Source organism: Hesperophylax consimilis, chromosome 21, assembly GCF_061612785.1.
Source record: "Hesperophylax consimilis isolate HC1 chromosome 21, BYU_Hcon_1.0, whole genome shotgun sequence".
In the NCBI taxonomy this organism is placed as follows: Eukaryota; Metazoa; Arthropoda; class Insecta; order Trichoptera; family Limnephilidae; genus Hesperophylax; species Hesperophylax consimilis.
Window position 1 is genome coordinate 14,205,297 of NC_142856.1, and position 72,089 is coordinate 14,277,385.

The following is a 72,089-nucleotide window of genomic DNA, read 5'->3' on the forward strand; positions in this document are numbered from 1 at the left end:
TTATCTTTTTAACCGAGACACGTAATAAGTATTGTTCAATATAATTTTGAAAAAGTCGAAAATGCTCGACGTCTATTCAACCCGCACTCGAGGCACCCCGCGCACTCGAGAGATTCGAGTTTTCCCGTCATTGCAGGAGGTTCTGAGGGCCCAGGGCCTGAGGACCAAGGCCTGAGGACTCGCGGGTGCCAAGGGCCTTCGATTCCTTTCAGATAGGCACGCTCACACCCCACTCGAGTGACAAACATCCCTTGGAAATTGCGAACAGGAACAAAACTCGAGTGGAGATATTACCAATGGTGGACTGAAGGGGAAAATTTACATTTTTTGCTTGTGGAGCTCTGTGTTTAAAGTAGTTAAATATTTAATATTATACCATTGAGATCAATAATCTTTAGAATTATTTTGTACTAACAGCTACATCAGTGACATACAGTTTTCCACCATTATTAACCGTAGAAAACTAACGTTTGTCATAATGACGAGAATCAAAAGCAAATCTACCTGTCTCCTTTGAATATTTCTATCTAGAGTACCATGCAATGCATTACATGTCAACGTAGTGATCACTAGACTCGTACGCATGGCAATTGTGTTTAGCGGGTCAATTTCTTTTGTTTTGCAATAACTACTGCTGTCGAATGTTTTTGATGGTTTTGTTCAAATTGTCATCGTTAATTTATATATATTTTTATTTTGATGTTAGGGAAAAGGGCAAGTTTTCATAGTTCTGTGATTAGTGTTGAAGGCGATGCACTACGTAGTATTGTTTTTGGTTTAAGAAATTTGATGGCCTAGAAAATTTTCAGATATTTTAATTAAATACTGCGAGTACAATACATCTTGGTCTTTTAAATAATCGAGTATTTTTTAGATAAGTCTTTTTATAAGCCCAGAAAAAAATAATGTATAAGGCCTATGAAAATTGCTTTAAAGTTCAAAATCTCCTACTTACGAACCTATTTTCGGTTATGATTTTATTGTATAATGTGGCAAATTAAGGCATCTATAAAATGATCGAAAAAAATGTAATATTTATGCCTGAACATCCACAAAATAAAATAAAAGGCACTTTTTGGCCATGTTTTTTTCTTGCATAAATCAAAACAGGCGGATGGTGTTAAGCGGGAATTTGAACCTTATCGCCATTTACGTAAGGGCTGTTATTGATAGCGGCTCAATTTAAAATATTACACGACGCGTCGCGACGTAGTGCGTCGCCTGAACAGTTAAATTTATCGAAATAATAATGTGTCATTTTCGATACATGTGTATCTAGTACTCAAAACTTGTATAAATATTATTTTTTCATCATGTTGCTTAAATTATAACCTCATCGCTCTATATTCAACTGCATAAAATAAAAATAAATTAAAAATAGAACCTAAAAAACGTTCGTCAATAAGTAGAATGGTTAGATTATTGGGTACAATAATAACGTTAGCTTTCTAGGGTTATAAGTAAATTTACACAAATCAAAATTAATGTGACGCATAAGTGGATGAAATTAGAGGTCAATCAAGTCCTTGGAAGAAAATGGAAAATCAAATTAATAAAAACATCAGTTAGGTTCAAGGTTCAATACTGATTAGGTTCTAAATTGTAGTACGAGTAATTCATATTTTATATTGTAAAAATTAATGGATCTGGGAAAAAGATATATTTTAATTTTATGTAACTGGTTATTTCCACGATTCGACGCCCAAATAGTAAAAAACACACTCATTTCTCATAATGACGCATCGTTTTGTATTTCCAAACATACTGGCAACACAGGAAGCTGGCACAGATCAAATTGCGGATGTTCTTGTCTCAAACAAAGGAGTGTTCTTAATCAAAGAATATGCGATTCTCAGAGAATTTCAGATTTACGAGAAAGAAATGTTCTATTAATGAGAATGAGTATACACAGCAAATATTATTATGTTTACATCTGAGAAAAAAATAACAGTATGACGCATATTTCCAGGACATGAAAATAATGACAACCATCGTGGAAAAACATTCCGATGCAGATCCAACATTTCAGGGCTCAAATTCTGGCACTAAAAATAAAAAATTGTGTGAATAGAACATAAAACTAATTTGAAACTTGCTTACAATATCACCCGATGAGACACAACCATTCAGAATTGAAACGTTGTTAACTCATCAGATCTGAATAGCAAGATATTTTCCAACCTTTACGTACCGTGACCCATTTATCTCCTCCACTTTTTTCAGCCTCACAACAAACCTTACCCTTAAAATGGTGATGCCGTAGTTCCACTGCCTCTGGGATGTTGAGAATTTTCGCAGATTGTTATAAATATATTTTAATGACCTGACGGTTGTGTTTATGTGATTTTTATTGTTATCCTAAGAATAAATCTTAGTAGTTTCGTATCTGAAAATTTCCCTTTCAAAAAGTAAACAAAATGATTCACTGAGCATTAAAATAATAAAAAGGGCCATATTTTTGGATTTATTATTCCGTTTATTTAATGTACAACTCTTTTTTAATTAGCTTCTACGGGCTGAACATATATGTTTCTGTCTTGATGTGATTTTTAATGAGGGTTCGTTATTTATAATCACTAAAACCATACATTTTTTTACAAAATGAAATTGGAGACAAATTTCCTTTTACCGGACTGTTAATTTTGCCACTGAGGATGTTCAAAATAATGAGGGATGTTTTCGCAAAAAGAAGCTTTATGGCTGTTAACGAGCTTCTAAATACACATTTAGTATTAGTTTATTAACAGAGCGTAGCGAGTCCTGTTTAACTCGACCCTATTGCATTTCGCTTGTTTATAAATTTGTATGTGTATTCCATGTTCGGTTCACGAAGGTGACTGTTTTAATGGTTCAGTAAAGATAAGTTTTTCAAATGAGAAGTCGTCGTATTTATTTTGACTTTCTTATTCGCATTTTTCAATATCTATCATTTTTGCCCTAGTGCTTAATTGTTCAAACGACCAACTAGCAAAATTTTCAATATCTATTTAAAAAATAAAAATAAAGTATCAAAAACGATATTTAGTCACTTTACTAAGAAAAACTCAAGCTAATTTTACCTTTGATTTTACGAAAATAGTTTTATTTTAATCACCTATCATAATGTTTCATTGAAACAAAGAAAGAAAATCTCTTCACCTATAAAATTTGCTAATTGATCATTTAGACAAATAAGCACTAAGGCGACGAATTCTACCTTTATCAAAACTTTCATAATATCTAACATGATATAAACCTCTCAGTATCTACCAGCCTGAAGAAAGTTTAAAAACAAGTCATTGATTTAGATTACTTAGTTCGTTACTTAGACTAATTGCGTAATTTCAAATAACTGCTTACAAATTTTGTATTTTAGAATAATTTGGTTTTGATTTCTTTAAATATTACTATTACACAAATTTCGCCTCCAGCGAGGATGAACGTTAGATATAGTTTAATCCCCCATCCTGTGGTTACGCAAACAGAGGTTGCAATACACAAAAGTCATAGAAATAGCGCGATGTAAGATGGCAACATCTAGAAACGCTTTTTCGAAGCGATACGATCCTGACTCGACTCGGAAAATGGGGTGAAAATGATACTCACGATGAAAAATGTCCCCACAGGAGATTGATTGCAAGAGATTTTTTTTATAAGGGATGATGGTAAGAAAGAAACTGGTTCTAACATATTTGCAAGATTTTTCTTCTTTACCTACTATATAGTGAAAAGGCGTGGCACTACACACATGAATACGAAGCCAGCAACATTATATTGATTTTAAATACTAAACTGATACATGGATAAATCATATTCGTACCTACACAATATTACAAATAGGTAAATACTTTTGCGGGGCTGAATATTAAAATGTACACTGTTGGCATACTGCTGAAAAGCGATAAGTCAAAATTTTGTATGATTAAACTGTATGAACACTGAATGCAAATACTAGACGGATGGCTTCATTATTTTTTACGAGGCGTTTAGCTGATGATTCTTTGAAACTGTTTTTATTTTTCTTTAAATATGAATGAACGGTAAGAACAACACATTTAATTAATTAAAAAACAGAGTCTAAAATCTTGCATATTTCAAATGGCAGAATTTACTGTAAAAAATAAGCAAACAGTTTTTAAAGATTTAATCATTTTAAATGCTGGCTTGAATATTGATAGACTCGAAAAGTTCTCATCATTTACAACTTTAAAATCACTTGCGTGATTATCACAAGAGACATGTCAGGAAGTCCATTACAATACCTTTAAATATAAATCAATATATAGTGCGCCATATCATTTAAAGATATTTATATAGTTAAAGTATTCATCAAAAGTTAAAACGACCCACAAAAGTATAAACTTTTCTAGCTGATTTTCTGCTTTGTCCACGTATCCCTCTCGGATCGCAATCCCAATCCACCCTCGGAGAACCCGTTTTGCAAAACTTCCTATAAGATCGCTCGCCAAAGACTGAAGTGATAGATAATGTCCGACTCTCACCAATTCTGTCTGCTGTTTGATCGATATTCAGTGTATGTCGATATTATTGTGACAAATACCCGGGCTCAACGTTCTAATTCATTGCAGTCTCAGGGTGAAATATTAGTTATCCCTAGGTGAAATCTTTCACTTTCAATGAACTCAAATAAGCTTTAAATTTAAACGTTATTTTCAACATTGGAACTGATTAATAAATGAACCTGACAATAAATATGACTTTTTTATTTTTTTACTAATATTTTTTACCAATTTTAAGTGTTCATGTCTTTCGTTAAATGCGTTTGAAAGGGGGACCGGATAAATCATCACAATGATAATTTATCACATCTTTAAAAAGTTATATAAAGCCATGGAAAGTGATGAAACAAAAACTTTATTAACTGGGTTAAGTAGGTTGGGTTAGGTTAGGTTTAATTTTTTTTTCATTGTTTCTAATGACTTTATATCACTTTTTAAAAGTGTGTTGAATTGTCACTGTGTTGAGTTATCATGGAACCTTTTGAAAGATTTCGTGATTTTTAATGTTACTAACGGCGTTCATTCGAAATGTTAATTTAATTATTAAATACAATATATTAGCGATTCCTAAACGTGTACTGTACCCCGACAAGGCAAGGATCCTGGGTTCGAGTCCTAGATGTGACCGTACCTTTTTCTGATTTTACTGTTTCAAATTTTCGTTTGAGAATCGCTAATATTATCTTAAATAATTAAATATTACAGTTTGAGGTTTTAATCTTAAAGTTACTCGAGACTATAAAAGCAATATTAAGTTCCCATAATCAAATATTTTTCCCTAGAAGAATATTTATTTAGACTACACAGAAATAATTTGACTGTTTAATTTTTTTTTTTTACTTCAAAAATAACCTCCCCGAAGTGAGTTCACTTTTCCCCCGGACATCCTGTATACAAATTTCAACTACTACGTGTGTTAGTCGAAAAGCAAGCAAAAAAAACCGTGAACGATTATTTACATTATAAAAAACTTTGATTTAGAAATTCCCTTTCAAATATTTTCCAATCGAAACTATACAATTATAATATCCCGTGATTTTTACGGCGTCTTGTAGAGTGAAAGATACTCTCAGTAAATATTGTGCATTGCTCTATGACCAACGTGGGCTGTGTATACATACAAATAGTGAAGTTGTATATATAGCTGTGTAGTGTTTCGAGTTTAGCTATATTTGAAAATGATTTATTTTCCTCTTTCTCTGATTGTTTTGGATAATGGAATAAATAAGCTTTGCAACTTCATAGAAATAAGTCGCGCTTTAAAATGTGTCTATTATATTTAAATAGCTCTTCGTAGTTCGTTGTTTTACTTGAAGTTCGCACAACTTTTCAGCATTTAACAATTTCAACCAACAACTCTCAATATAACTTTGTGAAAGACCACCACTCAGAATCGAGACGTTGCTTAATGGCTTCAGCTGTGTTTGGCGACCGTATCTGAATAACCGGTGTTTTAAGCTTTACAACACATATTCCAATTGTGACTGACATAGACCAACTGGCTCCGGACAGTTGAGTTCTTGTGCGTGTCACATTGTTGATGCAACTATATGCACCTCGCTTTGAAGTATCGTGGCGTTACTGCCAAAATTCGGTTCAAAAAAACTTACAAAAATATGTTTTGGAGTTAACTTAATTTTAAAGTTCCATCTTCATAAATCATTAATAAATTGTTTTTTTCTATAAAACATTGTTTTGGGAAAAAAATTAAAATGTTAATTATAAACACAATAAAAAAAAATTTGTGTGTTTTTTTTTTTTCTTTTCTATTAATTATAAAAAATTTAGATACAACGTTTTATAAAAAAAGCTGTAGCTAAAAACTTACATACCGAGATAAAAAGCAAACCAAACTTATTGCAAACATAGATTATAACGCATTAACATTAACCGACCGGTCGGTGGCCGAGTTGACATCGCGTTTGGGTCCCACCCAGGCGTAGTGTGTTCAATTCCTCGTCTGGCTAAGTCCTCCGTCACAACACAAGGAACATTTTCAGCTTACTGCGGTGGTAGTAGGAGATTTTCAAATATTGTCAGGTAATTCGTAACCCGGGAATGTTTGTCTTTCTTTTAAAAATAAAAAAAATAATGTAGTTACCAACTTTTGGCAGTAACCCGACGATATGTTCCTGCATTCGTCCACCCAATTACCTGTCCCTGTCTGACAGTGTTGAGTACACACCTACGTGACATTTTAATAATTTATTGTACATGACTAGTATGTTAAGAAAACCTGTGCAGTGAACATGTACCCTCAGTCTTATGTAGTGAGCACCCGCAGTGTGCCTCTAGGTTATAATATTGATTTGTATTATTTCGTATACCATAGACCAAGGGAAAGTCAGAATCTATAAATATATTCTATCAAAAGTGTTAAATCACAGCTACCCCAATAGTACTATCAAATATATGTCAGTTACTCAAATATTTTTTTTATATTCTACGATAAAACCACAAATTTGCATACAATATTTGCAATTCCACACAAATTAACAAGAAATCTTACAGCAGAGTTCTCATTGGTAGGATCATAATAATAAAGAAAGATACATCTTTTAAAACCTTGGAATAGGTTCTTTGGGATTCAACAATCCAATATTCCAATTTTATCCATTCCATCATAATTTTTATTATAATACCTATAACGTGTGACATAATACAAGACATGATACATAAAATAAATGATAACTTATACCCTATGCAAACTTTCAAACTCGATTATCTCAAAACTATAATTCATGACTTTATGCATTTTCGTCGTGAGACCTCGGAATGCCAGTTCTCGAATAATAAATGTCAGCAATTTTCCTGAAATTACGGCAAACGATTTCAGAGCTCACGTTCGGGGTTGTTAAATCCACATTCCGATACATAACTTCATACATCAAACATCGCATCAGCGTTGATACGATTATGATATCATAACTGATGAAAAAACCAAAGAGGATGTCAGACATGTATCTTTATCCAATCAGAAAAATTTTTGAGCAGAATTTTTTAGGTTTTTCATATTCCTCAAAAATCGACATGCTAATAATAATATTTGGATGACTTGTATAGCGCCGTTTTTGTGCAATATCACCTCAAGGGCGCTATAAAAATTTATAGTACATTTCTACAATGATCAATGTTATTACTAACTGCTTATGGAGATAATATACAGAACAATACTTACCAGGTAGTTCTCTTGAGATTAACACTTAATTAACATTAAATAATTGTTTATTAGCGAAATTTAGATACAGGATTTAGGACATAATTGGATATAACTGAACTTTCTCTCAGGAATGGTATATTTAATTTAAGGGTATGACAGCTTAAAAAGGTAGATTTTTAGTTTAGACCTGAATTCTGGTGGACTTGTTATGGATGTTCCGGAGGGAGTTTATTCCAAGACTTCGGCCCAGATACTCCGAAAGCGCGATAACCAAACTTAGTATTTGGCTTGCGCTTAAATTCCATCAGTGTGTCTACAGCTGCTGATGGTGCTGATCTAAGAGTTGACTACCTCAGACCAGTGTTTTCCGGGACGCATAATTCAGAGATGTAGGGTTGGGCCATTTCATTGATGGATTTAAACACTATCCAGCACAATTTGTACTGGATTCTTTCGGGGCACTTGAGCCAGTGAATGTTACGAAGGTGTTCTGAAATGTGCAAATATTTTTAAACCCCGGTTATGAGCCGTGTTGCTGTATTAAACACTGATTGAAGTTTGTCAATTTGATATTTTGGAAGGCTTGCATAAATGCCGTTGCAGTAATCGAGACGTGAGACTACGTAAGAGTTGATAAGTAGTTTTGTTGCTTCTGTAGGAAGATTTCTTCGGACAGATTTGAGTTGTCTTAGGTGAAAAAAAACAGTGTTTACTGTCCCATTTATTTGACTTTTAAACGGAAAGTCTGAATCTAAATTGACAACGAGAAGTTTGAGTGTTGTTTTTGGGATGATATCGCTGCCGGAAATAGAAATAGGTAAATCGTCTATGAAATGTTGACGTCTGTTTGTGGCCGCCCAGAGAAACTCAGTTTAAGGCTGGCCGCATACATACGTTTTCCGTATTCGATTTCCGAATTCGTTTTCCGTATTCGGAATTCCGTGAGACTAGCGCAAACGTTCGTTTTTCTTCATTCGGAATGTATAAACGTCAGTACCAGTGCTGCCAACAAGGGCAATCGCCATTTAGGCTACTCAGAGCGAGAATCGGCGCCGAAAAAATCTAAAACTGGTCGCCAATTAAGCTACTTCAAAAACATCAATTAAACATGTCCCGAAGTTCTCTAGCCAACCCCCCCCCCCCCATGAAATTTATTTTTCTGGGGACAAATTTTATATTTTCTTGAAATTCTCTAGCCACCCCCCCCCCCATGAATTTTTTTTTATTTTCTGGGCCAAATTTTATTTTTTTGAAATTCTCTAGCCAAATTTTTAAAAATTTTAATTTTCACTTAAAACATCAATTTTAAACATGTCCCACCTAACAGCAAATTCGGCTACTCTACGCTACCTTATGTATGAGAAACGGCGATATTAGGTCAAGATCCGTTGGCAACACTGAATTACTGAACGGAAATTTCCGAACGTTTGCGTTGGCACAAGCAAAATGTATACAAGAGCTGCGTTCCACATGACGTCATTAGGTTTTTTCCATTCAGTTTCTCCGAACGCGCCGGCTCGCATTCGGAACGTGCGTAAGGAATTTGTTCCGTTCGGAACTAAAACGAACGTGTGCGGCAGTTAATGTATTTTCTACTGATTCCGTGTATTCGGATGTCCGAATACGGAAAACGAATTCGGAAATCGAATACGGAAAACGTATGTATGCGGCCAGCCTTAGATGGATTCAGCTTCAGCTTATTTGAAGACATCCAACTAGTTATTGCTTCTAGACATTCAGTTAGATGGATCATGAGTAGGGGTACGTAAATTTCGCAAATAAAAAATCGTGATTTCGCATTTAAAAAAACTCAAAATAGAAAATTTCGCATTTATTTCGCAAAAAAAAAATACAGTGTTAAAAACTCAATTAAAGGCTAGCATTGTTGTAATTTCTACATTTTCATCTTTCATTGTTTGCCTGCGATCAGTAACGACAATGTTGTAGATACTAAAGTACCTCTCGGCATCAACACTATTGACAGGGCAATTGAGACATTGAATAGCTGCTTTTGCAAATCCAGGGTAGCAAGATTTTGATGTAACTAAAACTTGCATTACATCCACAGGAGCTTCTTGGCCGACCAATCGAAGTAATTGTCTGTGAAAATGAGAGTACCCGTCAATTAGTTCTTTTTGTGGTACACTTTTAAAAAACGGAATTTTTGCGAAGCTTTCCACTATGGAATTTGAATTGACAGAAGAAGAGGACACATTTGCTGATTCCGATGGACAAAATAATCTGCCAATGTGGTTGTAGCACTCATTTGTTGGATTCGGCCCCCCCATGGTGTACCAACAATTTATCCAAGCTCTTTTGAGCTGCTGTCTTTAACATCATGCTGTGATCGATAGAATTTTCGGTTGATAAAATAGCCGTCTCTGTCTGTTTTGAACAGAGTTGTAATAATTGTTAGCGCGTCTGATCAACATTTGAAAGCACGTAACGTATAAAAAGGTGCGAAAGTATTTAATTTTCAAATTTCGCTTTTATCGCAAATAAAATGCAGATTTCGCTTTTATCGCATCTATTTCGTAAAAACGAAATTTACGTACCCCTAATCATGAGACTATTGATTTCGTTTGGAGCGCAGAAAAAATAAAGTTGCTGATCGTCAGCGTAGCATATATTGAGATTAAACAACCCTTAAGCATACATTTTTTAGCTACACCAAGTGCTTCAAACCCCCTGTCACACTTGACATCATCATAAAAGAGCAATCAGCGCAATTTTGTTTTCAATAGGCATACAATTATTATAAAGATGATTTCACCCACAGAAAGATGCCGAAATCAAAAGCCCGAAACGTTTGCTAAAGAAAGAGGTAGTGTAACACGGCATAGTACCCTAAAAATGTATCACTATAATACCGACTTTTGGCTTTGAAATCTCAAATCATATCGAAATGCAAACAATTTAATTTTTTTAATTATTTTTCCATTTACTACAACGACCCCAGTTAAAAGTCACTTCTCGACCTGTCAGCTTTTGTTCAACTTTTTTCAAAGTGACGAGGTTGTTCCTCCATCCTTTATTTTTCGTCAGTAACTACCGACAAGTTTCGTGGTGTTGCTGTAAAGAAACGTATTTATACTCGAGCTACCTGTCTAGGAGTGTTTAATTTCCATTGATTTTTACACCAGACGGAAATTTAAAAAAAAATGCTTAATCTGAAATATTTAATCACAGTGATAAAATAAAACCATCACATTTGTGTATTCTTCAGGGATATCACTCACATAAAATTTGAATCCCACAATAATGTTTTGATGTTCTAGATGACATATTCCCAGAAACAACTTTGGCGAAATCACCCATTCCCGAATACCCCTAACTGTCCTAACAGCTTGGGCGAACCGCAGCTTTTACTATGGAATTAAATTTTAAATCAAAAATGTAATGTTATTAATTTTGTGTGAGCACTACATTTTATTAGGTGATCTCTCTTGGCGTATAAGCCACATATAAAACTTTAACGTAGAAACGTAAATAAAATGCTACATATTGTAAAAAGGTTACTTTTTTTATAAAATTTGTTTTATATTAATAAGGGTTCAAAAAACATTCGGAAAATTAAAAAAAAACCATTTAAATTACCCAATTCTCCCCATCTTGTAGATAATCTAGTAATGTTCTTTCACAAGACGTGTATTATTGAAACGTCACGTAGTGTTTTTTGTAATTGGTTTATTGGAAAGATTTAAATAACCAGGTTTTTTCCTACTTTCAGTTCTCTCAAAATCTCCATCAGAACAATATTTATTCGTCTAAAACAATTGTAGGGATTCAGGGAACCTGCGGAACGTGCTGTCTGCTGACCAAAAATTTAAATTTCAAAACGCGAGAACGGTGTTCTTTCATGGTATTTCGGATGCACTTTTAAGACATTATTACAAAACCCAGATAAATGTAACATAGTTGAGAGGTATTTACGTAAGCACCTGCGTTACTAGAATCAGTTAAGACATAAATAAATATGCGATCCAACATCCTGTTTTAATTTCTTATTATTTAACTACTAAGAAATTAAATGTGTAATAAGAAATTATCTGTGTAATACTAATTAAACTGGGGACTCGCTTAGAGTTATTTATTTATAATGGGTTTTTACAGATGTTCTCACTTGAGAACTATCCAGTTATAAAAACTCAGTTAACTTGCAGACAAAAATTTAGAAATTAAATGCATACAGGTAAAAATGCAATTAAATACAGGTTACGTACGATTAATAAACCAAACCAATAATAATATAAAATTATACATAAGCTCAGTAAAATGACAAATAATACTAGGAGAGTTACAACGATACGTAATATAATTTTCTAAACAAATTATTTAGCAGCGGCAGAACATTTTTTTTTGAATCTTATAGATTATCAACGAAAATATCTACTTCAGCACACTCAATCTTATTATACAGTCGACACATTTGGGTCAGAGGGCTAAAATAGGCGATATTATTTTTGAATACATTCAGGTGAAAAATGCTATGGTGTCTTAACAATGGGAATTGGGGACATTTATTTCAATATTGCTATTATTACATAATGGCTGTGTGCCAGTTGCGTGGTGGGCCAGATTTGAGGAGAAGCTCTGACCTCTCCAACTGATCTCTTTCGACCCATTATCTTGCACCGCAGCGAAGGGTGGATTCATACGTCTGACTAGACACACTGATAGATTCCTTCCTATCCCTTATACCTTTTTCGGTCCCAGAGCTACCTCTCCTTACCTTCCTTAAAAAGACATTCCTCGCAGCATCCCCAAAGATGACATAGGCTATTAGGGGAAATATTTTCCTCAGGGTGTCTACTGTGTCTACTGTCTACTGTCTAATGTGAAAAAACTACTTGTTCAAAAAAAGATTGAACAAGTTAGTGTTGAAATAATAAATAAATATTATGATTAAATTTTTATTTTTTATTTTGGCTATATAAACATTTCACTTTCTAATTAACTTTATAAATACATAAGCTATATAATATTAGTACACATAACAATAATAATTTTACACAATAAAACAATAATACATAACAACCCATCCTAACAATCACTCTACATTAAATAATACATAACATCCTATCTTAACAATCACTCTAGATCTAATAATACTTAACATCCTCTCTTAACAATCACTCTAGATTCAATAACACATAACATCCCATCTTAATAATTACTCTACATTTAATAATACTTATGATCCTATCTAAACAATCACTTTACATTAAATAATACATAACACCCATCTTAAAAATCACTCTACATTAAATAATACATAACATAATATACCATCTTAAAAATCGCTCTACATTAAATAATACATAACACAATAAACCATCTTAACAATCACTCTACATTAAATTATACATAACATAATATACCATCTTAACAATCACTCTACATTAAATAATACATAACACCCATCTTAAAAATCACTCTACATTAAATAATACATAACATAATATACCATCTTAATAATCACTCTACATTAAATAATACATAACATAATATACCGTCTTAAAAATCACTCTGCATTAAATAATACATAACATAATATACCACCTTAACAATCACTCTACATTAAATAATACATAACATAATATACCATCTTAAAAATCACTCTCCATTAAATAATACATAACATAATATACCATCTTAAAAATCACTCTACATTAAATAATACATAACATAATATACCATCTTAACAATCACTCTACATTAAATAATACATAACATAATATACCATCTTAAAAATCAGTCTACATTAAAAAACCTTATTATTCTGATTGAACAGTTTTTTCTTAAATTTATTTATACGATTCTCCGTTTAAAGGCTGTTGGGAAAGAGAATGTAAATACCTTCTCGTACCACTTCTTTCAATCTTTACTGTATTAGTGTACATTTTTTATTACAAAGATTAGAATATAGTGTTCGTTAACTTAAAACGTTTTTATAAATGGTTGAGCATAATTTTAAACAAAAAACTCATTCATAACATACTTTTTATGTGAATACCGCACAAGAGTCCCAACTGCTCCCAACCATATGAAACCATTGAGAACTATGACATCCCCAATCGGGGTATGTTGTGAGGCTGAAAAGGTGGGAAGGGAAATTAGATAGAGAAGGAAGTTGAGGGAATACCTGGCTATTCAGGTCTGGTCAACAAACGCGGCTAAAGTCATTTCACGCAAAGTTTAAATTCTGAATGGTGCTTTTACACCAAAGTGATACTGAGAGTCTATTCCATTCTGGAAAGTGCCGCAAGTATACAATATATAATTTTAAATGAATTAATTGTGAAATAACATACATTCATCCAAAAAAATTACTTGCGCATGCCAGGATTTGAACCCGCGATCTTCGAATTGCTAGTCGAGATCTTATCCGTCGACCACGGAGGCTGGAGCATTTATCTACTACGTACAATACATTCCGTGTTAAATAATAAAAAAATGTATCTAATCTTTTCTACATTGTCACACAAATCACTTAGATATTCTAAAAAATAAAATTTCAATCAATACCGCTCATCCGGTGATAAATCAATCGTTAAAAGTCCTGAATTTGAAAATATCAGTGGAGCGTACATAAATATGTTTATTTTTCGTTTTTTTCCGGACCGAGGCGACGCGCCTGCCAAATAAATTCGTTTGGAAGAATTTCCACCAGACTGCATTCTGTCACATCAATTTTTCCGGTGTTTTGCAATCGACGCCGTTCCTGGACTTTGCAGGGGCGCTCGAAAAATAGTTTGCGGTGCATAGTGTTGCATTTTTGCAAATAACGCAAATTTACTAATGAATATATTTACGATAAATAATAATGGGAATAACCCGCTAAAACCTACCAATGCAAAAATACGCATAGTAAAATTCTCAATCAAATTTACTTTTTATTATAAAAATTATTTAAATAACCATTTCCCTAAATGGCAAGGCAAAAATGTTTCACCGCTTGATCTGTGACCAACTTATGACATAATATAAGTAAGGATAGATTGTTTCACAGAATGTTAAAAATTTATCAAAATTAAAGTTAATTTTCAAGTTCCGTAAAGGTTCTACTTAAGCTGTGTTATATTTTTAGTTGTGAGAAATAACTGGTCAATAATGATGTAATAATAAAACTTGAAAATTATGTTTGAAATTTTATGAATTGTTTAAATTCCGTGAAACAACCCGTCCTAAGAGTTTATATAAGACATTCAGATTATATTTCGGAAAATTACAATAAAAATCTACCTTGAGTGTCTTCGACTCATACATATTCGCGTCATATATTCTCCTTCTACTTCTTTCTTTCTTTATTTGCTCTAAATGCTCAAACTGTTTTAGCGTCCCTTTCTCAATGTTACTCATTACGCTTATACATGGTTTTACCAGACACACTGACTGACGGCCTCTGTGGTTGAAGGGTGATGCTCTCAACTAGCAAACGGAATTCAAATCTGGCGTGCGCAAGTAAATTTTATTACAATTAATTATAATTGCAGTACATTACAGAGTGGAAGATACTATTGGTATCGCCCTGGTGCAATACCACCATTCATAATTAAAACGTTGTTTGAAATGGCTTTAGCCGTATTTGGTGACCAGATCTGAATATTCAGGTACCTCTCCACCTTACTCTTCCCCGTCTCTCCCTCTTTCTCACTACCTTCAGCGTCACAACATACCCTAATTGGGGATGTCATAGTTTCAATGGCTCCAACCGGTTTGAGCAGTTGAGACTCTTGTGCTCATTTCTAGAGCATTCATTCTAATTTTATTCTTCCTCTGCCAGTTTTTTGCCTCACTTCCAACATGGCACGATTAAGGGAACCACAATCTGGACTGACGAGACGACAAATGAATGTTAATGAAGCAAGGAATGTTCCAAGATAGAGTTATTTGTTGGCCCGTTTTCTCTGCTTAACCCTGTGGAGAAAACGAAGTAATTTTTAGTTAATTTAGCTTGCGACCGGTCAGTGGCAGAGTTGGCATCGCATCTGGATCCCACATCAGACGTCGTAAGTCTTCCATCACGACATAAGCAACATTTTCCGATTACTGTCATGGCAGTAGAATATAGTCAAATGTTCTATGGTTATTCGTAACCCGGAAATATTTATTTTTCTTTAAAAATATATACAAAATACTTGTTTTTCGTTGATTTTAAAATGCCCTTTACCAACAGATTATCAAAATCATTATGAATTACCGGTCAAACGAAACGTTTGGATTTAGCATTCCGCTTTTTCTTTTTCCTTTGCCTGTTTTTTTCCCTTTATTATGACCATCGCTGAAAGGTGTAATATAAGTAGACATAATAGCAGTCTCTTGTTCGCGTAATAATTACCTATTTTCTGCTCGTATCTTGTCCATTGTTCGGGATTCCTGTTTCTGTCTTCTAATGTTTGCTGATTACCATTCAAGGAAAAGCCTTTCTAACCATGCTGTAAAGAAGGTACCTATGAATTAATTGCAGAAAAACTTAGCAGGTACATAAGTCAAACTTAGTAGGTATATAAGTAATTAACTAACAGTAGGTAAATAAGTAATAAATTTTGTTATTTTTAATATTCATAGTTTTTTTTTTTTTAATTAGGTACCCTAATTGGGAACTTATATGGTTGTTTAATATGAAAGCTTAATACAAAGCACTATGCAAAATTATTTAGTTCAATAATTGAACGATCATTTTATTTTAACCCCTTAGTGTAATTTGTTTGGTTTCAGGAGCCAACAGCTATTATCCGTTGAGGCAATTTGTTCGCTTTTGGTAACGGGTAAATCGTTGTATCTCCATCACTGGCATGGTGAGAAACATGATTTAAATGATGTTAGAAAGAAAAAAAACCACAATTTAATTTCAAATCTAGAAGTTAACTATAAAATAATTTAAATCTACACCTCTATGAAACCCAAGGTTTTGGCCGCAATTTGAGAAAAAAAATTTCCTTCCGCGAATTTTTAAAAACATTTAATCGGAAATGACATAAAAGTGAGGTAACTGTAATATTTATACTATATTTATTTAATAAAAAGTGTATTTTTTATCATGACGTTTGTTTTAGATAAAAATACGTAAAGTGAGCCATTTGTAAAACTTTTTTGTGTTTGCATTAAAAACGCATTTCCCGCAGCGATGGGTTGTTATTATCATTCTGAATCCCAGTCATTTGGTTATCAATGTTATTTTTAGCCAGATTCTTTTAGATTGAGCCTAACTGCACACCCAAGCAATCTGCATTCACCAACCCTTGGAGGCTGTAGTATGGCTGAGGCTGTATATCAAGATTTACCCGTCTGACGGCAAAACTCGTTTTATCTAAGATGTCACGTCAGCCGTATTTCAATACTGCTTTACTTCAAGGCATGACGAGGGAGAGAGCTGTATCGGAAATGTTACATCGTGTTTTTACATTGGCAGTTCCAATATTAAAGATTTTATCAATGTAATACTTTTTGTTTTGCAACGTACAAAGTTTGTGCAAAATTTAACGATGTAAAAGTTGAAAAACTTAGAAGTTCATAAAGAGAAACTCTCGCAAAAGCTGTCGTCATAAGGATGTTAATGATGCTGAAAAAAGAGTTTGATGTTATGAAAGATAGTGTTTTGGCGAAAAAAAATCATCAATCAGAATCGAAACCTGATTTTAAAAGCTTTCCTAAATTTTGTTACAGAAAATTTTCGTTTAATATGGAATCACAATTGAATACTCATGTTCGCCGTTTTGAATAATGATTATAAGGATGTTGTTACATATTTAATTATCAATAATATTATGTTTGTTTATTTTAACAATACTCTGTCTACCATATAAAAACATCAAAATAAATAAATAATTACATTACATGATATCAATAAAATAAAATTTAAAAAACACTATTTAGCACTTGCACTGCGACTAACCGTCACCGGGCTTAAGGGAAATTCTTCATTTTTGGTGTAGGGGCCCGTTCTGCCACTAAGCAATGGTCTGCTATCGCTAAATAGAAACAGGTGTTGTCAGAACAACAAATCTTTTCTATGTGAATACCGCACAAGAGTTCCAACTCCTCCCAACCGTTTGTAGCCAGTGAGACTATGGCATCCCTAATTGGGGTATTTTGTGGGGTTGAATGTAGTCGAAGGTAAAGGAAACGGGATAAGGGGAACGTGCCTGAGTAACCGGCTATTCAGATCTGGTCACCAAACACGGCTAAAGCCATTTCAAGCAAGGGTTTAATTCGTGAACGTTTTTCTTACACAAGGGCGATACTGAGAATATCTTTCACTCTGGAACATGGCCAAAGGGTACTTTATATTATTTTAAATATATAAGTTGTGTAGTAACTCAAATAAATTAAATAAAATTTACTTACTCAAGCCGGAATTGAACCTGTGACCTTCGGCTTGCTAATCAAGAACCTTACCCCTCAACCACGGAGACTTGCTTCGATTTATTTTAATTTATTATTTGTACTATTCCTATCTTCCAGTTTATCATCCTGCATTGGAGAGTATTGTTGTAGTGATGTTATGCCTATTAAGATCTTCTTATCACATAGCACTCTTTTTAGGGTAAATTGCTTAGTACAAAAAAAAAGATCTTCTTTATGATAAAAAGAAATAAACGTGTAAAAGCCCAACTGGGCGTGAAATTCAAAATAAATTAATATATAATTCTTAAAAGACAATCATATTAAGTATCTTCATTTAAATTTCCGTTTGTTCTTATCATTTTCTGCAGCTGAGCTTCTTTAAGGCAATGCACTACGTAGCAATGTAAAATCATGTGTTTTTGGTTTGAAAATTTGGTTGCCCAGAAATGTTTCAGATGCTTTAAATAAATACCGCGAGTAGAATACATCCTGACCTTTGAAATAATTGAGTATTTTTTACACAAGTCTTTTTAGAAGCTCAGAAAAAAAAATTTATAAGGCCTATGAAAACTAATTTAAAGGTCGAAATTTCCTACTTACGCACCCATTGTCGGTTATGGTTTTATTGTGTAATGTGGAAAATTAAGTTATTTATTAAATGAATGGAAAACATTAAAATATTTATGCCTAACATCCACAAAATAAAATAAAACGCACTCTTTGGCAATGATTTTTTCTCGCCTAAATCAAAACAGCTGGACGGTGTTTAAGCGGGAATTTAAGCCTTATCGCCATCTACGTAAGGAGTGTTATTGATGGCGGCTCGATTCAAAATATTACACGACGTAGTGCATCACCTTAACCAAGTGTAGTAATAAGCTACTTTCAATTATGAATACTACCCAGAACAACTAGGTTTAACGACTTATTCCGCATTAGCCGGTCACAAATGCTGGTGTCAGGGATCCAATCAGAAGAATGTGTAAATTGTTTAATCATAATCAAAACTTGAAGAATTTCGACGTATTTTCTGTAATGAAGAAAATTATTTGTGCATTTAGGGCTTTTACTAGTTTTTTTCCAACTACATGTATTCGTTGCATAATTCAAATTATCAATTTAACCTTTTTCACTAAAACAAACAATAAAATATCAAAAATAAGATAATAAGGAGAAAAACTGGTAGAAATTGTTAATTTATTAAAAATCTTTTCAAATTATTAATAGTTCTGGCTAAAAACGGCATGGCTAACCTGAACAATGAATTAACAGGTTTCCTGATAAAATTTCAGTAATTTACGAATATATTTTCAAGATGTCGGGAACATGTGTTCATAAAATCAGAATATTTGGCCAGAATAATGATAAAGCACGAGCACCAGCTTAAATAAGGAAAGAATTTAATTAAGGCATTATGTAAAGAAAAAATATACCACCAAGGCACGTGCATTCTGACATCTTGATAATATAATCGTAATATACTAAAAATTATCAGAAAATCTTATAATTCATTCGTTAGGTCTTTAATCCTGTTTTTAACCAGATTACAAATAATTGGAAAATTTTCTTTATAAACTATCAATATTCATTTATCTTTGGAATGGACAAAACTAATCAACTTGAGACTCGTACAACAAATACAAATAAAAAGTTATAAATAAGTTATAAAACATTTTTTTATTAAATCCTCCATTGCTGAAAACGGATGAAAATCTCAGGATATGAAAATATTCAATTTTCTGTCCTTTTTACGAAATTGCTGAGTGCCAAGCTGAGAAGCGCCGGAGGCAGACAAATGCATCGAAAGCAATTCTCCAAATTGCATTTTTTTGCATTTTTATGATGATGAGATTCAGTAGTCGGTGCATTTGGCTGCGGCGTAAATGAAATGTAAGTATTTTACCAGTTTACTAAGTAAAATTAATATCAAAGGACTGACATAATTGTGTACAAACAATCTTCCAGTGACGTGATTTAATTAGAATTCTTACACACTGAAAAATACTACATATTTATCTGAACATGAATTTATCTGTATGAAGCATTTCTAAATGTGGGATCTAACGTCATGAATTTTACGTAGTGTTTTCCATCTACAATTTCAAGTTCAATGAGACTATTTTGAGCTCGCAATGTCATTTCCATCACACTCGAAAGAGAACCAAATGTCACTTACAGATTCGATCAGCTAATTACTTGAATTAACTATCGACATTAGACGGCTGGCAGCCGCCATGATTTGGAGAACGTTAAAAAAATTAGAGAGAGTTATACAGGGTATTAAGGGATGCACTTGAATTAGTACCTTGACTAGTGATTCTTGAAATAATTTGGAATAAAAAATTAAAACATGAACATATGGGGTAGGAGTGAAGGGTTCTTTGGTTACTTGGTTGAGTAAACAGTGGTGACATGTGGAGAGAAAAAAATTGTTTGGTTTCGAAAAAAAGTCACCGGAGACAAAAATTTCATTAACATTACCACTCCAAATAATGTCAGGAATCACTGGTTAAATTAAGTGACGTGCGTGTATAACCAAAGGTGAACACTAGAAGACGTTAAAAAAACGTATTTTCAAACATATGCTATGAATCTTGGAAATGCCAACAAACGCATAGGCCACTACAAATAATAGATGTAGTGCAAACCAGTGCGTTTTCTCCATTTTTTTCACTTCCCTTTATTTTAGTGCGAAAAATATGAAAATCTTATCATTTATCAATTTCAATTTTTCGTGTTAAAATCAATCCTGTCAAAACTTCCGAATAACGCAGATATCTTCAACATTTAAAACAGTGCGCACGTCAAATAATCGCTCCACAAAAATCGCTCAAATTCATAGTTAAAATCTCACCAAAATCAAACAACCGACGGTTGGTGTTTACCTGAAAAACCAGTGAAGTGATTCATCCAATTTAGTTTAGTCTAAACGGCCTAGTCATTACAATTTTAAGTGATTAAAGTGACAATTTGAAGTGACAGTGACCGCCTTGCTAACTCAATCAAAACCTTTTATTACAACAAATACAAACGGACCTGTGCCCTCACAATTAATATTATAATTATTTATCGATACGTCACAGGCGGTCAGTAGCCTGGTGGTATAAACGTTTCGCCAATTCTCTCCGTGGAATACGGGAAGTCAGTTCAAACCCCACAGTTTCCAAAAAAAAAAAAAAAAAAACTTTGCTGCTTTTTTTTTTTCAACCGCATTTTTTTGTTCTTTTAAATTTAATTTTAATATAATAAATAATATAATATATAATATAAATAATTTAATTTTAATATGGTATAAACGTTTCGCCAATTCTCTCCGTGGAATACGGGAAGTCAGTTCAAACCCCACAGTTTCCAAAAAAAAAAAAAAAACTTTGCTGCTTTTTTTTCAACCGCATTTTTTTGTTCTTTTAAATTTAATTTTAATCTGCATTGTAACGTGTGATATTTTTGAAACCCCTTAAACAAAAAAATATAGAACATCTAATTAAACAATAAACTTATTTTAAAAAATACACAATGAGCAGCACCAGAGGCAAGACAACCATTCTGGATAGCGAAGATAAAATCATACAGTTCCTAGAAAAAAAAAATGGACGTAATGAAAAAAGACATAATGTCTCAAATAGCTATTCAAAACATTGAAAACCAAAAAAACATCGATAGCTTAAAAAAAGATATGTCGGAAATTATAGAAAAAAAATTCTCTGCTGAATTAAAAGATGTAAAAAACCTCAAGAACCAGCTGTGCGAACTCACCAAGACCATTGACTTTCTTTCACTAAAAATCGATGACTATGAAGTAGAGAGAAATAAACTACACAAAAAAATTAAGGAAGTGGAAAAAGAAAACAAAAATTTAAAATCTGTTGTAAATCAATCTCTACAAAACTGCCTTGAAACATCGCTCGAAATCAACGGAATCGAAACTAAAAAAGAAGAAAATCCTAAATTACCTATTGAATGCATCTTTAAAAAAATAGGGTGTGAAGATTTACTAAATAATAATTCCATAATAAACATTTACACCAACTCACTAAAGAAATGTATAACAATAAAGATGGCTACAAAAGAATTGAAAGACAGGATCCTTTCCCAAAAAAAGAAAGCGGGATATTTCTCCGCCAAAGATATAAATCACTCCACCTCGATAAACCCTATCTACATAAATGAAAAGCTGACGCCACAAAACAAGCAATTACTCTGGCTAGCGAGAGCAACAAAGGCGATGGGTTACCAATACGCGTGGACGAAGAACGGGAACGTCCTTCTCCGCAAAAATAAGGATACTCCAATTATATACATCAGAGACGCGAGCGACATACCCCTTCAATAACCTGGACTCCCTCCTGTACCTTCAAAGATGACCTCCGGACTCAACTAAAAATGGCCCCTTCAGAAGAAAACAGCATCCCTGAAACTCTTGAATGTGACAATTTTGAAGATGTAAACACACTTTTCTACGACACATCTTTCAACATACTAAACATGAACATCAGAAGCATTCGAAAAAATTTTGATGATTTCTGTATCCTTTTAAATTCGTTAACCTTCCAAATTGATTTTATTGCACTCACTGAAACACAAATGCGTGAATGTACCCCTTTCAACTTACCAAACTACACTACTTTTTCAATTCCGTCTAGACACACCTCTCACGATGGCATAACCATATTTTACAATATACACACCATATTCAACATTAGCATAGACAACACTCATTTCAAATATGCAAATGCCGTCCATGCAACCTTCTCCTCCAAAGGAAAAAAATACTCAATTTTAACAGCATACCGCTCCCCTTCTTTATCCCCAATTTTGTTTACACAAGAAATCAAAACTTTTATCAACAATAACAGCTCTAATCAATTCGATTTTGCATTTTTTATGGGTGATATTAACATAAATATACAAAACGCTGTATTAAATCCGACCGCAAACGAATATCTAAATGTTCTATACTCCACAGGATACCTATCATATATAAACAACACTACCAGACCTAATCATCCAAACGATACATGTCTTGACCATATATTCCTAAAAACACACAAAAATTTCCAACATAAATCCGCTACATTAAAAATCGACATAACTGACCACTATCCCACCTTTTACGGCCATCATACACCAAATTTATCCATCTCTGTTGAACCGAAAAACAAAGCAATGATTAAAATCAACTATTCAACTTTAAATAACTTACTGAACGAAGAATCGTGGATCGCTGTCCTATCTAATGACAACCCAAATTTGGCTTTAAATACCTTCTATGAAATACTTCAAAATTATATTAAAAAAGGTCAAGAAACAATAGCACCGCCAAAAAGTAAGCACAAACACATAAAACCGTGGATTACGCGCGGACTAATAATCTCAATACAACACAAAAACAAACTTTTTAAGATCTATAAAAATCACGAAAAATATTGCACATCCAAAAACGAAGCACAGAACCACACCAAACGGAACGAATACATTTTATTTAGAAACTACCTAAACTCAATCATAAAAAAACAAAAACAACAATACTACTCTACACAACTACATAATGCTCATAACGACTCCAAAAAAACATGGCACGTCATAAACGAAATCTCAAACAGGAACCAAAAAGTTCATAAAATTCCTCAAAAAATCATTACTGACAATAACACAACCATCGAAGACGCTGAGAGCATTGCAAACAATTTCAATCACTTCTTTACAAACATCGCCTCAACCCTCATAGATGATAATCCCAGTCTTAGCATTCACTCGAATCAAATTCCTCCCGGCCTTTCAGATTCTAATGTCACTACATATGAACTATCTACATTCAACGAAATAACAGAACTTGAAATCTCAAAACAAATTGACAACCTTAAAGAGAAGTCTGCAAATGGCCCAGATAACATTAGCAATACCACAATTAAATCAATTAAAAAGCATATAATCATTCCAATACATCATATTTTCAACAACTGCATCAGGCATAGCATTTACCCCAATGACTTCAAACTCTTTCACATCATTCCAATACATAAATCCGGATCTCAATTCAAAACAGACAACTACAGACCTATAACTTTAACTTCTCAATTATCCAAAATCTTCGAAAAGTGTTTAAAACGACAAATTATGAACTTTCTAGAATCTAATGATATCCTCTCAGCTAATCAATACGGCTTTAGAACCAAACTGTGCACCGATGACGCTATCTTTAGCTTAACCAAAAGCATATACTCTAACCTTGACTCTAACACTAAAACGCTAACCATTTTCTTGGATTTAAAGAAAGCGTTTGACACAGTCAACCACAGAATTTTATTAAAAAAAATCTCTAAAGTCGGTATTAAAAACAAAAGTTTCATGTTATTAAAAAGCTATATATTGAATCGCCAACAACGCACAAAAATAGGAACAAGCTTAAGTACCTATGACTTGACAAAACATGGTATTCCTCAAGGAACTGTCTTAGGGCCACTACTCTTTCTAATCTACATCAATGACCTATGCAATATTGCAATACCAGGTAAAATTCTCTCTTTTGCCGATGATACTGCAATAACAGTACAAGGTAAAACGTGGGAAGAAACAACCAGTAAAGCCAACAAATGTATTGCAACAGTCAAAGATTGGCTTGATAGAAATCTCCTCAGTCTAAATTTGAATAAAACTATCTTTATTCCCTTTTACAATTCCCAAAAGTCATCCCCTAAAAATAATCTTAATCTGAAGTTCCACAACCCTAATTGTAACTTTGCGACATGCTTAAATTGCGAAGACGTGAAATTCGGACAATATATCAAGTATTTAGGAGTTACTATAGACTGCCAACTCAAATGGACTTACCATATAGAAAAGACGGTCAATAAACTGAGATACCTAAGTTACATTTTCAAACGAATGAGCAACATTGTCAATATAAGAACCATGAAACTTGTTTATGACGCGTTAGTGCTTTCATCTATTTCCTATGGAATAATTGCCTGGGGAGGAACTTACAATAATCACGTAAAACCCTTAGAAATCGCTCAGAAATCCATCATTAAAATAATGTACCAAAGGACCAAGACATATCCCACCAACCAGTTATTTCAAGAAACAGAAATCATGGAACTAAGACGGATCTATTGTATTCAATGTCTCAAATTTATATTTACGCGTCCTATCAATTTCACCAAAAACACAAATCGCTCGAGCCAGAGACATACCACATGCGTGTTCACAGTCCCTCACTGCAAAACTAGGCTGGGCCAAAGGCACATCAACTATATTGCCCCAAAATTGTTCAATTCTTTACCCAATTCCATCAACATGTCTCAAAACCTGAACTTATATAAGAAAAATGTTAAAAGTTGGATAAGAAATAATTTCGAAGCGAGTAACTTTTTTCTATAATTTAAGCCATCTGTTTCTAAATAACTAAACTACCACATGTCTTTCTGTAAATTAAAGATTAATTTCTTTAAATCAAAGAAATATATACATGCATCTATGTTTTATGTGTGTGTGTGGGTGTGTGTGTGTGTGCGTGAGTGTGTGTGCGTGTGTCTGTGTGTGCGTGTGTCTGTGTGTGCGTGTGTCTGTTTGTGCGTGTATCTGTGTGTGTATGTGTGTGTGTGTGTGTGTGTGTGTGTGTGTGTGTGTATATGTTTGTAAATTTAAAAAAAAAAAAAAAAGAAAAAATAGAAACTTCTCTAAAAAAAAAAAACCAATCACATTGATCTCTATAGATACATTTAACAAGTTTAAAAAAAACTATATTTTAAACACCACTGTTTTATCCTTACACTATAATACCCACGCTCAGGCTTCGCCTTTGTGGGATTTTTTTGTTACTCTTTCATTCTATATTACTATGTATGTACCTGAATTGTATATGTATCAAAAATTTTGTTAATAAAAAAAAAAAAAAAAAAAAAAACGCCCGTCGATAATAAAGGCTCTTGACACGATCAGCTTCAAGTGTCTTTGAGGGAGATTCTTCCTACACTGCTTCGTGCCACTCCTCGACTTTATTCCCTTGCACTTCTATATCTACACAATATTATAATGTACTTAAACGAACTGCACGTGTTGGTATATACTTCAAATTTGAATAACGGTGTAATAATTTGCACAGGTGTTTTAGTGAAATATTGTGTAAAAATTTAATATGCGCTGAAGGTACCTTATGAAACAAAGATAGAGTTTCACTCAGGTCTGCTAAGAGGTGGCGCAAAGTCACCATTCTATCGGAATAGTTGTGTAAAAATTATATTTATTTTATTGATAAACATAGTTACTGCATTGGGAAATATAATGAGGACATTTGCGCCACCTTGTATATATTATCTACTGTATAATATATGTAATCAACTCTTTATCCCACACTAAAATAAGAACTGTACGCAACATTTATCTTTCAGAAAAAATGCACAAAATACAACAACATCTTTTCAGATGCCGATATTTTATATTAATCATGAAGAAAATTTACTAAATGCATTTTAGAAAAAGATAATTCCAAACCATGTTAATTCACCAGACGTAGCGAATCAATTAGGGTGACCTACGGAAGGGGTGTTGGTTATTCAATAAATGATTAAATGGTGCGATATACCTACAACAAAAAATATTAATTTAACTTCACACTATTAACTAGCGCGTTTTCGCAGAACCGTCGGAACTTCTCTGTCCTGCAAAAGAGCAAAAATAATTACGAATCTGATATGTTATAGTGATTTATTTACGGGCAGATGTGATAATGGACATCGTAATGCTGTTCGAAACGTTGGCTAAATAAAGAGGTAGCGTAACACAGCATAATACCCCAAAAATAAATTACTTTAATGCTTAGGTGACCGGATAAATCATCAAAATGATGATTCATCACATCTTAAAAAAGTTATATAAAGTCATGGAAAGTGATGAAACAAAAACTTTATTAACTGGATTAAGTAGGTTAGGTTAGGTTAGGTAAGTTTTTTTTTTCGTCGTTTTTAATGACTTTATATCACTTTTTAAAAGTGTGTTGAGTTAGCATGGAACCCTATTATATCTACTTACTTCTGTTTTTATGGTTCAGCGGCGTATGCGTTCGTTCTTGGCGAGGTCTAGAACTTGTTTAGTGTTTCTAAAAGCCCTGCAGGCGTTCATTAAATATTAAAAAAATATTTTACACAAAATAATAATAATCCTACAAGAAAATTCTGAAATTTGTCAAAAATTTAACGAGAATCCATTAAATTATGATTCGTTGAAATTAAAAATTAAGAAGCGAAATTTTTTTTTACTTCATTGCCCTTTTGAAAAGAGCATCTCTCGATCTTATTTTATTTGCGACGAAAAGAATATGCAACGCAGACAAGATGGTATGAAACTTGTGGTTTATTTGTGACCGATCAGATGTAGATATTGCTATTGCATTTTGATCATGTCAATTTGCTGTCTTTCGTATTGAATTCTCGTGAATTTTATTTTCAGCAGTTATTTGAAAACTTATTTGACAATTTGAATTCTTGACAATCATAATACGAAGCATTTTAAATTTTTATTTCATCATTCTGGTATAAGTTTCAACGTCTCAAAAATCCAAACGCGTCTGATTTCGGCAGAGAGGAAGATCAGTGACTGTCTGGTGCAATTTGATGGAAGCACCCTTCCCAATAAAGAATCCATTAAAATGCTTGGAGTGAGTATATCAGACCGGCTCAAGTATCGCGGCTTCTTCAAAACGTGGTTAAAACTGGCTTCCAAGAAACTGGTCATCTTGTATGAAGCTAGCAGATTCTTTAAAAGTGACTAGCTGCTAACCCTACGCAAATCTTAAGTACGCCCAGCAATTGAATTTGGGAACCATTTCTGGACTGGAACCCCACCATAATTGATAAACCTTCTTGATTCTGTGCAAAGGAGGGCAGTCCGTCTGATTGACAATCCATTGATAACAGACCGAGTGCCATCTCTAATGCACAGACACAATGTGGGCATTCTGAGTCTTTTCTACGGGTATTTTAATAAACGGAAACAAACGGAACACCCGTTCACCTTTGATGTTGGATTCATGAGAACGGTCGTACTCAACTCGTATTTGTGGAAGTCGGCTCGTATGTGGAACAAGCTACCAGCATCCGTTTTCTTCAAGTCCTGTATTACTTCTACTTCCGCCGATCGAGCGATGTAGAAGACATGTAACGTGCTGCTAGTTACGTAATATACAGTATTTTTTTAAATAATAAACTAATGTTTATAAAATAAGGTTTATGAATAGACAAAGGATAACAAATTATTATCAGCAATAAAAAAAATTCAAATAAAGTTGATTGTTTACAGGTAAAAAAATATAATAAGCAGTAATTTTTGATTGAAGTACCTACTAGCACATATTGAACTATTGCGTGTTGGGAATAAGCCGAAGTAGCTCAGTGGTCCAGAGCACCTGACCGGACATCAGAAGTTGCGGGTTCAATTCCCGTCGGCGGCATTTATTTTTACTCGGGAGATATTTTCAATTTGTATGGATATTTCAGGTCACAGGTGATTGCTTAAAATAATTAGTTATAAAATGATTTACAGAAAATTATTTGACATCCTTCTACATAATAAGATACCAAGTGTTACAGTAAAAATAATCTCGGGTGTATTTCCAAAACTGAAAATAGAGTTTTTTTATTTTTTTTTAAAGAAAGAAAACATTCCTATATTACGAATAACCTGACAACAATCTCCTACTAATCACAGTAAACGGAAAATGTTCCTTTTGACGAGATGGAGGACTTAGCCAGCCAAAGAATTCAACTCACCCCACATTGTTGGGAACCGGACACGATATCAACTCGGCCATTGACCGATCTATAATTAAAGACCACTAATAACAATTTATTTGAACGGAGATTTAATTTTACGCAACAATAACATTTATATAATGTTTTATCAACTGGAGTGATTTTTGACATATTTTATTTATTTATTTATTTAAACGCCCATTGGGCTTTTACATACATTGTTATTAGTGTTATTACATTAACTATGTGACATTTAAAAGTTTACGTACATATATAAATAAAATAGTTATTATATCTGTAGTACATAAATTTTTTACAAATAATACAGAATACCATTATGGAGAACAGTTTTTTTTTTTTTACTTACTTAGAAAAATAAATGGATTGAAATTAATCAGCATTTATAGGGACTTAAAATCATATTCGAATTGTTATTTAAATTACAATATTAATTTGTAAAGTTAAAACATATATATTAAAGTTAAAAAGTCGTAAAAGAAAAGAGTGAAAAAACAGAAGCTAAAAAATGGGTTTTTCACTATGGAGTGGAGAAGTCATACATTTCAGCAAAGTGTTTATGTAGATTTTGTTTAAGCACTGCTACGGAATCTCTAAATATATCAACAACATTACCAAATTTATTACCAAAATTTTGTATTCGATTTAACGATATGTGCGCATGATAATTAGATTTGAAATTGTCACAGAAAAAGGTGGAATTTTGTCTCGTATTTTTGGAAGGTACAAATAATTTTATTGTGGCAAGAATTTCAGGGCTGTCGATTCTATAATTAATAATTTTATTTAGTAGAACAAGGTCGGAGATAATTCGCCTATCTGATAGCGTAATCAAATTTAGTTGATGCATGAGTTGGATATAATTTATATTTTGGATTGGAATATTCAGTTTAAAGTTAATAAATCTTAAAAATTTGTGTTGTACCCTTTCAATATTGTTGGAATGTACTTTATAAAACGGGGACCAAATAGGCGAATTATACTCTACTTGACTTCTTACTAAAGATGTGTACAGTGTGTTCAAACATTCTAGTGACTTGAAGTCACATGCGGTTCTACATATAAAACCAAGCATTTTTAGGGCTTTATTTGTGATTTCATTTATATGCGGATTGAATGTTAACTGTTCATCAAATATAACACCCAAGTCCCTGATTTGAGTGACAGCTGTCAATTTTACATTATTAAGCGAATATTCATAAATTGTATGATTTCGTATTTTACAAAAACGAATGACCTGACATTTTTTAATATTAAGAAACAGAGAGTTGATGATGCACCAACGATATAGTTTATTTAAATTAAGTTGCAAAGTATAACAATTTTGCAAACAACGTTGTGAGAGATCGCTTGTCATAATATGCTATATTTATAGAACCTAAAAATATGGATAAACGGAGAAATCTAGGTGGCTTCATTAGCTTTAATCTGCAGTAAGCAGTTTCATATTAATATTTTGAAGTGCTAACTAACTAAATAACCATCACATTCGCTGAACGGGAAGGCAGAGAGGAAGCACCGCCAAACAACTCGGTCTTGGCATACACTTCTTGCCTCATTCGCTTTCATACATCGTCTCATACATACTCTTCTATAATTCTGACTCTTGAAATGGCCCGACTCGAGTATCTGATTCACTTGATCGTGCCATCTCTTCCTCGGGCGTCCCCAACTTCTGCTACCATTCTCATTTGCATCATATAATCTTCCTTACACTCTTATCTTCGCTCATTCGCTCTACATGCCCAAACCATCTAAGCTTCCTTTTCTTAATCTTACTCATTACGCTTACATCAGACTTACACTCTTTGCAGATCTCCACATTCCTCACACGATCAAACATGGTTTTACACACATAAGCCTCAGGGATCTCATTTCAACAGCATTCAATCTACTTTCATCCTTTCTTTGCCAGTTCTATGCGTCACTTCCATACATCAGGGTAGGTACCAGCACTCCATTGTGGACTGCTAACTTCGCTTCTTTCGACAATTTTTTGCTTTTTTTTCTGAACTCTCTTTATTTTTACTTTTTTTTTTTAACACAATATTTTATCTAACTTATATCCTACAAAACTGATCAATCAGTTTGATTGTAAGAAATCTCTCACTTTCCTATTTATTTGATTATAATAATATATTTAAATCTCAACTTGATATCTTGATGCGTAATACATAATATTTACTCAATAGTATATATCTAATATAAAAATACTTACTCATTATTATAATGCTTATGATCATAATGTACGATAGTAATTGTTTTATTTTTAACAATGGTTAAGAGTGGGTTATAGGGCATTATGGTGATTTGCTGGAAAACGGCTCCCTAAAACGGCTTAATACTACCTTTCGTATGTCATTCTCAGACTTCATATTTTTTTATACCAATTAATGGACTATTATTTTTCAGTCTGCTTATTTTTTTTTGTAGTTGTTGTAGGCATTCGACTATAAAAAATAAAAACATTGATACACCATACAACCCACTTTTAAAACTTCGCTCCATGATAAATCAATATTATAAGGCCGCTCTCTAGATAATATTAAATCTGTGCAATATGGTAGAGACCATGAGCAAGTTGCAAAAAGGCATCTTTGCATTCAAGAAAATATTGCGATGACTGTGGCTTATTTATTGATGAAATTTTCCCATTCTTAGGAGCCACTCCAGATGGTTTGGTAAATGATAGTACAATATTAGAAATTAAATGTCCGATTTCTGCTAGTGGGATGCTATTTGAAGAAGCAATAGCAAAAAAAAAAAAACGTTCTGGAAGGAAGATAAAAACAAAAATTTTTTTTTTACAAATACAAATCACAACTGGTATTATCAAGAACAGGGTCAACTTCACATTTCCAATAAGTCTGTAGGTATTTTTGCCGTCTGGTTGGGTGAAGCAATTCCATTAAAGATAAAAATAATAAAACGAGATGACAAATTTTGGGGAGAAAAGATGGAAAGCAGATTAAGTACTTTCTTTATGGATTGTTTATTACCAGAAATCATAGATCCTAGATTTAAAAGATCAATGCCCATTCGTGACCCACAGTATATTATATCCGCGTTGGAGAAAAAACGAAAAGCAGCGACACAAATTCGAACAGAAAAACTTAAAAAATGGAAGAAAAATCTGTTACGTGTTATTGAAACTAATGTAAATATTGTTCAAATTTTAGATTCTGATACGATTTTAGATAACTTCCTGAAGAGCTCATCTATCAGCGGGCACAGTGGAATTATTTCTAACTTAACCCTTCCTTGAAGTTCCTTTTATTTAATGTATTAAACATATACACAGGGTGTTGAGAGACGTACTTGAGTTACTTTAACCAGTAAATCCTGATATTATTTGCAGTAAAAACTGTAAATGAATTTACGGTCACCGGTGACATTTTCGATGTTCGATGTGACATTTCCGGTGACATTTTGAAAAAGTCACACGAGAACAAAATTTTATTTACATTTTTTTCTCTAAATAATGTCAGGAATCACTGGTTAAAGTAAGTCAAGTACGTCCCTTAACATCCTGTGTATATTAAAATAAACCTTTGTTCCACCGCAGGGGAAGCTTATGGCGCAGACTATGCCAGTCGAAGAATACCATCATCACTGCCATGGTTGCCTGGATGGAGTCCCTCCTGATGGCCTTCAAACGAAACAGGAGCCTGTCAAATATCCCCCATGAACATTTATTATCATATACTATATTTTTTGTTTCTTTTCTGTTTCATGTATGAATGCATTGTTATTTTGTCAATATTTGTACATTCTGGAATAAACTCTCATTATTATATTTGTTTTATTAAAATAAAGAGTGAGTGTCGCTGCAGTTTTGTCATGGTTTTCTGCGGCCTTGCACGACAGCTACTGCCATGGTTAAAAAATATTGTTGTTTAGTTGTACTAAATAACACAGAAAAATTAAAAAATAAAAAATATAAAAAAAAACTTTATTTTATTTCTCGAGGTCAATATATAAGAAGAATAATACAAGATTGCCATTACGGAGAATCAATCAAAGCAACACTTTAACATTACAAATACAGTAACAATAAAATGTATAACATGATAACATTATAACATGTAAAATTTATTGATAATAATTTAATGGATTACTTGAACCATGAGATCCCAAGCACCGTTTATAATGGAATAGCGCTCACTCCTACCTACCTACCTACCTACACTTCAGTCCCTAACGAAACGCGACCACGAAAGGAACCAAGCAACCGCTAACGGTGCAAAACGCCGCTTACGGTTGCTTTCCTCCTTTCACATAATATCGCGAACTTAAAAACCTATTGTCAGCTTTTCAAACCTAATATGATTTACAATAACAAGCAAATGATGAAACATTTGTAAAAAAGATCATACTAAATACTCTACCAAAATAGTAAGTTCCATAAACAAGCCACATTTTGTTATTGGTTTGTTTTTTTACTTGAATATCTATATGTCTCTTCATAACTCACGTATAATGTTGAATATTGTACATTGGTGAAGGCACCCTTACTGCCACCTAGCGATTTAATAATAAACATATTTTGGTAGTTTCGGAAATCTGCCTTGCCTTTTATATGCCTTTAACAGTTCTAGGTATTTTTGGTTTTCACAGATCTAGGTATTTATCCTCAATATTATTTGTTTTCATGTTTCACGGAGGTAGAACGATCTAATTTTCGTTCTGATTTTTGGATAAGATAAGACCTGCATTTACCCTTTCTTTCAATATCTCTGTCAGCCTTCCCATCTCTCGTGAACATACTTCCTAAATACAAAAACTCATCCACCTGCTCCAAGTATTCCTCATTCACAACTATATTGCACACTGTTTTCGTACTCTTTTTCAAACATCATTACTTTAGACTTGCTTACATTCATCATTAACTCATTCTTCATGCATACTTCGTTCATCCTAGACACGAGAGACTGCAGATCATCCATACTATTAGCAATCAGCACCGCATCATCAGCATACAACAGGCAACATACTTTCAGATTACTCAAATTCGCGCCCAATCCCACCTCTTTCAATTCTTGCATACAATTATCCATGTATAATGCGATTAATTAAATAATATGGTAAATTTATTATATAGCTTATATTTTTGGCAATCAGTGAAGTAAGTATCTCCGTCCCATTTGTTGTTTTTTTTTAGTTCTTGTTTATTATGCCAACTTTATTTGGGAATCATGTAAGAAGTAGGTATATAACATATCATTGAATATATTATGTATAATTTTGCCCTCATTTTGCATAGGGAAGTTCATTTCAATTTTTAATTTATCGTTTTAGTTCACACACCATAATGCCCCGAATTCTATATAACGTATTATTAACATGTCTGAAACCACGTGTTATGTGTTCCCGAACGAATATTTAACAAGCAGTCCCATATAATAACATGTATTGCCCCCCATGTCCCATATAATAAATGGGTCCATGTCCTTCGCCGAATAACTTAGTTCCAGTTAAAGGCAGTATTATTTCCAAGTTGTCCTATAAGTTAAAACATCAGAAGTGCGGCATTCCGTCGTGTTTAATGCTAATGGCCTCTTCTCGCTAAACTTTGACATTTAAATTAATCCGAACAAGAGAGAACACGAAAAGTTGTAATAAACAATGTCTCGCGACTTTGGAAGTTGTTGCAACACGTTGCCTACCATTTAGTTTTCATGAAAAGCCGGAATAAATTTTTCGGTGAAATGATAAATAATTGAATATATTTATTTATCCGGAAGTTAATAAATCGCGGAGAAATCTGACACCGCATACTGAATGCGGATTTAATGGAGACAATTGTTTATTTTTACTTTATTAATCAAAAACGATTTGTGATTCTGTAATGTGTGCGCGAAAGAGATGGCGTGCAAGCATGTCTCGTTCTATTTTCATCAGCCGGTTCCCTACAATAAAGCCTGTGACAGACCACCACTAATTCTTTGAAATTAAATTTTATATTTTGGAGTGATGAAATTACTCTTGTCTTATTACTATGTCAGATTCTTTACCCTCCGCACAGCATAGCAAAGATGCACAGATAATAAAGATTATGATGCAAGTTGGTGGTACCGGTGGTATATATCGTTAAATTTAGAGAAAAATGATTTCCTCTAGGACCTCTTGTGGGCAGTTAACCCTTCCTTTGCGGTGATAGAAAATCCTAAAATCTCCGTGCTGTATACTCAGTACACATAATACACATTTAAAATGAATTTAAGTTGGATGCCTAGTTTACATTTATAACCAACTTTTATTATTTAATATTTGTATTTTAACAATCGATATACAATTTTTTAATGTTACGCATTGCAATAAAAGGGAAAAAATAGCCTTTTCTCACAATGTTTCTTGTGTTTGATGAAGGAATTCTATCTCAATTACAAAAAATCAAGTAATATTATTTTTCCATTTGATCTCTGGTGAGTTGACGTGTTGTTCTTGTATTGTTTTGTATTGTTTTATATTTATTTTGCTTACATAATGCACTTGCATAATGTGGATTGACTAGATGATCATTTGTGGAAAAGTGTGTGGAAGGGCTTAGTTTTTCCTATGGGGAAGCTTTAACCCGGACATAAATTCGGAAAATTGGTAAAAAAAAAATATATATCTTAATCTTATAAAAATAAAATATTGTAAGTAAATTACAAAAATATACATGAGAAAAATGCCAGATTTGCCAATACAAGAAAAAAATACATTTAAAAAAAAATGTATAAGATGTAGACTGTCACAATACTTGTAGGTAATTTTTCAAATTAAACTGCGATTCGTGAATATTTTCGATAATTTTTAGATTTAATGGAAGGTTGTTAAAGTAAGTGAATCCTAGATAGAAATATGTAAATCATATAATTTAGTATGTTTTATCACATAAGAAAAATATTATATATTGGTACAGAAAACGTAGAAAAATCATCGGCCACGCATAAAACGCTTCATACGTTCAATTTGTCATTTCGGCCGACAGACCGCCGGCTACTACTGACAACCACACATCGTAACATTGGGAGCAAACCCCATATCCATGTCTTTTTCGCAACTCACAACCGCACCACTTGTTAATTGATCGACGCACATTTATTAACATATTTTTTCACGATTTTTCGACAAAAGATTTTTTTTTTTGCTTTCAGTAAATCTTATTTTAATTATTTTATCCAATACATAAATATACTTCCGATTATTTAGTATATTTACAGAGATATCGACAAAATTATATGCATGTTTCTAGACAGCACCGGCAAGTGTACCGGCAATTTGTATTGCGAAAACGAATATAAAGTTTGATCTACCTGATATAAAAAAGGTTCCATCGAATTAGGACCATAAACGCAAGACAAATAAACGGGCCGCAAATTTCAGCGACAAATTCAATTCTCTCAGATGATTGTTCCACGAAAGCGGGCAAGGGAGGGGATTGGGTATTCACTAATGAACCAAGGCAGTATCACGTGCATGCTATGGACTTTTAAAGATGATTTCACTAACGAAATAGAAAACCTGGTTGGAATAATAAATTGAAACTGTTTGGGAAACAGAAAAAGAGGTGACTGATGAGCTGTTTGATGAGACGTTACATAATATACTGAGAAAAAAGCGTTTACACTATAGCCTAGTCAATGAAGGTTTTGTGTCGGAACTAATTCCCCGGAAGCTGAATTTTTCACAGATGTTAGAAGACTTTTAGAAATGTATTTTACAAAAGTCCCCGACTTTCCCCCTTGTGCTTCCTTCCCCACCCCCTCTTGAATATATTTTTCAAAGCCTTTCGGAATACGCTAATATCTCCTTAATAGTTTTATAAAATCATATTATTTATTTTTTGTTTAGTTTCTAATTAGTTACTCTAAAAAATTGTATTCTTTCATTTTTGTGAGAAAAGCTATACAATCTCTAAAACTTATTAGTAAAGGAAAAATATAAGTTTTTAAAATAGTATTTCAGAATATATTTGCACATAACTTTTTTCTGAGCCTGTTAACGAAAAAAAATAAATCAACAAAACTTGTAGACAATATTATTTTTTACTAAAAAAGTTTTTAAGGTTTTAATTTATAATAAGGCACGTAGGCTGTTAATAGGGAGCACGGCGCGCGGCGCGGAGATCGAAAAGAGCGGAAATTAAGGTACCTTAAAAATCTATTTTGAACACTTTCAATTCTATTTTTATGTATTGCATAGCCTGGGTTCCACACTTATGATGCGTATTCAAGGATACTAAGAACGTATGAGAAATACAGTGTTTTGAAAGTAGTAATATCTTTGAATTGTTTACAGGAACGGATTATGAAACCCAGCATAGAAGATGCGTTAGTGACTACGTGATCAATATGTTTATTGAAATTCAGTTTACTATTAAGTATAACCCAAAGGTCCTTAATTTCTGATTTGGTAGATAAAGGTTGATGATTAATTGAGTATTCGTGTATAAATATGTTTTTGTTTCTAGTAAAGCGTACGATGAAGCATTTGGATATATTTAATTCCAGACAATGGGCATTAACATACGCGTTTAAACGTTGCAAACCCTTTTGCAGCTTGTGACAGTCTTCGATTGATTTTATAGGTGAGAAGATTTTTAGGTCATCTGCATATAGGATGGTCTGCGAGTGTAAAAAGCAGTGACCAATATCATTGATATAGATATTAAATAGTAACGGTCCTAACAGGCTGCCTTGAGGAACTCCCGATGTAACAGCAACAAAGTCGGATTTAAATCCAGCAACCACTACTATTTGACTACGGTTGGAGATATAAGAATTTAACGTTGAAGAGTTTTATTGTTATTTACCAGTTTTAGTTCGGAGGGGAGGGAAAATATAAATATTTTCCCCTGCCCTTCCATTTTTTCACCCGGCAGGACATTTACCATACGCAAAATCAGCACAGATGTACGTTCAAAGTATGTTGCAACTCGAATCAAGAATAAATAAAGAAGAATATAAACTATTCACTGAAAATAGGTACTTTACAATAAGAAGAAGCGACAGATATTGGTCCGGTACGTGGACGGACATGATCATCGAGCAGTGTCTCATGCGACCAATGAAGTCAGTAGGAGGTTTGACACTTGGGCGCGGAATCACTGACAGCGCTTTGTCAAAGTGGAAACTTGGAACAACTTACTGCGTGAAAGTGCAAGAGAGCATTGAAGAATTCATCGGTATAGAATTTAATTTTACTGAACAGCATGTTGAGCTGCGCGAATCACGGAAGAAAAGGGATGAGCTAGATATAGGAAAATATACAGCACGGCTTAGACAGCACGGTTTAGACAGCACAGCCCGTTCACCAAGCTCTCGGGGGAGCTGGTGTCCTTATCTTCAGGGTTAATTTCAGATAATAGTGTCAATTGTGATAAGGCTTATGAGGTGGGCCTAGCAGCTATGCAAAAAATGAAAGGATGTAATTTTGGAGATATACGACTGAAAAGGAAAGACATGGCGACAACCCAACAAGATTCAAATCCGCAACTGTTAGGACGAGACAAGTTGCAGTAAACCCCCAGCAGCTATTTGACAGAATACTGTGCGTATAGTGATAGTCCTAGCAAGCTTTAGGCCTACTTAGGATATGAATTGGCTTCAAGACCCCTTCTATTTATGATGAAATCTCCCTTTGTAAAGGAACAAATTCATGTATTGCGAAAGTATTTAGCGAAAGTATTCATGACGAAGTTGATTTGGAAAATGCTGCAATAGTCATCGATGGGGGATACCTCCTACACTCTGTTGTTTGGCAAACTTAAACTACTTACGGAGACATCATTAAATCATACTTACGTTTCGTCCATACTAAATTTGGCAAACATTCTATTGTCGTTTTCGATGGATACCCTTAAGAACCAACTATAAAATATGAAGAGCAAAAACGAAGGTCGGCTAGCAACTCGTGCGATATTGAAATAAACTTCACTTCACGTTGTTTGACTAAGAAGGAAGCTTTCTTATCTAATAAGAAAAATAACAAAAATAATGGTTGAAACACTGTCTCATGAATTTAGTGAATCTGGTTTGAAAACAGTCACGGCCGCTGGTGATGCCGATATTGACATTGTACTAACCGGCATCGAACAACTCAACATCTTCTCAAAAGTGATTGTTGTTGGCACGGATAGTGATCTTTTGGTATTACTTGTAAGTCTTGCTCCTGAAGGAAAATCTATTTTTTCTGTGAAGATGTTGGTGGAAAGGCCCCTTCAAGAACTTTCTAGAGAAACCTATTATGTTACATAAAGATATTCGAAAACACGTGCTATTTACCCATGCTATTACGGGCTGTGATACGACCCCATATTTATATGGGTTAGGAAAGATAAAAGCTGTTGACATGATGAAAAACAATCCCGAAGCAAAACGCGCAGCTGAGGCATTTCTGGAAAAAGATGCAACTGAAGAGAACTTGTTGCAAAATGGAGAAAAATTCGCTCTCGCCATGTATGGTCTTGGTAGCTACTCTAAATGAAACGAAGATCGATACTATAAGTTTACCAGACTAACGACAAAATTAGCTTTTAAATCTAAATTTGACTTTGAGCAAAACTACCACCGACTTCAGAATCGTGTCATCAACATTTGTTGAGAGTTTATTTGCAAGTACAGTTTTGGTTAGGAAACAAACTAAACCCTATAAACTGGGGATGGAGGTATGAAAATGGTGGAAAGGAGAAATTTTCGAAACCATTTGCTCCTGATGACCTTACTGTGGCTGCAGAAAATCTGGATTTACCTGCTCTGCCATGTGCTACAGCCGTAACGGATGATCATGTCTGAACACACCCCAGTATGACGAATAAATGGAAGATTCTCTTGACTAGAAAATTATTTGAATATTTCTCTAATTTTGTCATAGAAAATATTGATAAGTATATAATATAATTTATGTTTTGAGTACTGGTGTAACTATACTGTTAATACCATTGATGCCGGCATACACAAGACACATTTTCTCATATAAATCGTTAAATGGTCAAAAATGCAGTTATACTGTTATGTCCGCCCATCAAAGATTTACAAACCGTTATGTCATTATAATATTTTTTAGGTATATTTTAAGAAGCTTGTTTGAAAGTAAACCATTCTAGATCTATGCACTATTTTAAGTGATTTGTTGTTTCGGTATTTTATTGTTGATAGGTGCACATAATGAAACAAGTGAGAATTTCCACAAAAGATTTTTTAGAAATTCGCCATAACATAAGGTCTGCAATATTTTAATGTTGTGAAAGGGTAGTCCCACGCTGTTGTAGGTATTTTTGGCTTATTTTACATAACTTTATTTTAATAATAAGTAACAAACAATCATACAACATAATATGACTGTTTAGCCAGACCGGGGCACGGCGGTTGGTGGATAATGAAAGCGCTTCATTGGGCAGGGGAAAATATTTATATTACCCCCTCCCCTCCGTTAAATTTGTTATAAAAAAAGGAAACCCATGAATTAGTCATTACTTTCCTTAGGTTTTTGTAATTTCTCGCTGCGCCGCGAACCGCTGCGCGTTCGAGCCGCCGCGCGCCGTGCTCCTTATTAACAGCCTACGTGCCTTATTATAAATTAAAACCCATCATTAAATATATTATTTTATAGCTAAAAATATTGTCTACAAGTTTTGTTGATTATTTTTTTTCGTTAACAGGTTCAGAAAAAAGTTATGTGCAAATATATTCTGAAATACTATTTTAAAAACTTATATTTTTCCTTTACTAATAAGTTGTAGAGATTGTATAGCTTTTCTCGCAAAAATGAAAGAATACAATTTTTTTGAGTAACTAAACAAAAAATAAATAATATGATTTTATAAAACCATTAAGGAGATATTAGCGTATTCCGAAAGGCTTTGAAAAATATATTCAAAAGGGGGTGGGAAAGGAAGCACAAGGTCGGGGACTTTTGTTAAAATACATGTCTAAAGGTCTTCTAACATCTGTAAAAAATTCAGCTTCCGGGGAATTAGTTCCGACATTGGGTCTTTTTTTCCCTTCATTGACTGGGAACTATTGATAATATAAGTGAATCGTATTGTTGTTTTTTATTTCGCTACTCCTCCTCCGCTCCTTCAGTTGGGTTGGTTTCAGGTTGGGTTTAGGTTGGGCTTAGTTAGGTTAGGTTTAGGTTATATTAAATTGGGTTAGGTTAGGTTAACTTAGATTGGGATAGGTGAGGTTAGATTATGTAGGTTGAATTAGATTAGTTTGGGTTAAGTTTTATGTTTGATCATTTTCAGCCCCTTTCTGCAATGTTTTTTTTATGTTATGAAACCCCTCATAACGTATCCTAAAATAAGGATTTCGTAGTCCTATTGGCTTTGAAAAGTTTCATTCAGAAAATATTAGTACATAAGGTAAGGTAGGGTTATTTGAAAGTAGTTTTTGAAAGTTTGATTTTTATGTTATTTTTTTAAAATCAATCTTTAATGTGTTTACAACCATTTTTTAAACTACTGCTAAATTACCTTACCTCACCCCGTACTGTATAATACTAATCAAACTTGGTCTTGGAAGCAGTTTTCAACGTAATTTAAACTGATATAATATCATGGCAGGGTGAGCTTTTGATTTGATTAGAACAGTGGCACTATTAGCAATTTATGGTACATATCGGAGAATTGAATATCTCACGGAACTTTAAGCCTGCAACGTGAAATAAGTAAAGTCAATAGTTCAGCCGATTGCTATTCTGTCACTTTATTTGTCCAAACATGGAAATTTTAAACACTGAAAAAAATCATATTCCGTTGAAGATCCGGCAATAACATTTGGCATAGTATACATATTCAATTTTCTGTGTTCTGTGGTCGTTGAAGTTTCAAGGTTTCCAAAGTCAGTTTAAGTATTCGTACTCGAGACATGACCCGCCTTGGACTAATTTGGGAAGCAAGTCAATTGAACGGAATGTCAAATTCAAAATACGGATTCCTGGTACCCGGGGGCATTTCATGTAGGTACTCGTGATATGAGATATTTGTGGTAGAGAATCAGGATTCACTCACCTAGATGGAATTCGAGCACGTGACATGTGGGTAGAGTCAACGCTCTATTCCAGACGTGAAAAACCTTTTTACACTGCTGGTCAGAGTTGAAGATTAAAACTCTTTAACCCATTACCTCCATGACGATGTCTATAGGCATCAAAAAAATAGATGAAAAGTATGATTTTTTTTCACTGTGAATAAAGCTAAATCCCACCAAGTTGCTATGCAGCATTTACAGATTGGTATGTTAGCTTTCAATAATTAACATAATTCAATAAATTTTATAGATTATTCTATTTTTAATATATTTTTTACTAAAGCCCTGAAAAAAGACCAATTTTGAAAAAAAAACATAAAATTTAAAACGGAAAAAAATAAAACATGTGTGAATCACATATTGTTATCAAAAGATGAAATAGTCGACAACACTGTTTCAACACATTATATGCATAGGATGACCGCTGGATGTCACTGAAATCAGGTGATGCCTGCGCGCAACGTTTGGAGGTTAGCTAGTTAGGTAGCTGTGACAGTGTTTTCATATGTTTTTGGTTAGCTTGCCTTCAAATAATACGGTTTTGTTGTGTTTTTATGGGTGATTTTTATTAAAAATAATAGTTAGTCTGCAGTTTTCGGATATTTTTAAACAGAGAATGTTGATGAACAGACGGACGAAGAGCTGATTGACGATGATTTGATGGCATATCACGACTTGACTGGAATCAGCCTTCGACATCCTCTGGTGCGAGTCGTAATACCTTGCGAATATCTATTTCAAATGCACCACCAGCCAAAAAATTAAAACTACAGTAAGCTGTTGCGTTCCTGAACCGCTGAATGTGGTGCATAAAGATATGTACAAAAAGCTGAAGTCTTATAATGCTTTTCAAGTGTTTTCATTATTCTTTGATGACGAAGTGATTCAGTTTATTCTTGAGAGGATGATCAAATACGCTCGATTTAAAACCAATGCCGAATTCCAGTAAGATATATATGTATATACGAATTGAAGCGTTTTCTTGGTTTCTGTGTTGACCGGCTACAATACATTGCCATCTACCACAGATTATTATTCGTCTGACCCGACCTTGGGTGTAAGCGTCATCAAAAAAGGAACCAACGTCCACATTTTGAGCTTATAAAGCGCTATATACATTTTTGCGATAGCAAAAATCTAGATATGACCGACAGAATGGCGAAGGTATAATAATGACTAACGTTCCATCTTTATTTGTATTTGATGTTTTCGCACACAAACTTTCCATCGACGAGCAAATGGTGCCATATTTCGGTCGACATTATTGCAAGATGTACATTAAGAATAAGCCAATCAAAGTTGGCTACGAGATTTGGTGTCTTGCTTCCTCCGAAGGCTACCTGTTTCCAAGCAATGCCATATTCCTGAGCATCTGATACAAATGACCCCGTATTAGGTCAAAGATTATCCTTCGTACTGTCTATGATGGAATATATAGAGTTCCCCGCACGCCATGAGTTATTTATGGACAATTTCTTCACATCTCACCATTTGATGTGTATCCTGAAGGATAAGAGAATGTGCGCTACTGGCATATGTAAGCCAGTTCGCTTTCCTAACCTTGAAGCTTCAGGCAAGTTGAAGACAGGAAAGTAATTGCCTAAAGGTAACATTTTCTTCTATATTTCCCTTGCGCATAGTGAACATTTACCTAGCAGGTGAATTTGATGCGGTGGTAGACGTAGAAAGCCAAATCCTCGTATGTCGTTGGTCAGGACAACCGTGAAGTAACAGTGGCACGAACTATGATCGAATGGAGCCAGTAAGTCAAGTGCAGAGTTGGCAGAAATTGAAGAAAGACAAAAAAGGCAAAGTTTTGAAGGAAGCATGCAAAAAAATCGGTTGCCCAGCGTGCCAACACGAAATTATAATTTGGGAATGGGTGGGGTAGACCTCCATGATAATGGTATACAAAATTATCGGGTCAACATTTGTTCAAAGAAGTGGTACTGGCCTTTATTTGCATCTTGCCTGAGCAGCACTCTTTTAAATGGATGGAAGTTGCTATGCTTCTTTAGGAAGTACGAGCATGATATGGGAAACCAGATGACTAGGCGACAGAGAAAACCTTCCCAGAAGGCATTTCGTGTGGAGGTTACCCGTACTCTTTTATTGTCTTTTCCAAATCAGGTCAATGCCGAATTCGGAGATTCTCGTGTGAAGGAAGATGGGAATCGTGTGCGTCGAATGCAAGAATTTCATTTGAAATATCGTGGCAAATCTCGAATTCGTTGTGCTCTATGTAAACAAAATCCAGCAGTCTATCGATGCCGGGCCTGCAACCGCGCCTTTCATTTTGACTGCTTCAAACGGTATCATTTAGAGAATAATTTGGTTAGATTTGGTTAGTTTTCCTCATTCTAGAAGGTTTTTTCTAATATTGAATTTTTTGTTATTTTGTGTATTTTCCATTAATAAATTGTATTTTCATTGAATTATAAACAATGGCAATTATTTATTTTAAATTATCAATATAAATCATACAGTTTACTGGATTTTACCCATACTTGACGTAAATTTTGCTTAGGCGGGTTACCTCCAAGCGTTGCGTTTAGGCATCAATTTTCTAGACGCTCTGGTGAGAAGGTGGGCGGGCGGAAAATTCTAAAACTGATTTTGGGCTCTCCTTTAAGTCTATACTATCGGGTTATAATGATGATTCAAGTTTATAAAAATAAAAATAAAATCATGGAGGTAATGGGTTAATCAGCCGATTCTTCACAATCTCGAAGAAATGAAAAGTCATTAAATGAAGAGACCCATGTCGGAGGGAGATGAAACACAATCAAATCGTTTCACGTTGAATTCAAGAACGATTTGAAGAAACGACCCGTTCTAATGTGAAAAATTTAGGACAAACTTTGGCGTGTTTCGTACCGGTACTAATGAGTAAACCACCCTTGGAGCATCTTTTATTAAAAAACCGGTACAACAAGGGCAACATTCCTACCTGACGCCTGTGCTTTAAAGATAATGAGATAAGATAAGGGAAATCTATCAAACGAAGCTCCAGACCAGAGGTGGCTGCCAAATTCAACAGTGGGATGTATACAGAATCTATATCCTTCTAGAATAATCAAGAATAATAACAAAAATTTTGAAGAATAATAATGGAATTTTTTGTAGCGTCCGGCGCACGACTTAACATGTGGCTTACAAAAGCGCGCTCGATAGTAATAATAATATTTGGATGATTTGTATAGCACGGTTTTTGTGCAAAATCACCTCAAGGGCGCTGCGCAAATATGTGATAGATTTCTACAAAAGGTAAGTAGGTTAAAGACATCAAATTGTAATATCCTCTGTTCCTTTGTTAAGAATTTAAGGGGTCCTTTGGAGAGCCTGTTGTCTTTAATTAGCCACAGCAGTTTGAACTCATACAGTATTACGTCCAGTATTCATAGTACCAAAGAGAATAATTATTTTTTTATATGATTTCCACTTCCAACACCATTGACTGGAGAATTTTGTTGGTAAGATCACACTATATTACCATTGTCTTTTTTTAAAATCTGAATATCACACACGAGTCGCAACTACTCCCAACCGTATTGAGCCAGTGAAACTGTAGCATCCAAAATTGAGGTTTGTTGTGAAGCTGATGGTAGTGGAGAGGAGAAGGAGATGAGGAAAAGGAAGGTGGGGCAGTACCTGGCTATTCAGATCTGTTCACCAAACAAGTCTTAAGCCGTTTCAAGCAACGTTATTTCTATATTATTTCGTTGTTAAAATCTTATACGGAAAAAAGCTCGACTTTCTACCTCGAGGATTTCTTTTCTAATGCAGCCAGTATTTTTTTTAAATATAATTTCGGTGTTCATACTGTAACTCTCGTTGAGTATTCAGAACCCAGACATGCTTTGAATTTAAGCTTCATTTTCAAAATTGGAACTGATTGTATTACAGCGATAAATCGACAAAGTAATTTTTAGCATTAGCTCCACACAGGAGGCCCTGAGGAAAAGTCATCTTTAGGGAAGGGAAAGGAAAGATATAAAGTGTGGATAGGAATCTGGGGTTTAATGTGTCCAGGAGTGAGGGACGTATGGATCCATCCCTCCCACCGCGATGCAAGGCGATGGGTCGAGAGAGAGTCCGGCTGGAGTGGTCAAAAGGTCTCCCTCAACCAGTTTCTCCCGATCCGACCCGCCACGCAGTAGGTGGGCAAACTCACCCGCCGCCAAGACCTAGACAAACCTCACCCTATGAACCCGGGCACCCCTACTAAGTTGACTGCTTGGGGCGACCTATGACAGGAGTGTTGGATATCCAATAAATAGTTCCCAAATTGTTAACTTACCACTAATATCATATATTTTTGATTTTTTTATCCAAAACTTATTTTAATAATGTATCTTATGTTTAAAACATGTAATTCTTTTGTTTAAATTTCTAATCATTAGTATTATATTATCGGATTTCGTAATTTTTCAAGGTTGTGCGCTTTTTTATATTTTCAATAAAGCGTTATTTACTAGAATTCAGAATTTCTGAATTTTCACTAGTCTTCGCTAGTAAATATAATATAACAGATTATTTACAATATACCTTTTCAATTTCGTGCCACTTTCAGTTTCTATTGAGTTTCTGCAATATCCCGTCAATAGACGGCACAAATAGGTTGAGATTATAATGTATTGAGGGGTCGATTGAGTGAGACGTCAGAAATTTGAATAGACGGCGCGTGAAGGAGGTGAAATCATTGGGAGACGTCGGATTTGATTTTGAAAATAATCCTTTGTGAAGAGGAAGTTGATCGCGCCGTGTCAGTTTTACTGAAAAGATTGCTTTTTTATGCGATTTTAATATAGTCCTGCATAAAGCAATTTTATCTTCTTCACATTGTAAAGATAAATAAAATGGAATATTTACGGATATATAAACATCAAATATTTAACTATACAAAATTTATATTTTTTAATCCAGAATTACAATATGTCGTATATCAGGGCTTTTAAGATTAACGACTTTTTTTCACAAAGTAGGCTTTTTGTCGCTATGCACTTGAATTGCATAATCGCACTGCTGGCCGCCTCAGACACGAGAATAAATTTCTCTACTTAAATGGGTAGCACTATTAAAAACATATATGTGTTTTTTTATTTTTTTGATATTATTTTTTTTTATTTTTATTTTTTTAAATTATGTATTAAATAAAAAAAAATATTCAAATTTAATGGAACCGTTTATGTTAGACCACATAAAGATAATATATTTGAAGTTTGATAAATAAATAAAAAAATAATAACTAAAACACGCATCGATAACTATTCCGGTTCCCGAGGGGGTGCAAGAGTTTTGCACAACCAAGGGTTTCAGAAATAAAACAATTTTAAATTTGATTTTTTTTTTGGTTCGATGATAAATCAACACAATGACAATTCAACACACTTTAAAAAAGTGATGTAAGTCATTAGAAACGATGAAAAAAAATTAAACCTAAACTAACCTGACCTAACCTACTTAACCCAGTTAATAAAGTTTTTGTTTCATCACTTTCCATGACTTTATATAACTTTTTAAAGATGTGCTGAATTATCATTTTGTCGATTTATCCGTTACCAATATAAACATAGGTACATTTTAATTAAAACTTTGCTTATGTCTAACACACACTAAATTTTTATTTAAATATGCCTTATCTAGGCATATTTTTAATTTCACTATGAACAAATATATGCATTTGGATGCCTTTATAAAGTTTTTGATTTGCTCAGTCTCTAAAGTCTAATGTTTCCTTTCTGGCTTCTGTGGTGTTTGTGGAAGTCTTTAGTGTAACATAGTTTGTCTCTAAAGTAAATCGGTAGATAATGTTTAAAACTTTTAAATATTATTTTATCTATTGTTTATAATTTATTAAACTTCAAAAATAGTCTTTGTTATTGTAGGTGACTTTATACCATTGGGCTGCAGTGTAATAGTTCATAAACAGTTCTGAAGTAGAAAAATGAATGTAACATACATATATATTTTATTGAATTTTTTGATGATAAATTCCTTAATATTTATTTTCAGAATTTAATTGTTTTTCGATCACTTTGCAAGCTAGCATATCAAATTTTGACAGATGGCTTCATTAAATTACGTACTCTAGTTCCCCAACTTCCCGCCGCGCGGCGCCCGCAGTTGTTCGGCCGCGGCGGGCCTAAACGATTTTTTATCAATTGATAAAATTTCCGATTTAATTCGCGATAAAAAGGACGAACATTTTTGTGCTGCCGGGGTATTAAATTAGTGAAATATCATCATCGATATGGTAATGTCCTTTGGACGTGGATGGTGCTGGGAACACCTAATGCGAAATCAATACAATGCGGCAGTCCTTTCAAAACACCTTGGCAGAACTTTATTTTTAAAGTTTTTAAGTGAATAATTTTCGTCACAATCTTATTATATGTTTAACGTAACACTACCTAATAAACCAAAATAATAAAAATATGTCTGCTTGAAAACGACTAAGGGCCAAAACACGCTCATTTTACGCGTATTTACATCGCGCTTAAAATATAGCCATGACTTCTAGCGGATTCATATTCACTTCACGCCAATCAAACAACCACGCAAAGGAGGCTCAGAATGCACAATGTCTGGCCTTTTAACGCGACTTAATATATTTTTATTATGTGGCGTATTTTCAGGAAGCAACAGCCATCCTTAAGCATATTTTGCGACGCTTATCTTGCGTAGTACAAGATATGCTTAATGTCTAGATCCATAATGTTATTACAGGTAAAATAGGGTCTGATAAATGACAGAATTCGTTAAGCTCTGGTCGTCTCTGGAATCTTGCTAGGATAAATTAAGGTATTATTTGAGATTTTTACGGCCAAAAGTATTATAGTGATTTGTTTTAGGGGTAGTATTAGTAGTAGTATGGGGTATTCCGTGGACGTATTATTGAACACGTTGCGTACGTAGACCCGGTTTATCCTTACCTAAGGTTTTTGGTTTTTCAATTTAAAAAAATATATTAAATACAGATAACACAGTTACCTACTTTTCCATGCAGCCACCATAACAGCGCTACATTCGCTGAGAGTTTTGGTTACCTTGACGGAACACATTTTTGTTGACTTATTGCTGTGTCCACCCAGTTCCCTGTTAAAAACCCAAAAATCATTGCTAAAATTATGTAACAAGCTGAACGTTATTTGCTTTGGCCAAAATCATGAAACTAGAGGCACCGTTTGAGAGTTTTTGCAGCATCGCAAATAATGTTTCTACTTTACAGTTAGTATGTAATAACACAATGAAATAAACGTTGTTTATAGAAATTCACGATTTCATAAATCCAATATTAATTTCTTTTACCAGTAAAAAAAATATTAATATAAATATATATATTTAACCGCGCCAAAGACGGGAGAACGTACTTCAATATGGGCGGTCACCCACGAGCCATTCATTTTATTTATTTTTTTATTGTGTATCGCGCTGCGGTACTAATGCGACTTTCGTTTATGCGAGCAGATAATATTCCACATACACATATCATAATACCTACGGCCGTACACCGCATCTAACTACAAGGCTACCCGTTACCAGTGGCTACAACCAAAACCACTTAAACCCAGGCCAGGACACTGAATCCAACCGGCCTCTTATTCCTATGCGATACTCTAATTTATTTATATTACCAGCCATGCTACCTTATGCACGATGTTAAAGTTTGAACCTGATAATTTTCAATCAGTGATTCCTGAGCTTAAATGAAACAAAATTGGACTCCGGTGACATATATATTTTTTTTTTTAATAAAACCAACAACAACAATAAACCGTTTTTAAATTTTTTATTGGAGTAGTCGTAGATGGATATAAGAAAGAATGCTTAATAAAGTAATTATGCAGGAGTATCTTAAAACACCTGTATAACTTCTTAAATAAACAATTTTTAAATGTTTTATTGAACTAGTTATAGCTATAAGGCAGAATGGCTAATAGCTTAATATAAAGGAGTAAGGTAAAAATAAAAGGCCAATTTGATGCTTTGTCCTGGCCTGGATTGAGGTGGTTTGGCTACAGACTCTCGTGAGGTGAAACAACGTATCGACGTAGATCGCGGTGTTCGAACAAGTGGAAAATATTAAACAATTGAATGGAGATAAATTCTCATACCCGTATTTTGTTTATGAAAACTATTGATGTGCAAATAAATTTGCCGAATGTAAAACGGTACAAGTCTACACTATCCACCAGGCCATCAGTCAATATTAAAAAAATCACATTATTTTATATAAAATGCATTTTGACCAATGAACGTGATGATGCGTGAAAATGGGCAAATAAAATACAGGGTGTCAAAAAGACGTATTTAACTTACTGTAAACAGTGATATCTGACACTATTAGTAATTATGTAATTAAATTTTGTTCTTGGGTGACATTTTTTTTTCAATTTTTTTTTTCACTTAGTCACTTAGTGTTTTATTTTTTCACTTAGCCAAGCAAACGCCCAACCCTTTATCCTGACCTATACTGTCCAAAACCTTCTGAATTTTTATGTTTTTAGTTGAATTGTGATCTACGTTTTACTCAAATTAACCTCAGAAATCACTGGTAAGATCACAAAACACCTTTGTCTCATAAAACCCTAAAGAGACCCATGCTTACCTGGCAAGTTACTTTAGAATTACGCATTTATTTTTGGTGAAGGTGCTGTTATAATGGTATTTATATTTAATGTGTTCGTCTTCTTCTTGTTAAGGATTGAAACCCCACTCCAATTGTCCTGCTAAACCAGTCTCCTCCACTCCTCAAGGTCATGCGCTATATGAAGAGCCGCGGATACCTTTGATGTTTGATCAGTTCCATTTTTAAATGATTATCCACGGTTTTTCCTACTTCCACTTGACTATTTCCAGTTACCGCGAGTTTCTTCAGATTGAGTTCTCAGTTTGGCAGTAACGCTTCCAATGTATTTTAGGATACATCGTTGGCATGGTTTATCATCGTGGTTTCATCTTTATATATATATCATTTACATGGCAATATACCCTCTGCACGCACCGACGATTATATGGTATAATGATAACTGTAATATCTTTGAAATTCGTATTTGAGCTCACCCATAGATGGCACCAGATTAATATATTAAGTTACCCAAACATGGGGTTGGGTGTCAAAAATATTAGGACATTAATAAAGTGGCAACTTCAAGTTCAGGGTCCAGATTTTTCCAACCGCCTGCAATTAAGATATCAGAGCTCATGTGTCAATCTGTCACTATAAAGTGTTTTGTAGAAGCTGGAGTTTTGAGATAACCCCGACTATTACAAAAACCTAACAGATCTTAAAATTAATTTGTAGACATTTTATTTTTAAAATGTTTGGTTTGAATTGGTTTTAATTCTGTGGGCGTATTCCCTTTTAGTTTTTCACAAACTTACACAATTTTTGTCATTTTTCGTCAATGCCATTGTTGGTCTAACACCTGTTATTAAAACAAAGATTCATATTGACGTGGTTTAAAAATGATGATCGACATTTGGAAAAACACAGAATTTCAAACCATGGAGTAGCCTATTAAGAGTAGTTTATTATAAATTCTTTTTTCTTGTCATTAAAATCTTGTGTTCGGGTTCAGTTTTCAAGTAACTGAAAAACAATTCCACTCAATTGAATTCAATTGATTTGTTCACGCCATTACGGTTTCTACAAAATACAGGAAGTGTTGGTTACATGTACAAGTAGTTCAAAATTTAAAAAATTAGAGAAACTATTTGAGAAACAAAATGAATCAACACAATACAACAAATTTTTTTTAAAGTAGAGGTTAATAAATCAACTTGAATTGAAACAAAGTTTTTTCACTGTAATGCATCTATTTTTATTAAGAGATGTATTTAAAAAGTATATTGGTATATTTTAATTTGACTGAATCCTTAATTAACAGGACTGTGCTCTTTGAATTTTTAATACCCTGAAACTTTTCGATGTTTGATTAAAAATGTTTGTGATAATCTTTTTGATCAACTTTTTTCAAGATTGAAATTAAAATATTGCAATTTTTTAACATTTAAGTATATTTCAAAAACAAAATTCTAGAAGACAATTTTATCTCGTTTCTTTTAACGACATCTTTTAAATGATGAAATATATAGAACATGTAAAATACCTTGTAAAAATTCTGAAATTCGATAAGAAATTATTATTTATTAACTTTATACAACAAATAAACAACCCGCTTTTGTTGGATAAGCAATACATCTCCTGTATCTTTCTAGGAACTATTTTCTGTCAGTTCTTATTTTACGTTTCAGTTAGTAAGGTTTTTACATACACGGTCGTTAATCAATTGAATAAAAATTTCGCCACGTTTTTTAGTAGGACTGTTATAGTATGGATATATAAATTTAGATATCATTTAGATATCATAGCGATGCACTATTTGAAGAGCTCAGAGTTCTAGATGTTAGACAACTATACATGACAAAATTAATTTTAAACACCCATCAACAACGCCACCTCTACCCATCTATTAACCACTCTCACGACACCCGCCACTCACGGAGAAATCCAATTGTACCACTCACAACTAAAACATCTCTCGCTCAAAGACACTTCTCATTCTTAGGTCCAAAACTATACAACTTCTTGCCTGATGCTTGGAAAAAGGAAAACACAGCTGTTCTTCATAAATTGACCACTAATTGGTTACATCAATTAGGTAGAAAGGAGAGTGAACTTTTACTACACAAAAAATGAAATCAAACACAAACCAAAAACTACAACAAAAACTCCAACAAAAAAAACCATGTAAAAGATACCTTTATGTTCTAATCTTTATCATTATGTGTATATATGAACCTACCTAGTACTTTTAAATTAGAATGCTACCCAAGCAGCAGTTAATCTTATGTTTAATTGGATATTTTATTTTATTCTATTTCTTCTCTTTGTTATTCATATTTATACAAAATATGTTAGTAGGCTTAGGCAACAGTTAAACTTATCAAACAACTTATCAAAATGTTAATACTCATCATAATTTGACTTTCTTAAAACGGGAATCCTCCTAGTTGGGCAGTCAAAACATTTCTTAAATAATGTATATAAATGTATAATATATAACTAAATAAAAAAAATTCTATGTTGGAAAAGCGTTTATGAATTATTTAGTTTAAACTTATTTGTGAACCCAAATATAAGTTTTGCTTTTAGAGAAAAGGACTTTCGGATAAAACACAAATGACCTGTAAAAATACATTTTTTACATTTTTACATTTCTTACAACTCCACACGGGAGGCCCTGAGGAAAAAAAATCCACCGGTGCTATATTATATAGAGAAAACATTCATATGTTATCTCTATATAATATACATAATATATAAAGGGAAAAATATGGAACAAGTGAACATGGGTCTTGAAGAGACCAATGTTGTAGGAGGGAGTAAACGTAGAGGCCGGCAAATCGTTCCTCAGCCCATCTGCTAAACACAAGAACTAGAAATAAAAACGACCCGTTCTCGTGTACCAAATCTCAACAGTGAACAAATGTTGGGCCCGGGTTTAGCTTTTTTCCAGACTAATAATCGGTATCGTAGGGATCAATGGTGATCAATAAAAAATTGTTATATATGAAGAAATAATTGTTTTTATACTTTCACAGCTGATTGGTTTGTCTATTTCAAATACAAAATAAAATGGATAACATGTTGAAAATAAGAAAGCACATTTAGATTGCACACTTCATACGAAACGAAGAATATTTAAAAAAAATAATCGAATCCTCAAGTAAAAGTGAAAAATATTCCCATGAACTATTTAAGAACATCTCATCAAAAACCGAATATCTATTAGTAACATAATATCTTTGTTAACGTACTTTTATAAATCAATGAATCTGCAAATGTAAAATATCTTGAATTTTTTACATTTTGCAAATTGTTTTTTTAATTAATATGCTTCATTGACGTTATACAGATTGATGTTTTACCAACACGTTAATTGATAATCTTCAATACAATGCCCGCATGCCTACAATATCTTAAATATCTGAATTGTAAGTTTAGCTATTGTCAGTTCCATCAACCCCAGAAATCTAAACTTTCCAACAAAAATCCAAAAATTTGAAGTGTCTTTTCCAAGTCTTCATCAAAAAATCTTCGTTATCTTTCTTATACGTTAGTTGTTATTTGTATTGAAACTGTTTCCAATTTTCTGTGATTCTCATTAAATTAATAACGGCCATTTTAATGTTGGGTAAGGCAGTTAATTGATTCCCTTTACACCCTGCAATAAAACGTTTATTCTTTATAGTGTTTTGGCGGAGGAACCTTCACGCCAAGGGTGGTAAATGGTAACTTAGTGGGGGTCGGTTAATGTAAATGGCTTGAGAAATAATTGCTTTTTCTTGTGCCTTGGATGGTTAGTGCAACGAGAAAATAAGGCAAGATGCTCTTTATAAAGCGCTATTGGAAAACACTTGTGCATTGTGCAATGGTGTTGAAGTAATTGATTCCATACAACAAAGTCCAGTCATTTACAGAGAATGTTAAATTTCTTCGATTTTTATCTTCTTTCTCGTATTTCTTGTAAGAAAAGAACAAAGACAGAAAACATCTATACGTTACATACATATAAATTAATTTTTCTAATCAAATACCAGTAGAAATTGAAGAATTTTTATTTTTTTCTGGGTTGTTGAATTGTGTTTTTACGCCTCTGGTTAATTTGTTCGCTTTTGGAAACAGCTCAAATGGACTAATAGAAATCATTGTATCTCCGTTACTTAGAAAGGAAAAAAATACGCTTTGTATTTAGATCTCAAAGTAAAACTTAAATTATCGAAAAGTACACTTTTATGAATCTAAAGGTTCCAACGCAATTCGAGAAAAAAATATGAAATTTTGTGATTTTTTTTTAATGTGAAACCGCACAAGAGTCCCAACTGCTCACAACCGTCTGGAGTCATTAAGACTATAGCATTACCGATTGGGTATGTTTTGAGGCTGAAAGTAGTGGAGATGGGAAGGAGATGGGGAAGATGACTGTCCGGATTAATCTGTTTATTCAAATCTGGTTTCCAAGCAGTAGTCAACAAGATATGGTCATCAAACACGACCTAAGCCACTTCAAGCAGTTTCAATTGTGAATGGTGGCCTTATACATTATAATTATATAAAAAGGACAAAAAATGAGGTAAATATCATAATACATTTGTCTGACAAAGTTTGTATTTTTTTGTAATATCAGTAATTTAATTAAGTTTTCAAAGAAATATAACGGTCAATATGCCAGAGGCCTGAGGGGATAAAAGTATGATGTATGAGTTGCCACTGTGAAGAATTTTATATTGTAAAATTAATCGAGCTGCGATGTACGATGCGCGTGTTGTGATGGCTTACGATGGATCTCTCATGAGTTCTACTATATTTTCATGTAAATATAAATGGCTTCCTTTTATAACAGAATATTATTTTATAATAAATTAAATATCCCCTTTCGTGTTGGTGGAAAGCCATTCTATGGAGTGTTATCGACACATTTATAATGAGAAACACTTCACATTAGCCGAGACCCGAACTAGTCGAGAAACACACCCTTTCCGCCGTCATATGTGAGCGCCCTCTGACCGTAGATTATACAACTGAAAAGGATAATCTTTTACCATTTTTTTAATGCTCACCTACAAGTCCCAGATTTTTCGTTTTTTTTTAGGAAAACCGTCGAATTGCTTATAATAATTTATTATCCTTTGTGCCATACATAAAAAACCTTTTCTTATAAAACATAAGTTTACCATTAAAACTAATAATTTTTGACAAGTCAAAATATTTAAAGACCGGTCAGTGGTTGAGTGGGCATAGCGCTTGGGTCTCACACGAGCGTCGTGTGTTCGATTCCTCGGCTGGCTAAGTCCTCCATCACAACACAAGCAACATTTCGGCTTTCTGTGGTGGTAGTAGGAGATTTTCAAACATTGTTGGGTTATTCGTAACCCGGGAATGTTTGTCTTTCTTTTTAAAAATTAAAAAAAAAAAAATTTCATCAACAAATGTAGATATAATATGTCTCGATGCCATCTAGCGGGAAATTCAGCACTAACAAAGCCTTTCCTACAAAAATTAAGTTGGTTGTTTACAGGTGGAAAAATAGTAGTAAGAAATAATTGTTGAATGAAATACAAGAACGTATTGAAATATTTGGCGGGTTTTAGAATAAGCCGACTTGGCTTAGTGGTTTAAAATAATTGACCGGCAATCAGAAAGCTGCGGGTTCAATTCCCGTCGGCGGCATTTTGTTTTACTCGGGAGATATTTTTAATTTGTACGGGTATTTCAGGAGGATAATCATTGGTTATAATAATTTGTTACAACTAATTTAAATGAACGTTCGTATTTCTGATCTACTGTGGACATCAAGTTAAAGCAAAAATACTTGGTACCAATTCATCCAAATAAGCATTTATTCGTATGTTATTGCCACGTTTTCTCAAATTTTCTGTAATCCTTACTCCCTGACTGACATTTTAATTAAAGTTTTTCCGGGTCACGGGTGTACGTAGGTACTCGAGGTGTAAGATAGGAAAATTGTTAATGGAAAAATTAAGCGACGGGACAGGCCATTATTTTGTGGTGAAGACCCTTTGGTCACTATACGGGTCGCTGGTCGTTTTAATGATAATATTTACTAAAAATAATATGGTGTGAGGCCATCACAGTAATATCTAGATAATAATATAAAGTGTTTTTTTGTTACAAATAAAGATAATAATATCCTCAGTGATATTGCATTTACATGTTATTAAAATTCAGTAGTTCTACCGATAATATGAAATAATCTCTGAAAAGTATCAAATAAAGTCAATATACATGTCTGTTTGTGCGCTTGTTTCTTCTGAACTACGTAACAAATTTTCACTATCGTAAGTAGATAAGAGTCGATGTTTTGTAATCAAGATGTAAAAAATATTTTCGGGCGCTCACATTGCTAAATGCACCTTATTAGATACGTCAAAATATTGTATTACGGAATTGTATATTTCAAAAATTTCTACCGAAAAATCTACGATGGTTATGTCTATTATTTATTTATTGGACAATTTGTATAGCGCCACTTTTGTGAGATATTACCTCAGGAGCGCATTACAGTTGATGCAGGTATTACAAAAAAATTAAATGTTACAAAAAAAGTTAAGTAAAATGAAGAACAGGAACAGGCGACACAAAGATAGAAGATGGAGACTGAAGCAAGAATCCTAGGTGGTGAAGAAACTGGACCAGCTGCTGCAGCGAGAAAGTTGGCCGCGTCCATCAACAGTGCAAGCACGAGGTTCGCCATCCGTCCAGGTATGTGTTTGCTGCTAATAAAGCGCTGACACAATATCTTCACATAGATAACAGACCTTGGCAGCACTGCTGTGACGTTCAACGAAGATGGCTTAGCTAAACACTTTCTAGGGCCTTCAGAGTTTCAAAATGTATGGGGTGTATTTACTACATTTACCGATCTACGTTCGTTCATCGCGAGCGAAAGTCGAATATTTTTGAGCAAAATTTCCGAAAATTCACTTTTAACACACTGCACTCAAATCTCATTACTATAAAGTTTTAATACCTGATTGTTAAGTTAATTTAAAATGTTTATTTTAAAAATTGTTTCAAAGTGATGTTGCCACAGTTTCCTTGAAAATACTAAAAAAACACAGCGGTTGGAGGACGCGTTCTAGGACGCGTCCGGCTGCCACGAATGCTACTAAATGTGTATGTCTTAAGGATAACCCCCAGCAACTTCGGGTACACGTCATCTAGTTATAAATACATTAGTGTTTTTTTCTGAAATAATTACAAATATATTATCACATGGTGTTTTTTTGTTCAGTTGAGTGGTTTCAGTTTCAGTCTGTATTTTTTGGTGTCAATATATTATCTATTTCGGATCTCCCTATGTTTTCTATCCTGCTTTATATTTGAGATTTAAATGTTATAATATTGTTGTGACTTTTTGAAAGCTTTTTAGCCTGGATGTTGTATTTATATTTGCTTTTTGGATATTTTTGTGACCCTGAGATCTAGTGCTTCTAATATACGTGTTTGTTGTAATTTGTTGTGTTTTATATTGATGCTTACATTATCATCTCACTAAGAAGACTTCACGTTAACTTCGTAAACATTATGGAGTCCAGTATTGGACATTGAGTTTGACTTTAAAAACTTTTTTTTATGAAATTGATGACCTCGGGGGACCTAGGAGGTGTCTCAAAAGTTGTGATGTTTTCAAATATTCAAATACAAACCTATTATATTGTTTTATGTGGTACAAATTCGTTCCACATCGAATTGCGGCCTTTTCGATTGACGGAACTTTGTACAGAATCTCTGCTGTAAACCATTGTAATTGAAAAGTTTCCGATTTACCTCTGGTAAAAGTAATGGCTTTTGCTGTGGGGGGATGGGGGACAAGTAAGGGTAGGGGTGTTTTAAAAAGCCACCAATCAGTTCGTCCCATTCTGCCGACCTTTCTGATTTAATTAATTCGATTCTTTACATATTAAATTAAGCCTCCGAGCGGGAACGAGATAGTTAATTTTTAAATAGCACTCCGTTCGATGCCACCGTTTTCCAGAAGGGGGTTTAACAGGGTGTTTTAGTGGTAGAAGAATCATGGAGAGCGTTTTGTAAGCAAATGAGTTTCTATTTTTTTCTGGAACCTTCTCCTATGAGAGGTTTACCTTCATCAGAACGATCTTCATGCAACAGACTGTAGCTGGATCTCTACATTTCATGCCGGTTATGAGGATTTTCATTGCAGAGATTCAAAACCACTCGAGTTACACAAAAAACACCCTCTAACATATAAACATAAAAATTACTTAATTAGTATTAACCATACCACTAAATTTTAATAATATCCAAATACGTCAAGGGAGATCCCAGTAAGAATATCATTATCTCTATTTGTTACAAAAAAGTAAGATAAATGAACTCTGTAAAGGAAGATCTGATAAAAGACTAAAACTCAAGGTCAGTTTCAATAAAAAAAATCGGGGGTAAAGTGCAATAACTTTCCGAGGTGATTCTACATGATAGTACAAGTAAAAATATAAATAAAAATTAAAGTTTTAAAGTGACAAAAAATATATATTTTTGTGTGGGAAAAAACTTTGGAATTTCATAAATAGCTATTTATCATTTTTACTTCTTCTATCATGCACAACCTTTACCCAAAATTAGTTCCCTTTACCCCCGAAAACCCTGAATTGAAATTTCAACACAAATATAAGGAGTTCATTTGTTTACAGTGTTAAACCATTTAATATGATAATTTAGGATCATGTTCAAAAAACCTTACCCAACTATACCCAACAAATATACCCAACATAAAACCTCCTAATTTCAAATAATATTCTAGAAATAAGGACACTATTTATCAAAAACATTATCCTCAATAATTCTATAAAATCTTCATCATGCCACATTAATCACTCACAAAACACAAGAGCAAAAACGCGTAACCAACTTCAAGTGCCAAAAATTAAATCAAACCTTGCCAAAAAACACGAATCCTACCTCGCATCCTTCATTTTCAACACCTTCCTTAAAGAAACCAATTACTACATAACTCATAAAAACCTCAAATGGTTGTAATAAAAATGCAATACTTGGTTACTTAACACACTAACCTAAACTAACCTAACCTAAATCCTAACCTAACCTATATCCTAACCTAACCTTTAATAATCCATCCTAACCTACCCTAACCTATATCCTAATAATAATCCAACCTAACCTATATCCTAATAATAATCCAACCTAACCTATAATAATCTAACCTAATCTATAATATTTTTGTTATTTGTTTTTGGGGTGTTATGCCGTGTTGCGCTAACTCCTTCTTTAGCCAACGTTTCGGACAGCATTGCAGTGTCCATCATCAGGGCAGATGTGTTATTTAAATAACACATCTGCCCTGATGATGGACACTGCAATGCTGTCCGAAACGTTGGCTAAAGAAGGAGTTAGCGCAACACGACATAACACCCCAAAAACAAATAACAAAAATACTTTTGGCCGTGAAAATCTTAAATCATATTTAATCTATAATAATCCAACCTAACATAACCTAACCTATAATAATCCAACCTTACCTAACCTATAATATCCAACCTAACCTATATCCTAATAATAAACCAACCTAACCTATAATAATCCAACCTTACCTAACCTAACCGATAATAATCCAACCTAACATAACCTATAATAATCCAACCTTACCTAACCTAACCTATATCCTAATAATAATCCAACCTAACCTATAATAATCGAACCTAACCTATAATAATCCTACCCAACCTAACCAATAATGTCCAATCTAACCAAACCTAACCTAAATCCTAATAATAAACCAACATAACCTATAATAATCCAACCTAACCTAACCTAACCTATAATAACCTCACCTTTTTTTTTAATTTTTCTATTTTATAAAACATACCTAAATATCTTTATTTTATTTTTCGAGTTTGGCTAAAATAGTACCTACATATTTGCATATGGTAAAAAATCTAGCCACTCGTATCAGGAATACCAACAAAAGAAAATGTTATCAACAGAAACCATTCCAGCTGTCATCCCATACAACGAAAGTGAATTTTCGATTTAGGTAATTAAAAATTAAAATGCTAAAATTAAAAATATCCCAAATGCAGTCAGTTTCCTTTTATAGTAATTAAGGTAAATCAGAAGGTTTTATTTAAAAATATTTCATATAATCCTTGTCCAGCGATTCCGAATAATTACCATTTTTAATATTATAGGTGTTATGATGTATTACTTAACTATCCTCAAATGAGACAAAATATATTCTTTTATCACTATATTATATAAAATTTGTTCTGTATAAATTCTTTGTAATATTTCTCCTTAAAATCCGGTTATCTCTTCATCTCTTCTACTACCCGTCACGGTAGCTGACTAATTACCCGTAGCACTGGACGTTGTTTAGTTCGACGGGTAACTTACCTACCAGCATTGTCAAAAAACTTTTTTTCAATACAATAAACGACCGGGTTGCCGGAAAACTATTATTATTATTTAATTTTGGTAAAGTCAACACTTTTAACAATAGAAAAATAATCTGAATAAAAAAAACGAAAAAATGATAGATAAGTCATAATACTACATATCTTGAGTCCATTTTTGTAATTATGCATCCTCTACTTTTCTGAAATCTAATGGGTACCTACCCATCATGGAAATTAATGATTAGTCCCTGATTAACTGTGTTCTGCCTCGGGTCGTCTGTCAAGGATTTTGGTTTACTGTGTTAGAGACCTCACTGTTCTATTTAAGAACCTACCTTTATACCAAATTATAAAATTTCCGATAAACTAAAACAAAGTATATTTTCTTGTTTATTGTCAAATAAAATCAGTGTGTATTAGAAAAATATTAAGTTTTCAAGCTCAAAAGAAGAAGATAGTTTGAAAGGGAGATATTATGTTAATACAGATGTTAGAGGGAGCGCGCTTCGGTTTAAAAAATGCTATTCTAATATTTAATAAAACATAAATTGTTTAAAATTAATAACTTGACATGTTAAATAACATATTCGAAATGTGTTGTTTATGGTTTTTGGAACATATTTTGGCATTTTTTTCTATCAAAGGAATTTTGCAAATGTATAGAGATTATCTTAAAAATAAGATATATATATATATAGTAAATACATAGTGTGTTTCATATAAAGTGTTTCATAGACATATTGATACAAATATTCCCCTAGACATTCGGAGTGTATTATAATTATAATAGTTTAGCTATAAAATGATATTTCAAAGATACGAAACATGATTGTTACATTTTATTCAATTCTTATCACTAATTATTTTTCAATTAAAATGTTTGTGTGTTTTTTTTTCTTTTAATTTTCCCTTTTTCTGGAGGGTTTTTTTTCTTCATCATTTTAAAAATGTAAAAAAAAAATATAATTTTGTGAGGCAGTTATTTTCCCAGATACTGAAAGTAAAAACCATGCATTGTCCGTCATTTTTTGATGTAATTTGAGGTAATTTTAAACGATTTTATTGTAGAATAAATTGGTTGAGCCCTCATCAAATATTAAAATTTAAATTTTGAAACATTTTGAAAACAAGTATTTCTTATTACCAAAATATTTTATAAAGATTAGTTCATAGTTTATTTTTTTATTAACACCTAAGTAACTGAAAAAAATACGCTTTCAAATGAATGAAGAGGTACTTGGATGACCCCGCAAGGTATTTTTTACCCTAAGAATTGTGATAAGAAAAATTGCCTAAATGTTTTTTTTTTAACTCCACTAAGGAGCATCTTTTGGGATGCTGTGGGGAGGGTTTTTTTAGGAAAGCAAGCATAAAGGTATGAGGGGAGGGTAGAAATCTGAGGGTCAGTGTATCCAGAATTTGCAAGGCAGTTGCGGTGCAAGGCGATGATCCGAGTGAGTCCTGCAGAACAGCTTAAAAGGTTCCCTCAACCAGGTTCTACTGATCAGGCTGCAAAACAGTTGATGGGCAGACGCATCCGTCTCTAAGACCCGGATAAACCTCACCCCACGAACCCGGACACCCCTGCTAATTTACCAAACGTAGTGAACTAATTGGAGTGGTATTGGTTATCCAATAAATGGATCCCGGGCGGCGATACTAATATCCGCCTCCCAAATGATATAATGCATATAAAAAGATGCAATAACATTCGTAAACATTCATATATGTTGTTCGTAGATCACTCCATTAGATCCGGATCTCCAATTAGACCCGACAGAAACCAAAATCACGATGAAAAGACAGGCTTCTTTTGAAAATAAATGTAACAACAATGATTTTGAATTATTCATTTTTTGTCCAAAGAGACACTGCCATGACATCTATCGCGCATTTCAGATAGTACTAAAAACTTTAGTGTTCGTTTAAATACATAGAGGCATGAAACAATCCATGAGGTATATACAAAATTCAATGTTATTTATATTTAATAAACTTACCAAAACAAAAAAACGTATATATTATGGTGCTGAATCAGTAAGCTTGAACTCTCGTGGTTTGACATTTACTCTAGGAAATGGATATATCAACCAGCATCCTTCCAGCGCTAGCGTCTAGTCCATCAGGGAAGCAAGATCTCATCTTCTCGTCTTAAAATTCGATCTAACCAATATTACATTCCCCTAGCAAATCAGGTGGGTTAAGGGGTGACACGTGAAAAAAGGCACATTAATTTTAATTTTTAGATTCCTTCACCTTAACTCTTTTCGATGCCTTTACGTTTCCGTAGGATGTATAACAATATTAGTGGTCCAGGCATTGCGGGTTCAATTCCCTGTCTAGCCAAGTCCCACAAATTTGGCGAGGGTTTTCACAAACAGAATTATCTACCCTAAACAGTTTTGATTCTATTCTCTATGTAGGTGTCTACAAAATGGCTAAATCAAATATAGAAAAATCAATATATTAACCTGCTTTATGTGTTATAGAAAATGATAAATGTTTGCATATAAAACATCTACATAACTACATCTAAATAAAAGTAAAATAGCTAGGTAGGTATACAATGTATTAATATCTTATTTCGATGTATCTGAGTAGGCCATCAGTCTAAAATAGAAACTTTATTTCTGTTTCAACGAAGTATTACATTTAAAACTTAGAATTTTTATAATGCATTTTTTAGGTGAAAGTAGGTTCTTTGGTGTTTGGGTGCCGCCACCCTGGGAATCATTTATTGGATAACCAACACATCTGCCATAAGTCACCTTAAGTGGTTGACAGGGTTTGGTGAGTTATGATGGGGTGACGTGTTTTCAGGACACGCCTGCACACCGACTGCGTCGCGTGCCAGATCAGGAGAGGTTATCATGGGGAGTCCCTTTGATCTCTCCAACTGGCTTTTCGACCCATCGCCTTGCGCTGCAGTTGGAGGAATATATTCATACGTCCGTCGCTCCTGGACACACTAATTCCAAGATTCTCACTCATCTCTCATAACTTTTTCCTTCCCAGAACATCATTTCCTTAAAAAGACCCTCCACACAGCATCCCCGAAGAAGACATAGGCTCTGAGAGAAACTATTTTCTTCGGGGGTAAAAAAGTAAAAAAATTAAATTAAAATATTATTTAATTTTATTAAAAACAATCTAATTTTACTGTGATAGTAAAAATGCATTGATATCTGACTTTAACTTTTGTCGAAATTCGAAATTTTCGTCTTATTTTAAAAGGGTGGCTTTTCACAAATGAATTAAGCATTTAAAGTTCATCAAAAAATTTTGAACCTTAGTGAGTATTCACTTAACACTTTCTCTTTGTGATAACGTTCCTCAATTGCTCAAGCAACATTTTCCGCTTATTCTTTGCTGGTATTAGGAGGAACTCAAATGCTGTAACCTTCCCAGGTTATTCCCACATTCCCATTTGTCACCTTCTTATATCTTCTTTGTGAGATTTTAACACCTCAAATTTCTCCAGTTTTTTAGAATGATTTCACCTTTGAGTAAAAGGTATGTTTTTTTTTATCCACCAAGAACGACACCCAAACATATATGATTTTAAACCAAGCAAAGATTTGATTTATCTTCCAAAAATTATCGTCTATAAATATTAAGAGTATTTACTACTTATATGAAAAAGGGAATCTGTTTTATACAAAAATAAATAAAAAAATTTCTGCACTATATAATTGCCCTGATGATGGACAACTGCGTTAGCTCAAAAAAGTAGGGGGAAAAGTCAAATAAACCACAAAAGTCAATCAAATTAGCCTGAGTGGATAACACCAATTTTTAAATCATAAATATATAACTTGAGACGTTAAACAAAATATGACAACTAGTTCGAAACTAAAACGTTTGTATTCAATATAAACACATGAAACAATATGTTTTGTTTTGCACTGTGGCAGGAAACGAACCATCAACCACCCGAAAAATTTGCGTAAATTACGACAGTCAAAATGTCGTGCTTAAAAGAAACAACGATGCGCTATTTTGTGACCACCCATTCCAGCGTCCCTTTCAGCATTTGGATTATATTTGCCGGTTTAATTTATTATTATTAGCGTACCCCCTGTATCATGCAACCCAGCATACAGCATGAACTAGGTACAGGATATACTGGGTACAGACATGGTATAATAGATATAGGGTGTCCCGCCATGGGTAATGTATGGGAACAGGGTAGACGCCGCGGCCTAATAAAAAATACTGCGTAATCTTAAGGGGATCGAATATTGAAATACGGTGATACGTTTTCCTGCCAAGAGATTGGTTGGAACATCTCAATGCGATACAGTGGAATTCTTTTTTATGGAGGGGTGATACATATTAATTTTATGATTCGGGTGTCTTTGAAAAATGTGCTAATAATTATTTTACCAGCGATATAAAGTAGAGTTGCATGGAGGTAACCGTAAGTGATTGGTAAGTGTACGCGGCGATGCTCGTGACAAAATCGTTCATGCTCGTCAAAATTATGACTTGGTCGATATGCATGCTTCATTTGCGTTTGTTGATCAATTCTGTAGCGCTTTGGGTCGCCTTAAAGCAGGTCATATTATGTACAGTAAGCACTACATATAAAAAATGAATGGTTAATACTTTTTCATTTTTCTTTTATTTATTTCGAATCTGTCACACTTGGGTATTTTTAATTGTGTAACTACTTATGTCAGTGGTTTTTGAATTTTTTTATTGAAATAATGTGTATTTCAGGGGCGGAGAGAGATACTTCTCATAAAGATAACCATTCATTAGCGTTTATAAGTATTTTTTTTTTTTGAGATGGGGTTAATGTGCAGAGGTAAGCGTACGCGGTAAGTGGATGCGCACACTTACCTCCTACATAAAAATGTTTTGAATCATACACATATTTCACCTTCTGTTTAATTTTTAAAGTGAAATATTTCGCTTGAATACACGATAGGTCAATTTGTACCTAAGAGTAGATTAAGAGCAGAGCGTCAAACGGCGTGATAGTTATTTAGTTAAAAAAATTAACATTTGAGGACTGGAACTTTTTTTTGTATTAAATACTCAGATATGGAACATTAAAACACATCGCATAAGGGAAAAGTCTTCAGTTTTTTTTTATTTTCATTTAGCAATAAATTGCGAAAATACGTTAAAAAGTGCTACGTCAAGCCTTAGTCTGCTTACTCTACAAAATGTGATTATTAAACACGGCTGTGTTTCTGTGACTCCCTTTCAATTAACTCTAGAACTTCATTCACGTCATTTTCAAAATTCATACAAGTGGTACTTCCCCGCCTTCCTCTACCCCATCTCCTTCCCCTCCTCACTATCTTCAGCCTCACAACATACCCCAATTGGGAATGCCATAGTCTCTCTGGCTCCAGACGATTGGGAGCAGTACAACTCTTGTGTTCACAAAATTTAAAAGAAAAAGAAAATAAATAAAACGGGTACATGGATCTGGGTGGAAATTAAAAAAAGAAAATTAATGGTTTTACGAGGGTTGTCTCAAAATTAAGTTACAATTTTTTTCTTTTAATCAAAAAACTTTAAAAAAATAAAAACGGTAAATTTTGAAAAGAACATTTAATAGTTATTTTAATACATAATTTACTCAAATTTCATTCATTTTTGTTACCGTGATAAAAGTTTTTTTTAATCCAGTGTCAAACCACTTTCATGTTTTTGGCGTTGGCTCGTCCTCTCCTTTCAACACCATATCTGTCTTTCTGATTCGGGCCTCCAGTAAAGGATTCATGTCTCGTCACTGGTCACTGTTCGGTCGGATAAACCGTCTCCCTCATCATCAATAAACTTTAAATATTGCAATGCATCGTCAACTCTTTGCTCTTTGTGTTGTTCTGAAAGAGGGCGTGGAATCCATATTACATACACTTTTTATAGACACAGATCCTTAGAAACGATCCTGTAAAGTTTTGCACGGCTTATTTCAATATTCGGAGAAATTTGAGATGAATTTCAGTCGCACTTTATCAACTTCACAATCGGCGGTAGGAGTGGAGTATAAATGGTTGCTGGCTCGTATAAATAAGCCACTCGCTAGATCGATATCTTAGGGCTTTTTGCATGAAACATGGTCCTCTATCTAACCATAGATATGACAATATATTATACTAAGAAATGAAAATGAATGAGAGTCACAAACTGATGAACATCTTGATAAAACTGGATAAACAATATATTCAAATCCGTCAAAATTACAAGAGGACGTTGCAGTTCGAGATCAAAACAACCATAAATGTTCCACCCAGCCAGCAGTTTATTCCAAAAAAGTTAAGAGTTTTTCATTGGTGGATATAGCTTGGCAACAATGAGACGTCACAATATTTTGGTTCCAATTTTCGATCGGAGTTATACCTCCATGCATTACCCCCATACCGTTTGATGCATAACTGTTCAAACGGTAAAAGTAGACGCATATTAAGTTATACTTCACCCTAAAAAGTTCCCTACGACTCCTGGACTTTTCCCCTTACACCTCGCGGATTTAAAAAAAATAGTGTTACTTAATTTCGAGACAACCCTTGTAGTTGCGACTAACAAAAAATAAACTTAGAATTATAGTATAAATTGAAAGCAAATATTATCTGTTCCCGCACAGCGTTATAATGAATTCAACGGGCAATAAAAAAACTTTAATGTATTTTAAGTCTATTGTGGATTTCGTTGGCTGGCTTAGGTACTTTGCAATAGCGCGGGCGTGGAAAAAATTTGAAAAGCGGAAAGGAAAAAAAGTGACAATAAATAACTTAAGCCCGGGAGCTTTTAAGCCCTGTATGGAAATTATTCGTCATTCGGCAATAAAGAGAATCCCGAGCTTTGGCGAAACCTAAATACAATGGCTAAACATTTACCGGATTCCATTCAAGCGAGATTACGCAAAGACGCTACGAACGAAAAATGGGCTTTTTCTTGTCGCTGCGTGCTTAAATACTTGGGTTCTGGATAAATATGCTAAACAGGTGTTTAAAAGATAGTTTTTTATAATTTCAAACTGTTTTTAGAGGTAGCTGATGATTTTGGTAGTTGGATATGCATTTTTTTTATACATCTATTTAAATTTTCGTGAATGAATGAAAGCGTGCAAATTGTGGAAGTGGAAATTAGGCATTACTATTTTGCTACTGCCGGTTCCCTGAATCAGTCTTGAATTCAATGAATCCCGTGCGTTACGTCAATGAATTGTATTTCATTCGCAAAGCAGTGTTTGAACTTGAAAACTTGATTTTTATAGTCAAAACTTGTTAACGTAGTACCTAGTGTGTATTTATTAAGAATTACTTAAGAACATCTTTATTCAGTGCGTGTTTACTCCAGACTTACTTAATAAATTGTGTTTATTTAGTTTTAGACTACCAAACTGTTGATATTTGTGATTTTTTAAGCGTAGTTTTGTTATTTAATTGGTGCAAGAATGCTTGGATTTACCAACGAAGAAAGGACAGACATTCATTATTCGTACGGGCTTCACGATGAAAACGCAAACGCCGCCCGCCAGGAATATGCACGGCGTTTTCCAAATCAAAATTTGCCTAACTCTCGTTTTTTTCTTCAAACGTCTGCACTTATACTTATTCACAAACAAGGCATAGGCCGAAGACCTAGAAACAGCTTTGCTGCTAATTTACCACTGACAGACGAAAGCTTCATCTTGGCTACAATTATGAATGACTCTACATTGCCACTTCGTAGAATTTCTGCAAAGACTGGTGTTCAAAAAGTTTTATGTGGGATCTCTTCAAGAAGTAAAATCTGGACCCGTTACATTATCGTTGCGTGCCGGGCCTTCTAGAACGTGACTCCGTATCGAAGATTGCATACTATCAGTGGCTACTCCGTATGCAACGTGAGAATCCGAACTTCATCGGCAGCATCCTTTGGACGGACGAGGCCCAGTTCAACAGAATTTGTGTGATCAACATAATTTGCACGAATGGGCAGTAGAAAACCCATGCTTTATAAGGCAGGTACACCATCAGGTACAGTTTTCTGTGAACTTGTGTGCGAGAAACATTAACAATCAAATAATAGGACCATATGTGGTGCCACCTAGACTTAATTCGAGACATTACCTGTATTTTTTGACGAACGACCTTGGATGAAGTTGATTTACGTAGAAGTCGTTAAATGTGGTTTCAACATGAGAAAGATTTCATTTCGGACTTGCCGTTCGTCTAGACGAGCCCAGACAAACCTAGACAAGCAATTCCCTGATCGTTGAATTGGACTTGGGAGGCATTCTTCAAGACCGGCGCGGTCTCCAGGCTTTTTAGATTTTTTCTTTGGGGGTGCAATGAAGAACAAAGTTTACTCCAAAGAAGTTAATACAGTCGAAGAACTTCGGTTACGTATTCACGAAGCCGCAGATGAAATACGCCACAACGTACGAATTGTAAATTGTATTTCTTTACGTTTACATACTTGCGTACAAGCCTTAGGTGGACATGTTGAAAATTTGTTAAATTAGTCTAAAGCAATGACATTGACATAGTTAAGTGATTAATAGTTATAAAGAATTTTATCGGTAAAAGTGTTACTACCTTTTGTGATTTTACTGCAGTTCTTTGAATTTGGTTTACAATAAATAACGATTTTGAATCTTGATGTCAAAATCTTGGTTTTATATTATTGTTTACAAGCGGTTTACATGGATACGGGCTAATCACAAGTATGCGATGTTGCTACGGTGAGCTCAAAGCAAATTTTTTTGGTAAGTTTGTACCCTACAGAATTTTTGTAGGTATGTCTTTGAGTATGGAAAAAAAAGACGCAATTTCGGAAAAAGTTGTTCATCTTTTTTACTCCTACCACCAAGTAGAATCACCTCCCGAAGTTAATGCACTTTACCCCATGGCACCCTGTATAGTTATACCTTTTAACCTTTAAAAAAATCGATATTAACTGTAAAAAGAGTTATATTGTAGTTTTATTTAATCTTTTTATTTATTTGTCGATTTGAATTAATTCATAAAACTTAAAATACATCCACTTCATGTGATCTAAAAAGTAAATACTTTTGCGTATTAATTTACATACGGATTTTTTACATCTTTCTCAAAAATAGTGACCGGATCAATCATCAAAATGATAATTCATCACATCTTTAAAAAGTTATATAAAGTCATGGAAAGTGATGAAACAAAAACTTAATTAAGTAGGTTAGGTTACGTTAGGTTTAATTTTTTTTTCGTTGTTTCTAATGACTTTATATCACTTTTTAAATGTGTGTTGAATTGTCACTGTGTTGAAATATCATTGAAGCTTAAAAAATAATTCTTAATTCAGGTACTTTTTTACTTCACTGGGAACTAAACACTTGTGATTTTGATTTGTTAATCCTTTTTAGTCTTTCATTTTATTTCTATCTTGTATGACATGTATGGAGGTATTTATTGTATGTAGCTTGTCTTTAAATTAATTTGGTAATAAACTGTGTTCTTAAAAAAAATTCATAATCACAATAATTTTCGAAGAATATTCTTTATTTAACTTTCATTATAATTTCTAATTTCTTGTATTATTTATGTTTTTTTGTACCTTGAAATTTGTTTCATTGCTTTATTTTGGATTAATTGGACTTTTTTTTTCTACCTACATTACTAAGACAGAAAATTCAAGAACAGTAGTCTATGTGTGGTACAAGAATTGTTTTATAACTTAGTAACTACTTCGATATATCCTCGAAATACGCAAACGTATAAATTTCCTAAAACTACTGCACTATTAGGCACTTTTGCAACACCTTTAGGCATTTTTTTTTGTATATTTTATGAACAAATAATAACGGAGCACACGAGCCAAAAAATGAACTGACAGTACCATCTGGGTTCCTGGACGAAATTAGTAAACCGGAGCGAGTCGGTACCCTGTGAAATTTTATAACGTTTCCAAACGTCACTTTGACAGAAACTGAGATTTTTTTTGAGGCAGGGTTTATTATTTTATGAACCGAAAATACGACATTCAAAAATATATTTTTTTAAATAACTATTTTTTTATAAAAATACTTTACGATATAACTTCTAGTAGGCTTCGCCCGATTGTGAATAGTTTTTGACTCGAAAATTTCTTTATAATCTTTCCCATTTTTCGGGATGCTGTCCGGGGGTCTTTTTTAAAGAAAGGAGAGGAAGTTTTGGGGAGGTAAAAGGTATGAGAGTTGGGTAGGAATCTAGGGATCAGTGTGTCCAGGAGTGACGGACACCCGAATATATCACTCTCAATGCGTTGCAAGGCTTATTACATTATCTCTGCATTGGAATAAAATATAGAGTGGAATTAACGACTATATAATGTAGTTTTTTTAACAGAAATAATATGATATACTGTAGGGAATGGTGAAAATAGTTGGGGTCGCACGATGAAGACTTAACGCATTATCTATATTATAATATTAAAAATGTGGATTTCATGATACTACGTGGAACAAACGGTAAAAAAAGAACGACATAAATCAAATAATGGTTAATCAAATAATTATAAGCAATAATTAGTCTCTTGAAATACCAATACAAATTGAAAATATCTCCCGAGTAAAAATAAATGCCTCGAACGGGAATTAAACCCGTGCCTTCTGATGTCCGGTCAAGTGCTCTGTAACCACTGAGCTATGTCGGCTTATTTCCAACCCGCAATAAGGTTTCAATATGTACTAGTACCTCAATCAACAATTACCGCTTATTATATTTTTACTCGGGAGATATTTTCAATTTGTATTGGTATTTCAGGCCACTAATTATTGCTTATAATTATTTGTTAACCTTTATGCTATGCATAAAGCTTTGTCTTATAAACATTAGTTTATCATTAAAAAATAATAATAGTTTATGGTAAAAAGAGGTGAACGTGATGAACGAAAAAAGAGGTGCAAAGAGAATTTATGACATGGAAGTGAATAGTTTAAGTAGTCGAGTACGCCCGGGGAAGATATGGCACGATCAAGTGAAACAAAAACTTACTACAGTACAATTATATTATTTCCACCTTAAAAATGCACCCAGTTGTTTTTACATTAACTCCACAGAGGAGGCATACCCTTAGGAATATAATTTCCCTCTGGGCCTATGTCATCTTTTGGGATGCTGTGTGGATGGTTTTTTTTAAGGAAAGCAAGGAGAGGAAGTTCTGGGAAGGTCAAAGGTATGAGAGTTGGGTAGGAATCTAGGGATCAGTGTGTCCAAGGGTGACGAATATATGAATACGTCCCTCCCAATGCAGCGCAAGACGATGGTTGTTGTCATGTACTCTAGAATTCATAACCTTAAAACTTTACTCCAAACCATTTATAAGTCCCCGAGCGACGCCGGGTTCACGTCAGCTAGTAACT